Here is a 71526-nt window from a genome sequence, read left to right on the forward strand (position 1 = left end):
GGCATAAAAGATGCTACTTTTAGTTGTCTTATACCCCATTCCTCCATTCTATTATCACTCCAACAGCTGCATTGTTTCGGTAAACAGAGTCCGTGCAGAATTTAACAACCTGATCCGCAATTTGAATTAAACCCATGAACGGCGACGATTTAACAGAATCGTGCCTCTCGCTGTAGCAACTGGAACCCGCAATTCTGCCGCGTACGCAGCACTGCTTTTACTGCCTCCCGCGCCCCAGGCTTAGTTTTCCAAAAAGTCTTAACTGTCTTGCTAACGGATACCGAACACATTTTAAAACAATCCCCGCTTTATTTGAACGTGAGAGACCCGGTGTATATCATCTCTGCTGCTGCTCTGACCCTCAACTCGTCCTACAGCCATGGCTATTTTGCGCCGAAGCCGATCGAGTTCCAATCTGGACTCGACGGGCGCTTCTGCGCAAGTGGGTCGTCTTGGCAAAGGGCCGTTGAAAGGATGCCGCGCAGACAGAGCCGCGCGGCCCGCCAACAGAGCCAGCGGACGGGGAATCCTCGCCAGTCACGTCTCGAAGCCGGGGAAAAGAAGGGGGGGTCTGGAGAGCAATTGCCCTCCGTTGGAAGCGGGGGGGGGGTTTGCTTGTCCCAGCAGACAGCCTCTCTCTAGCGAAGTCTTATTTTCCCCGAGCAACAGGAGACCTAAAGCATCCAAATCTGCAACTGAACCCCTGTGGCAGCTGCTTTTTCGGCACACAACTCCTCGTCTCTCCTTATTTCGGTCGTTGCCCCCGCCCTCCCCCCCCAGCTCAAAATCAGGTTGCCCATCAGCGCCGGCTCCACGCTCCGCATCTCTGAGGCCCGCGGGAGTTAGTTGCCGGTCTCCATCTCTCTCGTTCTCCTTTTTCTTCGCCCACCCACCAATATACACCCAATTTCACTCCCCTGGCTTTTCTCCACACTGCCAAACAATAGGAGGAGAGTGGGGGTGAGGGGAGAAAGGCGACGAGAGAGGAAAGAGGAATCCCAGCAGCTCCTCTGCCTCCCTGCTGTTTTGATCCCCTCCAGGAGGAGATCAGGACGGCTCCCCGGAGGTGGGAAGTCAAGAAACTCCGCTCCAGAGAGCTGCTGTTTGCTATAAATCCATCATCCGCGGAGACAGGTTGCGAGCTCTGGAAGGGAGCTGGTCGAAATGCATTCCTGCGCCAGTGCGCAGGCGCGGGCAGGCAGCACCCTGCCTTTTTTTTTTTTTTTGACCAGGTGAGCTCCTCAGGCAGGTAAAAGAAGGCTTTGCCTAAAGAGATCGCAGGAGAGGCAGGCGGGCAGATCACTCCTTCCATGACCGGCAGGGACCTTGTGATAGGCAGCCCGGAGCCAGAATGTCACTCCTTGCGAAAATGGGAGACTGGCAGGTAACGCGATTTCTCTTCTCTTCTCTCCACCCCCGCCCGCCTTTGCTTTTCTTCCTCGTTTTGTCTGGGGATAAGGATAGGGAAAACTAGGAGGCTCGGATCCAGACCCAACAGACGAAGAGCGACTTGGGGTTCCTTTCTCGGGGCATTTTGGGGAGGGCAAGCCACCTAATAAGGACAATTCACAGCGCGCAAAATTCTTTGCGTAAAGGAGAGCTTTGATGGCTGCTCAACAGGTGGGGGAAGAGAGCCCACGGAGCAGCAAACGGCGCCACGGGCTTCCTCGTCCACGACAATCGCCCCCCACCGACATTTCGAAAGAAACTTGCCGCGTGATCGCTGTTGATGTCAAACCACCACTGATCTGGCAAACCGGTGGTGGAGTTCTCCTGTAAACTGGTTCTCTTTATGTTGGGCGCCGAAAACTAGTTTGTGTGAAATGTTTTTAAAATGGTTTTAATAGACCCAGCCTAAGTTTTGCAGGAGTTCTAACTCTTTAAAGTGCTCCAATTCTGAGCACTTTAAAGGCGAACGCTGCTCCGCGCTAGACTAGGCCTCGCAGGCTTTTACTGGGTGAAAGGTAGGGGCCTTCTTTTCCAAAGGGGATCAGGGTTGGGAAACTCTCCCTCTCCGCGTCGAACTTCCATGCTCAACCTGTGGCCGAACTTGCGCCGCTTCCTTGTGGCTCGCGCCTTTTTTTTCTGATTTCAGGCCCCGCAAGCAGGGAAAAGTGAACTCGGTGCGCCATTGAAACCAGTGGCTTTTGCTCTTCGGGTAAACGATCCCGAGGAAGTTAAAATTCAGCTCTTACCTTCGGTTCCTTTTATTCCGAATGGTTTTTCAGTACTCCAATTATCCCTTGGGAACGACCGTAAACAGGGAACTTCACTGGAAAGGTTTACCAGAAGCTAAACTCTCTCCAACTGAAAATCTCCAGGGACTTAAGAGTGCTTAACTTTGGCTGAGTCATGGAGAGCAATCCTAAATCTTTAAGGCATTTGCTGGGGGGGGGGGGCACACACCTGACATTTGTTTGAACGGAGCATGATTTACCTATAAGAAACCTGATCCTAAGCACACTTCCGTGGAAAATGTGTCCAAATGAGGCTGGATTAAAGCTAAGGTCTTTTGTTTTGTTTTCCTATTTTGTCCCTATTTAACAGAATGGCATTGGCTTAAGTACAGCTATGCAGATATTGATCGGGTCGCAAATAGTGTATGTATAGTATTCTGAGCCTAACCCCCTCGGACTGATTCCTCCCTCCCCCCCACCGCGAGACGGGTAGCCATCCAAGTAGATCTTATTCCGGACTAGTCCCAGTTTCATCTTAATCATGCTTTTCCCATAGCGCCGTACAAACACTACAAACAGTATGGCGATTGTCACAAAAGGTGTGCGCTTTGCAGCACCCCTCCCCCACTAATTCTAAGGAAGGAAGCGCCACTGATTTCAGCTCAAGGGGACAGAAGACCCCAAGCGATTGGTTAGGACCCCGCGTTTTCCTTATATTCCCAGGGCCGGCCATTCTTTCCACTTACTCCCAAGTAGTCGCCTCGCTTTCGACCTGTGGCTCTGAAGTCAACTGGGACTCATCCAGCCGCTATCAGGCGGGCAACAGAAGGAAGGCGCTGCGAGGGAGAGGGAGGGGAAGGCGACGCGGCGCTTTGAGGCCCTTCGCTCGCTAATCTTTATAGATACGCGCGTGTGAGTGCGCGCGCGAGTGTGTGTGTTTAGGTCGGTTTTCTGCAGCCACCTGGTGAACTACTACCACTAGCTTCGGTTCCTGCGAGGGCTTGAAGCTCTGTCCGGGAATGCAATTCCCCGAGTCTTGCAAAAGCTGCACGCCTCTAGCTCTCGGTTGGGTTTCGCAACCGCCGAAGTCTTCGGCGGGAGGGAGCACCCAAAGCTTTGCGAAGTTCCCACACGGCTGTGCCGTCAAGGAGGCCGGTTGGACGGATTCCCTCTCTCTCCGCCAGCGGAAGAGAGAAGAGGAGCGGAGAAAGAGAGAGAGAGATCCACCCCCTTCTCGTGCGTCCGTGCAACCCTCAGTAGTATTGAGTTGTGGGGGGTGTGTGTGTGTGTGTGTGTTGGGGGGGGGAATCTTCCACTCCCGTTAGAGCCTGGGAGCCCAGTGGCGCAATCGCCGCTGGAAGGCGCAGGGCCGCGCGCGCGCGCACATTAATGTGCCACCGAGCGCCCTGGCGTCAAGGCAATGGGCGTTTTAGACGGACCCTAGACTCCTACGTATCGGAGGGAGACCGCGCCTTCGTCGGAGTGGCCTCTCTCTCGCCACCTCCCCACAGCTCCCTTGGAAGTGGACCATCAACGGACAGCGCACCGACTTTTTTATTCCTAGGAAGAGCCCAGAGTTGGCGAGGGAGCCAGCCAGGCGCGGTGGTCCTGCAGAATCTGAAAAAGGGGGCTCACCGTTTTGTGGCCGTCCAGAATCTCTGGGGAAACTCGCCGTTTCTTGGATCGTCCAGAATCTCTGGCGCCGTGGCGTTGACTTGTAGATTTTTTTCTCTCTCTCTCAAAAAAAAAAGAAAATCCCTTACCATCCCGATCTACAAGCTGCTTAAGCCGGAACAAACCTGAGTCGATGCCAAATTCTAAATTATCCAGTGGACCTTAATCCAATTTCATCCGGTTTAACTGGCTTGGGTTCTCCTTTTGGGGGAACTTCAGAGTCTCCCAGACAGGCGAATTGCAGTGCGTTTCCCGTGCAAAGGATGCCTCTGCCTCCTTGGACCTGTAGATCTCGCTGTGGTTCAACAATAGGAGCGCATCGCGGAAGGTTGGTTCTATTCAGGAGGCTGGTCTCGAATTGCAGCTCTAGGTGGCCTCTTTATCCAGACACGTACAGACCCCAATGAGAATGTACGCATGCCGGTATCTGAATCCGCCAAATGCGACGATTCGCTTGTAAAAGGGCCGGCAGCACACCTGCCTTGACACCTGGTGTCTTTTGATCCTGACCTGCAAAGCTGGGAGAGTAGGAAAGATGTTGCTTCTTTGTCTCAGGAAGCACGGTTTCTAGTAAGGAGGACCCCAACCTGGGCGATCCGAAATGAATCCGGATTAAAAATAAAAAACAGTGTCAGCCACGGCAAAAAAAAACCAACCCAGTCCGAAGGGATCTATTATGAAACAGTGTGTTTGAGCTATACAAAGCAAATATAAGAAAGGAGTCGGGTGTGCACTAGGGGAGCTGGAGAGGAAGGGGGCGCAGCCGTTCCCATGAGAGCGCAAGGTTGCAGTCCTCACTATATTTAGGGGCAGGTTCACATATGCACCTACCTGTCTGTCCCTGGTGTCAGTGCTGATTAAAACAGCAATTCCGGGACCCTGGTCGAACCAGTCAGGATGCTCTGCTCTGCGACCTGCTTTTTAAACATGAATGCTGCGGGGACAGAGTGCTGTTGAGAGAAAAACACTCTGCACATGCTCATGAGGCACTTTCCTTTCTAGTATGACTTCACATGCTCCAGCATCCGCCCCCGGGTTCCGAAAAGAGAGAGCAGGCAGAAGCCTTCGCATAAAAGAGGGTGAGGGTAACGGGAACTGAAGCTGGATCTCGCAGCTCCCAGTTTAAGCTCAGGTGGCATTGACTCCGGTGGTACCACTGATTCTCCCTCACATCCTCTATCCGACGCTAAACACTGCAGTCTTCCGGAAGTAAATCCTATTGCCTGTCTGTACTCGTCTGAATGCGGTCTGCTTAGGATCACAGCGCAATATAGCCTGCGGGATAAGCGTTTATGCCTTTCTTCATGTGGCTGAGAGAAGGGTTTGCATGGGGTTCAAACAGGTAGAGTAGGAGACCACTCCCCACCCCATCCCCCAACTTCCTACACTGTCCACTGTCTCTGCCCTCTGATCGGTTCCTAATACTGTACTTCAGTGGTGCCCTCACAGGGCAAGATTGGGGGTGGCAGAAGAATTCAGGACTCCACTCAGCAGAACGAGTTGATGGGCACCCAAATGCGTCAGGGCACATCTTGAAGTAACGATATATCCCCCCCCCACCAAGTCCATTAACTCCGAAGTCTACAATTCCCCGAACTGCACCGCCGCCTTTCTTAGCTCTCCTCGATTTCTGCCGAACTTATTCCCAAATAATTGCGCTCAGGATCCCACGCTTGGACAATACTGGCGCAGTCTAGGATTATTTGCACGAATGTATCTTTCAGCCCAAGCGTCGCTTGTCCTTAGACGCAAAGAAAACCACACAAAACCATAATAGACTCTCGGTTGTCCCCACGGCGGGGCGGGGAGGGGGGGAGATATTAAAAACCCCAGGAAGTGGGCGTTGTTGTTTTCGTCCCCTAAAAGGAGCTGCTGGTTCAAATCTGGTCCTTACGATGTAGGGGCGAGAACAGGCCTCAGTTTCACGAAACAAAACCCAAATCAGAAAAGGAAGGATGGGGTGCTTTGCTGGGAACTCCTAAACGCCGTAGTGTCCTTAAGTCAAAGAACTGCAACCCTATGGAAAGGAATCCTATCGAACTCGGTGAGATAGGACTCACTTCTGGGTAAACACGAGCAGATCAGGGCTGCGCGGGTAAAACCTTATCACAATCGGGAGTAAACTAGCGCCCCGCCCCGCACACTTGTAAATGTGCATAGGATCGGGTTGCACATTGAGATCCGTTCGCGCCCATGGGAATGTTCCTTTTGACACCTTTGCAAGTAAAACTGCATCTAGTTTAAAGTTTAAAAGTTATTCAAAGAGGAGGGAGAAAGGGAGAGGAAGAGAGCAATTAGACAGCAAAAGTAAGAACAGAAGGATGTGAGAACGAAAAAGTAAATGAACTCAACGTAGAAGATCGCAAGAATAGTGACTTTAAAAACACACATACGCCCCTCCATCACAATAAACCCCTCCCCTCCTCTGTCTCCCCTCCCTCCCTCTCGCCTGCCAAGAGTCCTGCTGTTTAAAAGTAGCTTAGCCCAACCCAGCCCAAACGCGAGGGTGGCGGGCGTTTTCTTGGCTACCTGAGTCCATTCGCGCGCAGGTTGTTGCGCAGCGGAGCAATTGGCCTATTGTTGCTATGCTAATGAGGCGATTAGGCTGTTGGTGAAAAGACTCGCTTGGAAAGAAAAAAGGGAAAAGTTTCGACCATTAGAGGGAGATCTCCGAGCGGGCACGGGAGATCTCCTCCTCCTCCTGCTCTTCCTCCTCCTCCTCTTCCTCCTCCTCCTCCTCCTGCTCAAGCACTCCAGCGGGCGCGCTCTGCATGCCAGAGGAGAGCGCAAGGCAGGCAGGCAGGGCAAAAGAGCCTCTTCTCTCTCTTTCTCCTTCTCTCTCTCTCTCTCTCTCTCCCTCCCCTTTTCTCTTTCTGACTCTGTCTGTATCGGTCTGTCTCTCTCGTTCTCTCGCCACGCCAATCCATGAAAATGCTTTGGAAACTGACGGATAATATCAAATATGAGGAATGTGAGGTAAGCGCTTTCCCGCGGCTGGGGCACACATCAGAGAGGATCTCGCGGTCCCCCGTCCCCCAATCCGTCCAGCCTTCCCCACCCACGCTCCACCTAACAAACAAACAGAAAACCCAGCTGTTTTGGGGGAGCACCTTGCAGCAGCTAGCGATGTCGTTGGAAGACCAACTTCTGCGCTAGGCGACCGAGCAGACTTCGCAGCTGGAGAGAGGGCGCCTGTGGTGGGTTTATACCTGGGTGCCAGGTGGAGGAGGCTAGGCGTTGAGGAAGGAAGGGGGTCCTTAGGCAGGGTGGGGGTGGGGGAATCGACCTCCTCGGCCCAAGGAGACCAGAAGGAGATAGGAAGCGGGTGGGGTGGGAGGAGGAAGCCCAGGCAGATCTTTCTGCACCAGTGCTGAAACAGTTATTGAGGAGAGGAGGGGGAGAAGATGGAATGGATGAGCACGAATGAATGAGGACGATCGAGACGACCCTCGAGTCAGCAGAAGGAGCCCCAAGATGTCCTAAAGGGGACTGCCCCCGACAGAGGTCTTTTTGAGCCACAAGTTCTGCTGAGGCGCACTGAACGACTTTTTTCTCTGGTTTGGACCGTTGTCACTTCCGCGTCAGATCTTGCTGGCTGCAATTCTTCTCAGCCAGTTGGTGAGGGTTTTAACGACTTGCTGGGCTTTTAAGAGCACGCCTTTCAAACTCCAAAAGCCTCCTCGAAGGCTATTGGGAGATGCTCCTCGCACAGGTAGTGTGGAACAGAGACAGAAGCAGATCAGGGGTGCCTTCTGCGCGCGGTGGCAGAGAAGATGCTTGCTCGTTCCTTCGCTTTACAAGACTCTTGATATTTATTAGAGGTATATAAAATGTAACTAGAGATGATGTTGGAGGTTGATGAAGGAGACGGAGAGATGCATATATGTGATGTCTGATGTTGATTATTATTTTTTTAAAGCCAGAGAGGTAGGTGCATAGACAGGCATAGATGGATAGGTTGAACCGCTAGGGTGACCTCAAGGATGCTTTTCAAATAAACGCATCTTAGAGTGGCTGTGTACAAGAGCTGTACTGTTGAATACTTTAAAACATTTGTTTCCCTGGTGGGATTTGGTGCTTCAAAACTCTGTTTTGCAAGTTTTTCTTTTCTATCTCAATCCAACGGTTTGGTGAGCAACACATTATTTCTCTTTGCGCGCACACACAAACACACACAAATACACGCACACTTCCTTAATTCTGTGCACAGAATAGAATCTGACAAGCGCCAGCCTGGAAGATTAATTAAGAAAACAAATGTGGGTTGGTGCTGAGATTTATGGCTCCTTTGGAGAGGCGAGCCTGTCTACAAATGTCAGAAACTGAGAGTAGGCGGCATGCAGATCTCATTCTCACTTTCTCTACAGAATGGAAAAGGATGTCTGGTTCTCTCCCTCTTTTTCACCCACCCGTCCGGAAAAAAGCCGTTTTTAGGGCGAAAGCCGTTCGCTTCTCAGTGTCGAAGCGAAGTGCACGTGCGGTTGTGGATTTGCTTGGAAATGGCTTGTGTTGCTTCACATGGAGCTGATAAACAAACCAATCCAGCGGTGAGGCTTCCAGAGTAGGCGAGGGTGGTGTGTTTGGAGAGCTGTGAGTGCTTAGGCGCGATTTTCTTCTGTTAAGAGAAGGCATCGCTACGGTTAGGGCGGTGGCACAACGCTTGAAGCTGACTAGCAGCTCTTGAAATGGACTAGCAACGCAATCCTAGATGTGCGCGCAATCCTAGACGTGCATGGGAGTTAAATGGGGTTTGCTCTCAGGTCAGTCGGTGCAGAATTGCAGCTTATGGCTGCAGTGACACCCGCCCACTTACGCAGAAGTAAGTCCCATTGATCCTAGTGGGATTCACTTCAGGTAAACATACATAAGGTACTGAGTGCTCCAGAGTTCGGAGGAGATGGGCTTGATTTCAATTTTATTTCTAAAGTCTGTCTGTGTGGGGGAGCAGCTTCTGGAACGCGGTAGTGCTCTTGAGCTGGACTGAACTTGCTTCGGCGTTTGCTTAATGCGCTTGGCTTCGGATGGCGCCCCAAATCGCCGTTGCAGGAATTTGGCAACATAAGCAATCGTAAGAGAGGGTGTTTCGGCGGTGAAGCTGCAGTTCTCCTGCTTTTCTCTATATGGAAATAGAAAGTCGGGAGGTAACTGGCTTACAAAAGCTGAAGGTGCATGCTTCTCTCCCCGCTCCCCCCCCGCCCCCTATCCTTCTCCACTCGGCGAGGTGCGCTCTCCGGGAGTTTTGCAGGGACATGCTCGGTCGGCGGCAGAGCGCCTGTTGTTATGATAAGTCGGCAGCAGCAGCAGGAAAAGTGAAGCATGCCTGTCACCTCCCAGGATTCACTGGCTGCGAGTTGCCCAGCCAGTTGAGCGGGTTGGGCCGAGCCTGGGAGCCCCAGCTTGTCCGGGCCAGCCAAGCGCCAGCCGCCTCCCTTTTTCTTTCCCTCCCCTCCCCCCCGACAGTCTTCACCACCCCTTTTCCACGATCCTCAGCCCCAAAGGGGAAAAAAGGGCTCCGCGGGGTTCCCGAGAGTAGCTCCGCCGCCCCGATTCCCGTCCCCTCCGCCGCCACAACCTCTGGGAGAACGGAGCTCCGAAAGGGCGGCGGAGATTCCACGCGCGGAGCAGGGAGGGCCCTTCCCCTTCAGCCCGGGGCTCCGGCGAGGCCCTGTTGTTGCTGCTGCCGCCGCCGCCTCGGGCCCTCGAGCCATGGACGTGACGCAGCAGGACGCCGCCGGAGCCGAGCCGCCAGGCCCAGGAGAGCCGGGGCAGCTGAAAGGAGGCGGCGGCGCCGAGGCGGGCTCCTCCGAGAGCGGCTCCTCGCGGAGCAAGAGGGCAGCTGGAGACGCGCAGCTCTTGGCGCTGCCCTTCGACAGCGCGACCTTCGCCCAGCCTCCGCCGCCCGAGGTGCGCCCTTCTTCGCTTCCCTGCTGCCCCAGGACCTTGCCTGGGCCTCTCTCGCTCCTTCCACGATTGCCCCACCGGGCCCAGTTCTCCTCTTTCCCTGCCTCCTCGCTGCGCTCCTCGCCGGGCCGTCTCTTCCCTCTCGCTTCTTCCTCGTTCACTGCCTTCCTGCCTTCCCCTCTCAGTCTCTTTCTCTCCTCCCCCCCGTGAGTCCCCTGCTGCCCCCTCCCCAAGTTCACCCCAAGCCCCGGAACCCACCCGAGATCTTTCCCCCGGCCTGCCGCTTCTTTCCTTCCGTTTCCCACGCGCGCTGCCCGTTCCCCTCCCTCTCTACTTACCCCTCTGCCCTTCCTTCTCCTGTCCACTCGCCTTTCCTCCCCCCCCCCGCCTGCCTGCCTGCTCCCACCCTCTTGCTTCTGCCTGGCTCTCTCTCTCTCTTTCACTTCTTCATGCCCTACAACCTTTTAAAATGTTGCCCCTTTCCTGTGATTCGTCAGACGCAGCGGCGGCGGCGGCGGCATGGCTCTCTCTCTCCCTCTCCCTCTCCCTCCCCCCTCCCCTCGCTCTCTTTTTGTCTCTCCCTCTCTCTCCGTCCTCCCCCCCCTTTCTCTCGCTCTCCCTCCCCCCTCTGATTAGATACACTGATTCTTCATTCAATGGACGTCATTTAGAACAGCCTCTGCCTTGAGTTGCTTCCTCGCTTCACGCTCGATTTCCAGCCATTCTTCCCTTATTAAGTATTCGTGTAATATTAACAGTCATGAATATCTGCTATTAGGACTCTCGAGGAAAGCGAGTCGCAGATCTCTCCCTCCCTCCTTCTCTCTTTCTCTTATTAGGAGCTCACGTGAAGCAGTCGGAGAGGGAGGGGGAGAGAGAGAGAGAGGTGTGTGGGGGCAACGCACCACACACGCACACACGGATTAAGGAACACACACACACACGCACACACACAACTTTGCACCGCAATAGCATCGCCGGATCCGGCTCTCCCTCGCCTTTTTTTCGCCGCTGCAGATCGCCGGGCGTTTGGGTCAAGTTCTGATGGATTTGAGTCGCGCCGCGTCCCCAGTGCTGCTCGCGGACCAGCCTGGGCGTTGGGCACTTGGTGTAGTCACAGTCTAGACCTGGGCTTCTTCTCCTCCTTTTGTGCGCGTGTGTGAGTGTGTGAGAGAGGAGAGGGATAGGGAGAGCGCGCTGCTCGCGTGCCGGAGAGGCAGAGAGCAAGAGACGCAGGCAGCGCGAGAGAGTCCGAGAGCCAGAGCGAAAAAGAGCCGACTTTTCTCTGCCTTTTTGTTTTTCTCCTGTGCCCTGACTTGGTCCCCCCGAATCCGCGCAGATGTTAGTTCACAGTTTCTCAGCGATGGTGAGTGGCTTTCTTAGCATTCTCTATCGGGGGTGGCGGGATGGGTTGGTCTTGCTTGTGCCTTTTCTCAGTCTTGCTTATTATATGTGTGCGTGTTTCACATCCTGCCAGGGTCTGTCTGTCCTCTCTGTCTTTCCTCTTTTATTTTTTATTTCGAGAATACAAAAAACCCCCAACTTCTTTATTATTGCGTTGGCTGCTGCAAGTTAACTACAGAAATCCTCGTTTCCGCTTCCATGCCCGTCTATTGTGTTGGTGTTTTGGCCTGTTCTGCCCCTTCCCGCTTTCCCCGCTGGATTTCACATCTTTTCCGCTCCTCTCTTTTTCCCGGGGATCATCACGCTCCTTGAGAGATTGAAGTCGAAGGCATTTAACGACATCTTTCTTATAATTCCCAACTGCCGCCCTCGCCCGTCCCCCCTCCTTTCCATTTCTGTGGCTGTTAATTTCCTTTAGTCGTACCTGTGGGCTATAATTTCATAACCTTCCAAGTCCCAATTGCACGCCGGCAAAACCATTTACATTTTCGTTCCTCTTTCCCCACGCGCTTTATTTTTATTTTTGTTTTCTAGTTATTCGCCTTAATTTTTGGACATTTCATTCTTTTATGAAGAATGTGTGTGCATATGCAATATATGTATGTATGTATAGTGTGTGTGTGTGTGTGATATTTTATATTATATCACAGTTCCAACTACCAAAGCAGCACCTTTTTTATGAGTCGTCAATCATTTTTCTTTCTACAAATAACTTATTCAAACCTACATTTTGATCATATTTATGGACGCTCTTTGAAGGAATAGCAGCTCTTTTGGGTGGCGTTGCCCTGGGAATGCGACGACGATACAGGTCCGCTTCTGCACCATTTACAGTCGTTCCCATTTAAAAGTTCCAGGCAGATGAGAGTCTTTTTCGTAAATGGTGTGGGAACGCTTTGGATGGGTGGGGGTGGGGAGAAAGATAGGCTGAATTTTCGAATGAGAAAAAAACCAAATCCCCTCTAAGATTTTCCTCGCCCTCGGATCTGCCGTCAGCGTACGGATTTGGCTGTTTTTTCTATTTATGATTTTCCTTTTGTTGTAAGGAATTTCAACGCCTTTCCGTTTGGAAGATGCTTGGAACCAAATGTTTGCAAATCGCATCCTTTGTGTGTGTGCGTTGGGTGTATAATGGGGTGTGTGCGAGGCCTTCAAACCGTCCTGATTTTGATCTCCTCTCTCTTTCTCTCCCCCTCTTTTTCCTCGTTCCCCAGGACCGTCACGATGGCACCAGCAACGGGACAGCCCGCCTACCCCAGTTGGGGAGCGTGGGCCAGTCGCCCTACACCAGCGCCCCACCGCTCTCTCATACCCCCAACGCTGACTTCCAGCCCCCCTACTTCCCGCCGCCGTACCAGCCCATCTACCCTCAGTCCCAAGACCCCTATTCCCACGTTAACGACCCCTATAGCTTGAACCCTCTTCACGCCCAGCCCCAACCCCAACACCCAGGCTGGCCGGGACAGAGACAGAACCAGGAAACGGGGCTTTTGCACACCCACCGAGGACTTCCGCACCAGCTCTCCGGCTTGGATCCGCGAAGGGATTACCGGCGGCATGAAGATCTATTGCACGGACCTCATGGCTTGAGCTCAGGACTAGGAGACATCCCCATTCATTCGATACCTCACTCTTTAGAAGACGTACCGGTAAGGAGAACTCCGCGCCTGTATCCTCGCGGCGGCTGACACCAGCAATGCCTCGTTCTCCGGCCTGCGATGCGCACATCCCGCGCGCCCTCGGGCTGGTGGATGGGACTTGCGCTGGGCGCACCCAGCCAAATGACCGCAGAGAAAGGCAGCGAGGCGATGGTGTCTCTCCATCCTTTGGCAACCGGGCCGCTTTAATCGCGCCAGCGTCTCCCCTGCAAAAAAAAAAAAAAAAGAATAATAGTAGTAATATCCAGCACACAGTAATAGTTGTTTGCATCTGTCCCTACCACTGCATTAACGGGGAGTTGAGAGGGAGACGCACCAGGGGAGAAATAATCCAACCAAAATAATCCTTGACGGTTTTCCCCCCATGCCCAATGACAATGAGTGGGAGCTATAGGGAAGGCCGTGCAGTAATAGTAATAATAGTAGTAGTAATAGTAATAATAGTAATAGTAATATTAATAATAATAGTATTAGTATTAGAATTAGAATTAATGTGATCCTCGGGCCTTGCCTTCGGTAGGACCCTAGATGTCTTGGGAAAGCAATCAGTCGACCTAAACATGCCTAAGGCTTCATGCATTTCTCGGTCGGGAGAAGAAAGGGAGCCTGCAAAATGAATTGCAAATCAACACCAAACCATTAAAAACAAAACAAAAAAACCACGTTATTCCGGACTGAAGAATTGGCATAGTCTGAAGTGGTTAGCCAGGCGGATGGAAGAAAGAGAATGCATTATTTTTTGGGTGTTTTTTTTAAAATGAATGTCCTTTATTCGTTGGGGGTGAGAAGGTACTAGTAGCTAACAACAGATAAGTAGTCATATTCTGACCAATATCTTTTGGTACCCTGAATATTTGCTGCCCACTTTCTGGAGTTGGGCTCTCTTACTCGTTGAGGAAGATTTCTCACGAAGCCCGCGTTCGGGTCTCGGCCCCTTTGCGATTGAAGAGGGCCATTGTCCGCGGGGAAGCACCTTACGTGCTTGGCTCCAAAGGGGAACTCACCGTCAGAGGTCCCCTTGCCTTCTGGCTCCCCGGCTGAAAAGAGTATTTGAGTAGGCCAGTAATATTATGCAAGGCTCATTATACCAGGCAAAAAGCATTTGCGGGGTGGGGGGGTGGGGGGGAGCTGGTGGCTGGTAGAAGCAGCTCCTGGTATCTGGATGTGATTTTTGCTGTTGTTGCTAAAACGCCACCCCAAATTACAGGATCAAATATTATAACAATATGTCCACTGACAGTTTAATGATTTACAGTTTCATGTTGCAAGGATAATGTTCCGATGGGTTCACCTATTTGGGGGTCATTTTGGAAGCCTTTTATTCCTTCCCGGTTTAGTAAATCATACTTGGAGGTGGTGTTGAATAGGGGATTTCGTGACATCCCGCCCTCCCTACGAAACCGATTGTTACCTTCAGTTGTTTTGCAACAAACGCATGCATTCCCGTGTGTGGGAATTTAGGGAACGGTTGGGGATGAAAAGAACAGAACAATACGCAAAGCACGTTTGGGACAGGCTGCGGTTCTTAAAAATACTTCTCTATATGGAAACGCCTTTTAAATGGCCGGGATCTACTTCCAAGCGAAAGGAGTACAGTTGAAACCAATGGGACTTCCCAACACATGTCAAGATGTAAACGATTTTGAAGCTAGCAGCTGGGGTTTCGGTTCTTGCAAGGAACATGAGCTAAAATATATTCCTCTTTCGGAATTTCGTTTTGTTCAAAGTCTATTGCAAAGCGCAAATTGCATTTGACTGATAAATACATCCCATTTTATTCCCTGCTCTGGCAAGAGATGACTTATCGCTGGCACGTTTTCAGAAAAATCAGTTGCCAGCTAGATTAAATTCCTACTCCTCACGCCCGCCCTTAAACTGAGCCGGATCCACAACCCAGTTAAGCTGGATCACCTAGCTTTGAGTTGTGGTTCCATTAAGCAGACAAAAGTGGCATGAAACTGCTTTGGCAATTGAACACACACACACACACACACACACACACACACACACAGAGAGAGAGAGAGAGAGAGAGAGAGAGAGAGAGAGAGAGAGAGAGAGAGATCGCTTGTGGGGTTGGTTGTGAATCCCTTTATCAAGAAATGTGGGTCACAGAAAAAGGGTCATTTTCAGTGTCCCCGTTGCTGCCGCAGTTAACCTTTCCTAGGAGCGAGTCCTCGGTTCTGAAGACATGCTAAGTCGAGGGCGAGAATTATTTAAGCATAAATATCTCGGCGGGATTTTAAAACCTAACAGTCGGTGGCTTGCGTGGACTCTATATAGGTAGAGGAATCAGACAAATAAAAACGTTACGCCCCACTACATTTACTTTATGGGTTTGGGGCCTCCTGCTTGAAGGGATCATATTTCCCTATATAGTTAAAAAAAAAAGACCCCCAAAGAAAACTGCAGCGTTAGTCATTTCTGAACATTTCTCAATTTAATTATGCTCAAATCCAGAAGCACTTTAGGCAAGTTACAAATGAGAGCATTGAGTACAATAAAACCCGTAATAAAGCAACTTCGTACCATCCACCCGGAATCATTGAGATCAGGCACAATTAACAGGAGCATAAATCCAAGGCAGAATGGAAAATGTTAGGCTCGGTATTATTGCTGGACAGAGACAGAGAAGGAAGGGGGGAAAAGGGGGTTTGGGGGTATCTCTGCGCGCCGGTCGCCTGCAATTTTTGCAACGCGGCCGCGAAATGTTCTATATCTCAGCAGCGCTAGTGCTAATTTGTAAACACAGACAGACACATTAGATTGACTGTCAGGTTGGGAATTAGAAAACACGATTTTCATTTTACTTTCTAATCACGTTTCGAAGTCGAGGGCGCGCCTCGCGAGCACGCGGGCACACACACGCGCGCAAATCCATCTGTAGGAGAATTAAAAAGGCATCAGCCGAATCTGCTAGTGGACAATAGAGCCGCGAGCGGGGCTTCATGTTGTTGGGTTATTCAGCTAATATAAAGCTGGCTTCCTTTCCCCTCCAGTTCGTTTCCCCCTAAAAAATGTCCTCACCTCTGTGCCTCCTTCCCAAACGGATCATTCTGCTTCTTGTCCCTGGTTTCCATTGTATTTTCCCCTCTGTTCTCTGTGCCCAGTGGTGGCACAAAATTACCATTCTGAAATCTCCAAATCACCTTTAATCACTTTTTTTTTAATACTGCCAAGACTAAGACACTAGTCCTGTGCACATTTCCTGGGGACACAATTGCAACTTACTTCCGAGTAAACATGCATAAGATTCCGTTGCGTGGCTGCAAATAGACGCCCATATTTGTAGCCAGCGGGTGTTACTTGCGAGTAAATATGTACAGCGTTCCCCTGCACAGGCTGCAATCGTGTGCATGCGTTTTTGGAAGTAAGTTGTATTGAAACCGATGCGGCTTTACTGTCGAGTAAACGTAGCGAAAAGACTGAGCTATTAATTGTAAGATTCCAACAGCCGAGCCAAATGCCCCATCCCGATTAGACCTGGGGGCTGTGGTTAAAATATTGCCCCCCTTTTGTTAAATCCTTGCACGATAATGCATCGAAATGAAACATTTCCGCACTGCATATATATCCATATCTGTTTGTGTGTTTTGGATCCAAGTACCGTAAGGCAGAAACATTAGAAAAAGAAAGAAAGAAAGAAAGAAAGAAAGAAAGAAAGAAAGAAAGAAAGAGAAGCAGCTTCGTAACATGTTTCTTTTGGTATGTTTAAATATTCACATCCTTGTGTATCCCTTTTGTTGCAGCACGTAGAGGACCCGGGTATTAACATCCCAGATCAAACTGTAATTAAGAAAGGTAAGCCATTTCCCTTTAACATTCCAGGCATGTCCTCACAAGCTCGGTGCTGTTGCGGAGAGAACTTGATAAAGCCATTGTTCCCCTCCCCTCCTCACCCCCTTCCATGTAATTCACAACAGGCTTTTGAAAGTGGACAACGACATGGACAGTCCTGGTTGCAAACCACCTTTCACGCGAGCCCAAACGCGCCGCGATTTTTGTATGTGTGCCATTATATTATCTATCTTGAACGGATCCAGGTTTTAATTCTTCCTAATAATCCCATCCGCGGTTCGGAACTGACTTCGAATTTCTACAGTGAAATTATCTCTCGTGACCAGAACCCCGCACCAACCCTTTCCAGACCCTAGTCTCTCTGTCTCTCCCCCCCCCCAACCCCCACGGCGGACTTCAGGTTTATGAGATTGTTCTGAATTGTTTATATCAGTAGGCTTTGTTGTAGCAAGCGAGCTAAGGATATGGGAAGGGGGCTTTGGTGTTGTCTCCGCGGCGGTGGCTTCCGCTTGTTTCTGGAATAGTCCCTTCTGGGTTGTTGTTGCTGCTACTGGTTCTTAATGGTGTGCTGTCGTTGGGTGTCTAGAAGACAGAGTGCTCTCATTCCCAGCCCCTTTCAAATGACTTTGCAAGGGGTTTCATGGGCTTGGGCTTTCCTTTCTTGGTTTCTCAGTGTTGGCAAGGGAGCGAAACGATGGGCTCCCCTTTTGGGTACTGCTCGGAAGACTGCTGTTGGAGAGAGTGAAGCTCTCTCCGGGTTGAGCGCTTGGCTATTATTCGCTGGGAAAGGGGCGCGTGTTTGCCTTCGCTCTAGCGGAGTGTCTGGGTATTTTAGGCACCGCCAGGGTCTGATGCTCTACAAAGCTTTGGAAACCTCAGCACTGCCACAGTGAAAGCTAAAGTTTCACCCACCCCACCCCCCTCAATCTGGGGAGCTTTTGTCACGTCAAATTAGATGTGCAAGGAATAAATCTTAAAGAGATGCTCTTTCCGAGTCGACATGATAATTGGCTCTTTTATTAGTAATCTCAAGAGTTCGTTTAACTCCTATTGTCTCTATTAGCCTCCCCAGAGCTATTAATGTCACAAGTGATCTATCCAAAACCTAGATATCCTCCCCCCTCGCTCCACCCTTTAACATTTGGATTAGGCCCACTAAAGTGAGGATGTGAAACGGGGGTGGGATTGGGAACGAGGGGAAGAAGCAGATGATGACAAAAGAGTAAATATTTATAGTGTAACCGGCCTGGAACGTGAGCACAGCGCCCATCGCATGCAAAGGCGGCTGCCCTTATTTTTTCACTTATGCTTAGCCAAGTTGGGAAACGAAAAATAAGGCTTGCTGAGTTTTGTGCTGGTCCTGGATATCTTCTAACAAAGCCCTAGATCTTTCTGTCTCTTAAGGGGAAGATATGAAGGCGGCAGCAGGGAGGTGATTTGTTTTTGTTTTCTTCCCATTTTGAGAAGCAGCTCTTTAAGGATCTAGGAAGTTTCTGTTTTCCTATTTTGTTTTGGCTGCGTGCTGCTTCTTCTTTTAAACAAAGCGCTCCACTGTCACGTTCTTTTAACGATAGAAACCGCCTCCCTTGTTTCACGCTTCCCAGTGTGAAAAGTTGCACGCAGAGAGGCTGCGACACTCGGCCCAGTTTATTTGAAACACTTGGAGACAGCGTGTGTTGGGGAAGCGGGGAGACTACTCTAGAACAATGGCACGCTTAGATGTTCCAGAACCGGTTAAGGTGCATTGTTTGAACGTCTCCCTTTTATCTCTAAAAGGATGAATGTAACATCTCTCTGTGTGTGTGATATAGCGAGTATGGTAAGTGTTCATCAGGCTACCAGCTTGAGAACATTAATTTGGCTCCAAGTTCCAGCGAGATCCATAGGACTTAGATGCCCCTGGAACCGTTTAGCAGATGAGAGGCAATTCCCCGTAAGCTCCGCCCCCTCCTCTCCGCTTGACACAACCCCCGCTTCTGATTGGCCTTTCCCCCGAAGGGGGCGGGCGGAGAACAAACCAGCCCAGACGCTCGCCTTGTCGGTGTCCCTGCCTCATGCCAGCTCCTTTAAAGAAGCTTAATTCAGTTCAAGGCATAGTCAATATACATCGGGATGCATCAGGCTTTTCAGCCAGAGATTGCAAGCCCCTTGAGCTTTCACCTCCCCACAATGTCTCCCCGCCCCCAGAAACAAAACAAAACAAAACGTGGCGTGCTCTGTAAATAACATCTTGGGTTGAGTCAGGTGGTGCAGCTGCTTGTTTGCCTGTTTATTCGGTGGCATTTCAGAACAGGCGGCGGAGTCTGGGCTTTCAGGCCTTCGTGTCGTCGTCCCCCATTCCCTTTCTCTCTCCTCGCATAGGAGCCAATAAAATATCTGAGATGGGCCTGGCCATTCAAATGGTGTGCATGTGCCGTATCCTGTGATCGATTATGTATGTGTGTGGGGGGCTAACCTGCCCCCGCTCCCCCGAGTATTTTATTCGAGTTGGCACCCCTCCCTCCTCCTGTGCAACGTGCCTTCGGCCTTCATAGTAAAAAAAGCGAGGGGTAGGAGGAAGTGGTGCTTGGAGCTGGGGGGGGGGGGAGAGAAAGAAAGAAGCAGCCGCCAGTCAGCCAGCCAGCCGCCCCCGGGGTTTTCCAGCGTCCCTTGGCGCGGAGGACAGTGCCTGAGGGGGCTCCTCTTCTTGCCCGCCATAGTGGTCGACTAAGCGCCCCCCTCCTCTTCATCCCTGTCGTCTTCCATCTGCCGCCACCTTTCCTGGCTTGTTGTTGTCTTCTTCTTCTCCGCCCCACACCACGAAGTTTATCCCGAGGCAGCCCCTCCCCCTCCCAGGCGCCCCTCCCCCCTCAGGCTGCTGGCAGCTGCTAATCCCCTCAGCATTTGTGCACTAACGCGGCTCTCCCTCCCCTCGCCCTCCCCTCTTCCTCTCCTACCCAACCCGCCCCCCCTTCCCGGACTCTGCAGGCCCCGTGTCCCTGTCCAAGTCTAACGCCAACGCCGTCTCCTCCATCCCCATCAACAAGGACACGCTCTTCGGCGGCGTGGTGAACCCCAACGAAGTCTTCTGCTCGGTGCCCGGGCGCCTGTCCCTCCTCAGCTCCACCTCCAAGTACAAGGTCACGGTGGCGGAAGTGCAGAGGCGCCTGTCCCCGCCGGAGTGCCTCAACGCGTCTCTGCTGGGCGGAGTGCTTCGGAGGTGAGGCAGCCCGAGCCGCGGAAAACGAGGCCGGGTGGAGGGGCGGGATCTCTTTTTGGAGGGAAGGGAGCCGATTGGAAGGGACCGTGCGCGCGACTTGAGGTGGTAGCGCATCGTCCAATCACTTGCTCGCCCAAGGGCGCCACTCCTCCACAGTTCTGCCAGTGCTTAATTCCCAAGCTTCGAAGCACCATTGCTCAATGTGCATCCCCCTAGGCTAGAAACCTAGGCAGATCCTCCATGGTGCCTTGGGTTAGTCATAAGGGAAGGGGAAACGGCTCTTGCTTGTGTTGCCAAAGATGCTCCACACTCTTCAGGGTCACATTCAAGAAGAGCCCAGAGCAGGTGCTGCCAACCTGGTCGTTTTAAGCCAAGCTCCACAATTATTTCAAACACAATAAAATAATCGAAATAAATATTTATTTATTTTTTAAATTGTCCAGTAGCACTTTAGAGACCAACTAAGTTTGTTCTGGGTATAAGCTTTCAAACAAACTTGGTCTCTAAGGTGCTACTGGACAATTTTTTATTTTTATTTTGATTGCGTCAGACCAGCACTGAAACAGTAAAATCACATCATCCTAGTCTGCCTTCATGGCCTATGGCTTCATTTCAGGATAAGCTAAGTATCCTTCATAATAAGGATACTTTGTAACAGATTTTTGGAGGGAAATGTATATATTTATCTTTCGCCTGTTTATTTCCCTCCTTTCTTCCAACATGGAACCCAAGCTGGCATATATGTGGTTCCCAGGCAGTCTCTCCATCCAGCCACTAACCAGACCCAGACTTGCATAGTTTCATCAAGGTGGTGGCCTCACCTGACTTCCAACAATTGCAGACCTGATATTACTCACGTGTTAAGTGGTTTTGTTCTTGCCTCAGTGCAACTGCAAAGCCCAGTGCCTCTTGTGTTAATATTTGTTCTGGGTTCACAATTGTAAAAAGTTATCCCTTTTGTGTGGATATGTTGTTACATGGGGCACGAGAAGGCAGTAGTTAACCTCAGAACACACCAGCTCTACAGAATATTTTGAGATCAGAATCTAAGTTCAGTAGTGACCTGAGTGTCTTTAATGAGAGGACATCACTTGCTTTCAAGCCGTTGAACCTGGAAAATGTGTTGAGCAAGTAACTGTTATTCAGCCTTAGTTTGGGGCCTTGAAAAACAACAACACCCCTCTGCAATATGAACCACCCATCACACAGGGTTGTTAATAATGAGATCACGTTACACAGCATCTTGTAAACTGCAGGTACAAATGTGCTTACTGAAAGTGCAGGGATGACCTTAAATATGAAAAAGCATCCATTATATCTGCTGTTATCGTTGCGGTTGTTGTTGTTGTATATAGCATGTGCTACAATCACACAACACTGCCACACAATGCCAATGCATCCAGTCAGCAGCCTCAGCAAGGAACACTGTCCCCTCATCATAGCAGGGCATGCATCTCAGCAAAGCTTCTTGAAAACTTACACACACCAGCTGAGGGCACTGCCAGCATTGCTTTGCTGAGTAATGCTGCAACAAGCGAGTAATGCTAAGCTACAATACAATAAGGGATATTAAAAAGATTTGATCCAAGTCTCTGGCTACAGGGATACAATGAAGTATTTCCTTTTAAAAAGAAAACCACACCTGAACAGGGACAAAATAGCAGGTATCATTCCAACTTCATATTTCGAGCAAACTGAGTGCAGTTTCCATAATGGAAGACAAATGAACACACTTGACAATTGTGAATTAGGCTAGTTAACAATGCAAAGAGGGTTGGCTTAAGCAAGTCCCCACTGGATTGCAAATGTGTGGAAGCACTAATAGTGGTTATGACTTTGGTCAAGACCATGATAAGGTAAGGGCCACCTGGTGCCTGTTTATGGTTTGCAGTAGACACTGTGAGAACTTTAAGGGCTTAATTTTAGCTGTTCTATCTCCATGGTTATTCAGACACAAGGAAATATTTCAGGGCATTTCCCTGTTTTGCATTTAATTGTCCCTTTCATAGCATGTCTTCCACACCTAGCATTTCCTGAAATGGAACGCCACTATATCACTTATAATAAGGATTTGTAAAATAGCTTTGGAGGAAAATATTTGAAAGCATTGCAATACGAACTGCTAATACGAATTGCAATACGAATTCCAAGTCATGTGTTAAGTGTTTGTTTTTTTTAATGTGTGGAACAGGGCGAAATCAAAAAATGGAGGGAGATCTTTGAGAGAAAAACTGGACAAAATAGGATTAAATTTGCCAGCCGGGAGACGTAAGGCTGCTAATGTTACCCTGCTGACATCACTAGTGGAAGGTAAGTGATGGCTTTGGATTTGGCGAGGAGAAATTTGGGAAATGTGTATTTTTATCGTTTGTTTTTACCACTGAACAAAACCAGAACCTTTTGGAGGCCTGTGCTGAAATGTTTATGGGCATTGTTTAATTTAAATCATTATGTCTGAGGAAAATGCTCATTTTGACCTTTTTGCTTTGTACTTTTTCAAAAGGTGAATTGAAGCTGTCAGCCCAGTCCAGAATCCATTTATGTCTAAATATAATTTGAAGCCGGCTCTGTTGAAATCTGGGCTTAAATCCCTGTAATGTGGTTAGGATCTGGGTTGCTAGGCCTCAATGAAGTGAATGAAACTAAGTTGGTTATAAATTCTGAAAGTTCAGTTTAACTGGGTTGTTCACTTGCATTAAAAAAAAGTAGGGCTGAAAATATTAATTAAGCATAATTAATGAATTAATTTATTAATCACTGATTGACATGGTGGATTTTAATTGGATTTTCATCAGTGCAGTCCCCAGTGAAAGGGGCATGGTAGTGATGTGTACAATCATTGTACACATCTTAATTCAGACAACAGGGACTGGGGGTTGTGATGGTTTTATAAACAAGATATGACTTAGCTGGACTTCTTAGTCAAAAGAAGTTTATTTTCGGGAGAAGTGAAACTTAGTGTTTATTAATGAACTGATTAATTGTGCTACTATAGATTACTGGATTCCAATTCACCAGTCAGTATGGGTAGAGCTTTTTGTTTTAAATTGATATGTAAAACTGCAATCCAGTTGCATTTAAACCTGTTTAGGTCATTCACATCAATTGAATGAAGGCTGCTCTCCAAATAGACTTCTCTCTAAATATGTTATAAATAAATTAACAGATCTTAATGACAGTACCATCCTATGAATGTCTACTCAGAAGTAAAATACATTGAGTTCAATGAGACATACCGTACTCCTGGTTTGATTGCAGCCTAAATGTGTTTAGGATCTGGGTGTAAATTTGTTAAAAGCCAAATATGTTAACTTAAGTGCATTGTAGGTCTGTATGTAATCTTCAAATCAGGTTGAATTCAAACATTCCTGTTTTGCTAGTGTGTGAATCCAGATGACAATCAGGCACAAATAATACTCATTGCAATACTGAGAGAAAAGTGTATTACTGTTGAAGCCTGTGGTTCTGTTCTGTTAGTTCTGCAGAAATGAATGGGTCTAAATAAGTTCAAAATGACTCTTAATTGTGCAAGAGCTTTGTGTGTAAAATGAGACCCATGCTGCTTTGCTGCTTATATGAGTAGATGCTTGCAGTAAGGACATTATAATGAATTCAAAATGTTAATATGTTGCAATAACTGTTGACCACTTCCAATCTCAAAAAGTCCCATCACCAGTGAAGGCCTTATAAATGTAACAAATATAAAGCTGGACAGAATACTTATTTATTAGAGTTTATATTTGACATTTCTTCCAAAGAAGTCAAAGTGGCTTATCTGTTTTCCCCAGCCTCATTTTATCTTCAGAAAAACCCTGTGAGATCGAGCCAACCTTTCTCAAACTTAGGCCCCCCAGATGTTCTTGAACTACAACTCCCATCATGCTGGCTAGGAATGATGGGAGTTGTAGTTTGACAACATCTGGGGACCTGAGGTTGAGAAAGGCTGGGTAAGGTCACCCCGTGAGCTTTATGAGTGAGAGGGAAATTGATCTAGGGTCTCATTGGACCTAGTCCAGCAATCAAACCCCTGTACCACAACAGCTCCAATACATATATCAGGGGTAGTACTAGACTACCAGTAACATCTTGGCCTTTTAATCTGTGGGATGTGATTGCTGTTCAGGATTAAATAGTGTATTAAAAGTGTTCTAGCCTCTCACATTCTATATGAACGGCCTACGTTGAAAGAGTGCATGGCAACGTTACGCTTTGCTAGGAAGACCCCGACTTTGCCAGTTGCTGCACCAAGACTACCACCACACCAACAAATTCCTGCCTCAAACAAATTTTCCAGTTTCTGTGAAGTTGGGTAGAAAAAAGAAACTTGTTTAGAAATTAGGCCAGACCCTTCTTCGTTTTCATTCGGCAGTTTATTAATGTGCTGCATTGATGCAGTCTAACAGGTCTATCTGAGCAGACCATCTTTCAAGGCAGATCTCCAGGCTTTCCTCTTTCATTCTCAGTTCATCACTAGGCAGCTTTAAATGCTAGGTGCTGCAGCCACCCGAAAATAAGTAAGCCTCTGCTGCTTCAAACTGCATACCAGTAAATAATTTAAGTTGTTCTGACATCTGCATTTGAGAAATGCGTGACCATTACTTCCTGAATTAGTTTTGGAATCCTTGACCTAAGTCATGATTTAATGGTGTCCTGAAAGCTTCGCAGCCAGCCACTGAACTACGCCTTTGTTCCCAATTGCTGCATATTATGGGGGGAAGCTTCTTTGATATCTTTTCCAATTGTAAAAAGGGGGAGGAAGGACATACTATTCTAACATTAATGAGAGTGCGAGGGCTAGGAAGCTTCATTTAGCCAAATGCCTTATAATGTGGAAAGAAACATATTGGTCCAGCTTTAAGTGGGGTTAGTTTGCCACAGCTGTTGACACAAGGAAGTTGATATGGGGTTGATACTCATGCAACCTTTCTTCTCCAGTGTTTAATTCTCGAGGTCTTTAACCCCGATTTCAATAACTGTAGAGTGTTTTTTAAGCTTTTCTGGACCCCTGGTTAGCTTTGGTTTTGCTTAGAAATAGCCTAATAGTTTTCTTTGCTTTGTGGCCTGCTTTAAAAAATATTGAACGGTTCAAAGATGTAAAGCTGGAGTATTTTAAGAATGCCAGCCACAACTGAAAGAGTATCAAGGAGATTTTCATTTGTCGTTTGTAACTAAAGTATATTTACATGGCATAAGTAACTGATGCGTAACCAAGCAAAGCAAAACAAAGTTTACAAGAAGCTGAAGGGAAAAAAAGAATTCAATGTATACTGAAGAAAATAATAAAATGGGAAACATACAAAAAGAATTGGCAGGGGCAACTGGCCACTGCTAATGCTATTGCGATGTTAAGTAATATGTAAAAGGTTTAATAGGATCTATTTGCTGACCTCATACTTTTCTTTATAAAGGTTTTATAAAAAATAACAATTGGCTAGGGTTTGATCCACTTATATTAGAGAAAAAACAAAGGAGTAAAGGCTAATGCTCAGATAAACTGATAATAGTGGGCAATTTTTTTCCCTTTGAGAGATAATATACAGTTGTTTTGGCTGTGAGTCCCTGTGCGATGAGGCAGTTTCTAAAGTACTGTTATTGTTTATGATCCGCTCCATTTTATGGAAACAAGCTCACTGGACTGAGGCTTTGAAGCTCTAATTGGCGCATGCGTTCTTCCGGACCTAAAGCTAATGGCAGGAAGCCCTGCAGTAAAAACCAACTGGTTCAGGAAATTAAAACCAAAGATTTGAAAATCAACAAAACAGACAGACTCAGCAGAATGACCCTAAAATTCTTATGGTTAATCGTTTGAAGGGAGGGTGGAAGGGAAGGGTGGATAATTATATGCGATCAAGTTAAATTTTAAACACTTAACTGTTTAATGCAATCCATTTAGGGGAGCTCTAGAATTAATGGTGATCAATAATCAATATTAATCTCTAGTATGTGATAAGAAATAAGAAGAATTAGCATAGTTTAAACATATGCTTTTGCCCAGGCGTGTGTGTGTGTGTGTGTGTGTGTGTATATATATATATATATATATATATATATATATATATATATATATATATTCTTCCTGTATATAAGGCGTGAATGGATCTCCTTAAGTGTACAAACACAAGCTTGCTATTCACTTTGCAGAAAATAAGTATTCCAGATAAATTCTGTGTATTTTAAAACAAAATATATTGCGGTATGATTTAACACTGAAAGAGTTTAGTGGATTAATAAGCAGTTTAACCAAGGTGTTTATTAATCACAGTCCCCTCCCACAGCAAATTTTAACAAACTTTAATATGATCTGTTGCCCGTGAAGAGACAGTGTTCAGTGTTAATGTTCATTATGTAAACAATGCCCATTGCTTGATTTTAAAACAAGGTTTTAAAAAGCTGTGTTCTCCTAGTGCAGCTAATGAGGAACTGATCATTTCCTGCAGGAAATGCTTACAAAATATTCCTTGCACTGAAATCTTACATTTATAACAATCAGGTGTTTTGATTAATCTTACACCAGGGTTTTCATAGTACTTTCTTTAAACCAGCTTTTTTTTTTTACTTACAAATTATACATTTGCAGATTTTTTAGTAGTTTGGGGTCTTCATTGTCTGGAGTATATGGTAAAAGTCCAAAGGTGCAATTGTACACCTAGGGAAGTCAACTAGAAAGCTCCCATTGATTGTAATGGAGTGGGCTAGCTGCTCAACCATGTTAGCAAGTTCTCCTTCTCAGCCCTGCTTGAGCTTTGTGTATTGATTAGCTTTGTCTTCCCACTCCACCTACCCCTCATTTCAGGAGAAGCCGTTCATCTAGCAAGAGATTTTGGTTATGTCTGTGAAACAGAATTTCCTGCCAAAGCAGTAGCTGAATTTCTCAACCGACAACATTCCGATCCAAATGAGCAAGTCACAAGAAAAAACATGCTTCTAGCTACAAAGTAAGACATTTACCTTTGTGGAGTATCACTGAGCTGTAAGGAAGGCTTTCCATTGCTTGCTTGCTTGCTCTGATATTGTGTGATTATTAGCTTTCACATTTATTAATTGTGGGTGATAGCTTTCACCATGCATACAAGATTCGCATTGTATAATTAACTTTATAAAACATGCATTCATCCAAGAGTATATTATTACTGTCCAAACCAAGTTTGTGTAGATGACTGAGAAGGACCCTTCCACATCCCCCCCCCCCCAAGATTGTGATGTCTGCAAAGTGATGGTTAGATCTGAGCTTATAAATTCAAAGAGGAAGGAAATTCCATTTTTTTAGCAGTGAAGTAAAAATGGCTCATTAAGTCTGTAAGCCTGTGCACACTTACCTTGAAAAAGTCCCGCTGAACACAGTGGGATTTATTCCCAAGTAAACATACATAGGATATTAGAATTCTGTGTTCACTTACTTGGGAGTAAATAGGATTGATCTCAGTGGAACTTGTGATACCCAAAACATGTGTAAGATCAGACAGACTGCATACTAGATCTGAAGAACTGGCAACATTTTCCTACCCTTTCCCCACAAGTTTGTCCATTAACTTGAAGACATAATTGAACCTGCAAACTGCAAAAATGTCAGTGGGGGTTATTTTAGCAGAAGGATATGTGTTTGTAAGTCTAGTGGATAAGAAAACCAACTAGACTTCCAGGTTGGGTGGGGTGGGGGAGGAAGAGAGAGAAGCCCCGGCTGTTGTGCATGATGTGTTTGCTGGAAATTAAAAGCCTTGTTTAGCACTCCTTAATTACCGGTGGCGATGTCACCAAAGGGCACTGCGCCAGAGGGCACCCACCAGCTGAAGTTGGAGGTACTTTATGCCTGGGAGATATTTAACGCTGGCCTTTAGAGAGCCAAGTGTTTCAATATGCCACTTATTTTTCTGCTGTATTCCCCTCCACCCCAAACAATTGGCTCAGATACTGTTCTGAAAGTGACTTCTGATCAAGACCCTCCACGTTTCACCTCCAGGGAAAGTAGCTCTTACTTCTGTCAAAGGGGAAGTCCTTGGGTTGATAGGCCTAGCAGGACGTTCAAAGGACCCCATCTCTTTAAAATCTTACTAGGGTGTAAGTGTTATTGCAGTCACTTCAACTTACTTCCAACAAATAATGGCTTTTAAAATCATGCTATAAGCTAACTGCTGACTTGAACTTGGGTATGGTGTTTTTAAAAATGGTTGAAAGGGATGTATTTTGTGTGTGGGGGGGGGGGAGGAACATGTAGAGAGGAAGTGAAAGAGAAATTGTGCAGTGAAGGGGTGTGCCTGTGTGGTTTCTGCTGTATTTAGCGTGTGTATGAAGATGCACATCTGTTTATGAAAGTGAGGAGTTGTGTTAAAGGGAGAGAGACCTGTATTGTGTGTGTGAGAGAGGTCTTGTGTGTCTGAAGTCAACCTGAGTGCCTGCAAGTGGAGGAATAAATGCTAGATAGTTTACATCTGATAGTTGTAGGGGGAGTAGGGTTGAGATTACTTTATTTATTAATAGCATTTGTATGGTGCTTTTGTAAGGTTTTGTGGGTGGCTCAGTAAGATTATTGAGACAGTGTGTTCTTGACAATGTTGTTGTTGTTAGTTAAAGTAAACAGGAACCAAATATTGTTCTTAGAAGGAAATAAAGGCACAGCCCCCTCCTTCAGGCAGACTGCCTAGGAGACTAGCAGAAACACAAAGGAAAGCTGGCCGAGAATGTGTGGGTTGCATACAAAAAAAAGAGGTTTCTTCAGTTTAAAAATGCATAGATGTGTTAGAAAGCAGAAAGGAAAATATTGCTCCTGGAAAAGAAATGTGCACATGGAGGGGTGTGTGTGTGTGTGTGTGTCCGCTGATCTCTGAAGGCATTGACTCCTTGGCTTGGCTGCTTGCTGACAAGGCTGGCTCATTTTCCTCCTCTTCTCCTTCTCTCTGCTCCATTTGTGCTGCAGACAGATCTGCAAGGAGTTCACCGACCTGCTGGCTCAGGACCGATCTCCTCTGGGGAACTCTCGGCCCACCCCCATCCTGGAGCCGGGCATCCAGAGCTGCCTGACCCATTTCAACCTCATCTCGCACGGCTTCGGCAGCCCTGCTGTGTGCGCTGCAGTCACTGCCCTGCAGAACTATCTCACCGAGGCGCTCAAGGCCATGGACAAAATGTACCTCAGCAACAACCCGAACAGCCACACAGACAACAGCACCAAAAGCGGCGACAAAGAGGAGAAGCACAGAAAATGAGGATTTTTTTGCTTCTCCAAACCCCCCTGTCCAACCAGCCAGCCTGGCTCTCTCTGCATTTTCCTTTCGGTCTCTCCCTCCTTCCCTCATCAGCCCCAAGGCTACAGCAGCAGAAGCCCAGAGATGATCTACCCCACGTAGTAGGACTGGAAACCCACGGCCCTCCCCGCCCCCAATCTCCTCCCTCCCTTTCTCCCTCCTGCACTTCCCAGTTCATTCTCAGTTGCTGCCCAGTCTGGAGCCTAGGAAGATGAACAAGGCGATGGAGCCAGCCTAGGATTTTTTATTTTTTATTTCTGGTCGACTCAGTTTGTGTGGACTTTCCATTTTTTTTAAAAAAAAGCAAAAACAAACAAAAACGATGAAAAATTCAAAAAAACAAATAGAACTTTTTTCTAAAAAAAAAGAAAAGACAAAGTGTGTGTGGGAGAGAGATCTAAAACAAACAATTAATAGACAATTAAGTAAATGTGGAGAAAACAAATGAGTTTCATCGGACTGAATCACCATCTTCCCTTACATAAACTTCCGTTTAAGATTGTAGCCATATTTAAAAGAGAGAGAGAGAGCGAGAGAGAGACAAAAAGGATGATGATGACATTTTATCAGTATTGTGAATAAACTTGAACACAAACCACATGCAGTTCCATGTCATGTCTTCAGTTGTAGAACTTTTCTCCTGCCCAAGGTAAAGCGACCAATTTGAACTTTCTTATGGTAACACCAACCCACAGTTGTTCTATAAGGGGATCAGTGTTCATGTATGTATATATTTATTTATGTGTAATTTAATGGGAATTGTAAATATGGTGAGTCTGTTTGAAACTTTTTTTTTATTTATCTGGTGATCTCGTTTGCCTCTTGTTTAGTGGGTTTTTAAATCTTTCCCCCTCCTTAGTTCCATCACTGTGGTTCATGGTTACTTATTTAGAAATCAAAAAAAGGGAGGGGGAAGCTTTTTCGGAGGGAGGGGGTGGAATTTTTCTGGGATTCATCACTTCAGCCCTGTTGTAGCATGTTTTTTAAAAGGAAACAATAAAGCAGCTAAACAAATAAAATAATCTGGATTTAAAAAATATATATTACGGTATTAGTATGACCTTTAGTTTCTAATGGATAAAAGCGGAAAAGGACCCCTAACCACCACCTGAAATGATGTTCAGTCTCCTTCAGGACAGATTTTTTCAAGTATTAGTAGTTTCTAACAACCCCTTATGTGTTGTGGCTTAAAAAGAAGGAAAAAAAATAAACAAAAAGTTTATATCCCGTGTTCTTCTACTGAAAGCATCATCAGAGCAATAAATTGATATTGTCTATTCAGATAAAGGATTTAGGGATCTTCTCTCCCCCCCCTTCATTTTGAGTTGTTTTTTTGATTCAAAGAACTTCCATACATTTGGGACCACCTGGTATCCTCTATTTCCACCAGCCATATTGGAAGCAGTTATAGTTGTATTGTATTGAGTTGTGCTGGCAGTAGTTTCCATGCCTGTCAATGTATCATAGTCCTTTGTTGCCCAGATAAATAAATATTTGATACGCTTTATGTCGATTTTTTTTTATTCAGTGGCTGTCTTTACCCAGGCGTATTTTTGTTCTTGGCAGTATTTTTTATTCAGTATGGTTACAGTAATTGAGTTTAACTCTCCCTTGACAATTGCTCCTTGCAATAAGCAGCTGAACCCATTGTTTCCCTCAAGTATAATAAAAACTTACTTTCAAGTTGGAGTTCAGAGCAGGGTATCATTTAGATATTCCACCGAGTCTGTATTCAGACAAATTACACAATAAAACACAATGTACTCTTTTGGATAAAAAAAATTGTACTGTTAAAGAAATGGCATACTTTTCTTTAACTGAAAGGTACTTTTATTTTTTAAAAAATAAAGTTTTATTTTATTTATTTGATCTTTAGGTTTTTATTCCTGCTTCATAATTAAGGATCAGTATTACTTATCATAAATGTCCGACATAATCTTAATTTGCATTGCCTTTTAATCTCTATTAGCCAGCTGGGGAGGAAGGGGAAAGCATATACCTGGTTAAGGATAATTGCAAGTGTACACATGCAAATGCTTGCACACAACTTTTAAATAATGGATTTAATTTGTGACTATAGTATATAATGGTATAAAGGTATACTGAAGCAATACTTATTGTTCATATTTTATAATAATTGTGTTTCAGTTTATATATATATATCTGATGTACATATTTATTCATAAATTTCAGCATATTTTTTCATTGTTTTGGATGAGGGAAGGATGTGAAATGTGTGGCATCCCAGTAATAAATGTTCTAAATTATTATCAGTGTAAAGTAAATATTGGAAATAGAATATTCTCATATTGTGCAGATCTCGGCTCCAGTAAGAATAGGTATTCAGTGGAAACAGATACATGCTTGTTTTTAACCAACTTAAATGGTCTCGGAATGTAGACTTGTGGAAAAAACGCAGTTAGCCTCATTGTTTCAGCTTCATTGTAGTGTTTTGTGGTGCAGGGTTGTCTATGCAAAGGTGGCTTTGATAGAAAAGAAGTGGAGATGGGGGCCCCCTCCAGGGCTGTCCTTAAGATGTTCTCCCTGTGGTAACTTTGAAAAAACACACCAGCAAAACAATTTGCTTACAGTGCTTATTTGGAATGCTAAACCTGAAGCGTCTGAGTGAGCAAAACATTGTGAAACTTAACTCCCAGTGCAATCTGGTTGGCTCCATCTTGTATTTCGTTAAGCATTGCAAAATAGGTGAATGTGTGATGGTATTTATGAGGCAACTTTGCACTGTGTGTTTTTGGAGGCTTTCTTATTTCTCAGGCAGAATTGAGAGAGGTTAGCAAACATGATGCATGTCTCAGTGTATCTTCAAAGAGAATTGGGCCTGCTGCTTCTGTGATTTTCCTGTTGGTAGGTGGGTGAGGCCAAACGCATAAGATAAAGCACAAGATGTTCCATTCTCCCAGTTTGGTAATCTCATTAGGGAAGGCAGTAGAAAACCAGTGTGGTCAAGCAGAGGAAGGAGAGCTGGTGAAATTGAAATGCTATTTTTACAGCGACAGACTGTTGGTGAAATGGGGTGTGTGTGTGTGTGTGTGTGTGTGTGTGTGTGTGAGAGAGAGAGAGAGAGAGAGAGAGATCTTCTGCATGTAAAGATGGCATCATTTTGAAAATGCTTATTCATTTTTCCTCCCCAAGATACATTGGTTAACTGTAAAGTGGATGTAACAAAATAATGAGGTGAATGAACCCTAACTGTACACGCAGCCTTGACATAAATGAAATGCACAGCGTTGTAGCAGGTGAAGTGAAGCATTGTCTATCTGGGCTGTTTTTGTTGGCTGCATCACAGATTGTGTGGGGGATCCTAACCTCAGGCACAATGGCATTCATAAACAGCAATGCACACACTGCTGCTCTTTCTCCAGCTATGCATAAATACTCATTTTTAAATGAGTAAAAACAATCTTATTAAATACCATTCATTCATATCTGGTTTTACAGATGCTTGTTACTTTTTTTTTTTTAAAGTCTGCCTAATCGTTTTAGGCTGTAGCTGGGCAATGTATAAAAACAGACTTAATCTTGAAACACAAGGAGGTCCTAATAATTTTAAGGATGTGGCTATAAAATACAATTTAAGAAATTAAATGCAATGAATAATATTGCATATTTGATACACTGCAAACAACTGTTTTAAGATGTTTTCATGATTGTGGCCTTGTAACATTATTATACAAAGTCAGTGTAAGGAATGACTAACATTTATACATAGCCCAGATATGATATTAAAAGGTGTATTATATATAATTAACCAATTGATTTTAGACTTCTATATTTTTAAGACTACAATCTAGGCCTAGTGAAATCAATTAGATTTGACATTGCATTCTATGCCCCCCTCCGCAATCCAATGTTAAGTACCTTTACTTCAAAGTAAAGTCAATTGAAATCAGTGGGTCTACTTTAAAGTAAGTGAACATTATAACTGAGTTGCTAATTGATAGTTTTCTTGAAATTTACTGTTGATATATGCTGACTTCCATTGCACTCAAAATAAGCTGAATAAGCCTGAAATGTATTTTCAGTGCAGTGTAGCTGTTTAGATCCTTACTTGAACATAATCTCATTCATTTGCATTTTCAGTGGAAGTAACCTACTTAGAACTATGGTGTTGATTATTAGTAAGGTACCTTCACTATATCACTTTTGAGAAATTGAATGAAATTACTGAATAATTTCTATCCTACTATTATTTCATTTTGTTTACCATTTTTTTAAAAACACAACAAAGGGAACTGGTAACTTTTGCCTGCGAAATTAATGGAAATGCAGCTCATTGAAGTTTAGGGCTCGTCTGCTGTGACCAAAGTGCAGTTACCAAATCGTGCTAATTACTTTCACATTCTTTTTTTTGGGGGGGCGGTATTTTACACATTGTAATCAATCATTGTTTCAGCCTTTCAAATTCTAGGCCATGCTTTTAGCTGCTAACCCTAAAATGTTTTTTTTCTTTGCTCTTTAGATTAACTGAAATTAGGATGAATGGTTAAATGTTAATGAGTTATAGCTCAGTTCCTTCATGCTATGCTAATTTATGCATTTTTAAAAATGTAGCACAATGCTTCTTCGAGTTGAATGGTTACCACCCTCCTCTGTAATAAATCATCATCTATCCCTCCTCCCTTCCAACCTCCAAAATCGAATATTAATATAATTTGAGATTTAACTGGTGGAACAGCCATCAGGACAGCAATGCCCCGCAGCTGAAATAATATTTAAAATAGAAGAGATTTGACATTTGATAAGTCAGTGGCTTGAAATACCCAGTTGTACTTAGCTAATTCAGTCCTTAACCTCTGGTTTCAAATAAATCAATTACAGTCGATTCCACTTCAGTTCAGAAGTGCAGGAGGTTTTGAGTTAATTGAATACATTTTATTCACTTGCTAGGAATATTCATTTATCCAAATCCTTAAATATAAAGGAGATTTCTTTGATTGCCCATGTTAAATCTAAGTGCATAATCAGATCAAGCCTTTGCTTGTTTGCTTGGAATCGCTGTAAATTCCATAATGGGTATATCTCGTTTTCTCTCTTAACACACACACATACATACACAGGCAAGCTACGATTTCGCTGAGTTCGACTTAAACATCTATGATGCTCGATCACAGAATGTGGATTAAGTTTCATTGAAACCGGCTGAACCTACTCTTAAGTAAATGTGTTTCGGGCTGAAGTTCCAATACATGTATAGGATGAAGTAGAAAATGTGCTTGATTCTTCAGTATGTCATTCGTTAGCTGGGCTGCCACTTAACTCACTGCCAAAACCAAGATGAGGATAACATATATCTTATGAATAAACTCTGCCAAAATAAAGAAGCGCCATCGCAATATCCATTGCCCTCTCAACTTGGAGTATTAACGCCCGAAGGCTTTGCCATTAACAACCAAGGCTCCAGTCCTATAAGGAGGCGAAGGCCTATTGAACTCCGTGAGACTTCTGGGCGCGCAGATACAGGATTGGACTGTAAGGATACAATCCTATCTGAAGACGGTGGGATTTTCCTCCAGATCAGCATACATAGGATTGGGCTCCACGGTCGCAATTCAGCTCTTCCTTGAAACCAAAGAAACTGAATGAATGAATCCCATTGATTTTAACGGAGGAAAACGACAGCCTAAACAAACAGCTGAATATGCATGTTTCGAGGGAGTTTTTAGAAGAAAACCAGGAACCCTGTTTTTGGCGCAGCAGCTCGCCTAATGGAGTTAAAGAGGCGGGAAACGATCGTTGCCTTGAAAGACCTCCCTTTCGACACTTCCTTCGTTAGTGCTGAGCGTTGCATCTCTCTCCACGTACAATTTAGACAACTGCCAGCTTCACTACTAGAATCATGGAATCGCAGAGTTGGAAGGGACCACGAGGGTCATCTAGTCCAACCCCCTCTGCAATGCAGGAATCTTTTGCCCAACTTGGGGCTCAAACCCACGACCCTGAGATTAAGAGTCTCATGCTCTTTTGAGCTATAAGTGGAGGCATTTGCGCAGCACTGCGTGAGCGCTCATCCATTATGTGACTGGTATTTACAACAAGCCTGCGAGGTAGGTCCGTTATTTTTTATCGCCTTATTACAGCCAAAGGAGGCAAAGCTGCGAGATAACCATTTGTCCAAGGCTTATCTAGTGAATAAAGCGAGATTTGGACCAGGGGCTTCAGCCGCAGCTCTCCATTAGCCTCGCCATAAGAAACGCAGCAACATCTGGCTAGATCGCCCATACAGACAAAGCAGCCCACGGCACACGCGTCGGGCTTACGAATCCATCACACTATCAACTCGTTTGCACGCTTTTCTACTGGCCGGGGCGGCTGATCACCTCCATCTCTTTGCGCCGTCATCCGCCCGGCCAGCCCGGCTCTTTCGGGATGGAAGGGGCCTCCGCGACCAAGCGTCATTATCCATCACTCCCGCTTGCCTAACGTGTCCAAAGAATAATCAGGTTAGACAAGTGCTGGAAAACCAACATCTGCTCCCTTTCCCACACCGACCCCCAGTTAAAGCCCCTTCCCCTTTATCGGCCCATTATAGGGGGAGAAGCCGGAGAGTCTTGGGCGCAGAGGTCAGGACCATAAAGCAGAAGCAGATCGTTAGATCACGACTGGGGTGGGGGGAGAGAGCGCCGGGCATGACAAAGGACTTTCCATCATCGCCGCTGCTGCTGGAGTTGCGACTGGAAGCGAAGAGGTTCGGGATTACTAATCGCCCCCCCTCTCGCTCCCCACCCCCAAACCAACACCCTTCCACCGTGCAGAGGTGAGATGTTGCTCGCTGCAGAATAGCCTCCATTCCATCCCCTCGCACCTGATTTCTTACTACAAGCTAGAGGAGGAGGAGGAGGAGGACCGAGAGGAGGACTTCTTGATCGTTTCCGTGAGTCACGCTCGGTGGCTCCCGTTTAAAGAATGGAAAACAGCCCCCCCGTGAAAGAGAAGACTGGACCGTGTGCCTGTGTGTGTGTTTCCCACTTGCACGCCTAAATTTCTAGAAGAAGCGAACGGCTATTCGGACTCAACCTCGCTTCACCCGAATTAGCTGCTCTTTTGAACGTTCAGAAATGCTCCGGAAATCCCTCCGAGGAACAAACATCCCCCCCCCTCCATCTCATTTCTCCAGAACGATGGGATCCAGATCCCAGTCCTCATTCGTGCTTTTTGAACATTGAACCACCAGGCACGTCAGTTATTTCGGATAAACGAATCCGGAGTCAGATAGCTTACATATCGGGGGGGGGCAAGAAGCCTGGAATCGGTTTGCCCAAGATTTGCGCAGCCGTTTTTGGAGAAAGGTGCACGAAGCTGTGTATAAACAACGTGATTTGTTTCTTTCGCGAGGCCAGCGAAACCAGCAAGTTCGAAACAGTGTTTCTTCTCTGTACGCAGTAAAATAATTATGTTGCTTATTTCACTTCCGTCGCACCCCCGGGAACCTCCAATCCTAACTATGGGTGCAATTACACACCCCACGGTCGATTTAAACCGGAGTTGGACTCGCTTTGAGCCTCTTCTGTTATCGCCAGGGCTCAACCCACTGAGCTCTGTGCGACTTGCTTCAGAGTAAAAATGCGCCAGGATCAGTGGTGCATGTCGTTTTCGGTTCGAAATTTCGATTTCACAAGTCTATGGATCCAGCCAAACACCCCTCCCTCCCTTCATATGCTGGGGCTAACAATCTTGCCCCCACCCCTCTCGAAATAGGTCCCCTGTGATGCAGAATGGTTGGGTTGGGGGTGGGGTCAATGCCATAAACTCTCTGCACACAACAAGATTAGATCGCAGCATCTCTGGCAGGTTAGTCTATTTTTAGTGGTCGGCGTGCCTCGTGGCCCAGATTGCTTTCGCTCCATAGATTATGTCAAAGCACTCTGCACTCTATCCTAGGGTACCGCTGCTCAGCGGCACGGCTCACCTTCTTGATGCAGGAATTCCCAGATCTAGTCCTTAACATCTTCAATTCAAAGGACTGGATGGTGCCGTTGAGCCTCGCCTGAGACGCTGGAGAATTGCAGCCAGTTCAAGTAGGCTATGCATAACAGCCTGACTTGGGACAAAGTAGGCGAATGTCGTGAAGGATTTGGGTCGCCAGCTTCAGTGTTCAGTGAAATCTACTGTCGGACAGAGAGGGTACAGCAGGTGCAGCATGGACCAGCTCATGCCATAAGGTCAAATAAAGACCCAACACCATTCTCACCTAAGGAAACAGGACTTTTTACATGGTCCAAGCCTATTCCATTCTCTGTGTGCTGCATCTAAAAGAAGAAAACCATCAGCACGCTTAATTTCGAACAGGAAATGGCCTTTATAGAACCGTTTCCTTAAGGTCTCGAAGAAAAACAAGCTCTGGAGAATAGCCGGGCTGCAGATACTTTTAGAAACGTGTTTTATATATTTAATCACAAGCCCTAGAAGAAGGAAGAACTTCAGAGATCCCCTACTTCGAACTACAGAATTTCTGAAAATTTTCTTAGACTGCTCTCTGCATTACGTGCAAACCTTACATTACATTGAGATTAATTTTTAAAGTTTTTTTTTAAAAAATAGATTTTTCATTGTATACAAAGAATGAAATAAACTTAATATGTATGTTTTAAAAATTATATTTTGGGGGGAAACCCTACCCGCCAGACTTAAATCATCGTGATACTTACATTTGTAAACTATTGTTCTAATAAAGATGCACAGGAACTTTGGATATCTTACTTTTATTCCCAGCAATCAAGTACAGGAGAAAGATTTCTCAAGGATGAACTCAATGAGTTCAATGAGACCGAACCCCTAATTACATCTTTAACATGAGCAGCAATCCAGCCAAAACGAAGTCCTAGAAAACCTCATTGACTTTAATGGGAGTGAATTTCTGCCATTCAAATCAGTGGGACTGGAAGGGACTGCCACCCTATTATACACATTTACCTGAGGAATTCTGGGTAGACATGCATAGGATTGCACTGAAAGCGGTTAACTTCAGCTGGATCCTACCCTTTCTTTGTTGTTGACCTCTTTTTATTATCGCAGCAGACACTCATTAATTCTGGAAGGTTGCGCCTTAACAAATCTTCCTGGGTCAGGTTACCTCGACCACACTTTAACCACACTGTATTCTTCGCAGCTGTTTGAAATAGCATAACCCAGCCTAAATTAAGCACCTTTTAAAAAATGTGAAGAAAGCCAATGCAATATAGGTGCTTTCTTGTGCCTCTGGACTTTGATTCTACATATTTCAGCTTTTCCTTCCGGGCTGTAACGCAGCTGGAAGAGGAGTGGAGGAGAACGCACTACGTCTATAACCATAACTGGGCATCATATTCACCAATTTTAACCCTGTCTTCCATATACAACCCTAAAAAGGATTAGAGCACTGTTGCAAAACACTCCCAGCTGGCAATTATTTCGGGGATAATCTCACGGAGGTCTTGTAGAAGACATGGGAGTATTCTCTGGGATTAGTTTCCACAGGTGATTCCAAGCAGACGATCGAGGGTTTCCTACACTAACTTCGATGGCAATTTATCCGGACCCCGCCCCGCCCCCCGGGTAATCTTGGAATGTTGTCCAGAGCAAGGAGATTATCTGCATTGTTTTTGGTCTAGTAGTATACAGGTTGTCGGGCTATTTATTATTTCGCTCCGCCCAGGGAAAACAGACTTGATTTGGGACTTGAATGAAAATAACATACAATTAGGGAAAATTGATCTGCACTAGGTTCAGAAAGGGGTTATCTGTACCCAGGACGCATGGAGAAAGAGGAGAGATAATTTCAACAAGCACTTCCTGCCCAGGCATTCAGAAATCTTTGACACCCTCCCCCCGCAATTAATTGTTCACACTCACGGATAATTTATCAAGTATATACATCGCCCAACAGGACTGGGCAGTTTTTAGGAGAGGCAGCGTGGAGGAGTGGTTAGAGTGTTCAAAACTGCACTCGGCCATGAAGCTCACTCACTGGGTGACCTTGGTCCAGGTCATAGTCTCTCCGCCTAACCTACCCCACAGGGTTGTTGTGGAGATAAAAGGAGGAGTTTGAGAGCAATGCACGCAGCCTTGAACTCCTGGAAGATAAATAAAATAAAAAGTATTATTAATAATTATTAAATATTATTACATATAAGTAGCATTGTCACGTTGTTATGGCTGGGTTTTTTGGTTAATCCTACTAGTTTCAGTGGAATTCGTTTCTTGGGCATCCTTCTTGATTTTTTTTTTATGCTCAACATTCTAATGGAATATGGAATATTGCTTTATTGGATACAATCGGTTTATTTTAAAGTTATGTTTTTATTATGACTTTTTTGTATTGGATCAGATTGTTATTCGGTGTGTGATATTTGTTGTTTGTTTAGTTGTTTCTTGTAAACCGCCTTGTGTTTAGTAATATCGAAAGGCGGTATACAAATTAAAAGTGAAATGAAACTGGAGCTTTGACAGCAGCTGAACCAGGAAAACACTAGCCTGTATTGAGTTAAACGAACGTCGGTTTTGGCCCCTGAATCTAACCGTATCTTTTTTTGAAGGTGTTTTCTCTGATCTCGACTTCCCACACAGTACAATGTATTTTCTTAGCAGATCCCTCGTGGGAGATACTTGAATAGCCGACACCCTAAAGGAGGCAAGGAGTGGCCGGTTCACGCGAGGACTCGCATCATTCGCTGACTGGTGCGTGAACGCAGCGAGAACTTTCAACTTTCCTATGTGCTTCGACAGGGCCTCCTGCAAAGCCAGTGGGGTAAGGTGCAGAAATCAGGAGAGGAGCCTTCGAGAGTGAATCAGCCTGCTGCCTTAAAGATCATCGCAGGCAGGAAGAGGATGGTGGGAGAGAGGAGATGCTCCAAATAACCTTCCACCTGGTGGATCTGCAAAATGAACAGCCCGAAGGTGACCCGAGGGAGAAGAGCCCTTTGGGGCGTCTTGGTGACTGACGCCCTTCCAGAATGTGGCTTCTTTTGCACAATACTGCCAAAGGATTTTTGAAAGCTCACTTGCGCGCAGAAACCAAATCTCAGGAAAACATCCCCAAAGAATAAGTCAAACGAATCAACTCACTGAAAGACAGGAGGAGAACGTGCGTGCGTTTTGCCCTAGCGACATACAACGTGCAAAAGAGACGCTTGCAAATCCAGTCTGCGCTTTATCTGAGTGAGGAAATGCGGTCAAGCACAACACAAGCTAGAACTGATCTGCTTCTGAATATGGGCAAGATTTTTGGTTGTTGATGCTGCTGCTGGAGAACCAGATCTGGGCAGGAAGGAGCCCAGCAAAGACTTGTCCCCGATCCCTCCATTTAGGGCCGGCTTCTGGGGAATGAGATTTGGAGACCGGCTGCTTATTTGTTCCCATTGTCATTTTCAGGGCGATGTTCACCTCTGGCCCCTCTTTCCCTTCCCCTTCGGCGGGGGCTGCGAGTGCGCTTGCCTGGCCTTCTCCTAGTTTGATATTCCAGGCCAGGTTCAGCCTCTTCTCTCCCTCTCCCTCTCTCTCTCTCTCCTTTCCCGGCGCTCATTCTCTAAAGCCAGCCAGGGGGAGAGTCGCCCCAGGCCAAACATATGCTTCTTTCCATAGCACTAATCCACCTTTAGCGTGGAGGAATAATTGCTCGAGTGGCCATGGATTCTGGGCGCTTTTGTCCCTCGCTGGCTCCCATCCGCTTGGCACACGCCATTTCAATCAAATTCTTTCTCTAATACTGTCTGCTTTTATCAAATCCCAGCCTCGGCAAATGAGGAGAGAACACTGGAGAGGAATTGGGGGTGGGGGGAAGAGAGATATAGAGAAGAAAAGAGAAGGAAAAACCACACACCCACACAGAGGCGAAATCCAGGGGCATCCTGCTAACATGTCATGGGGACCACAGCAGGGTGAAGAAGGCGATTTATGGCAGCTTCAGTCTCAAACAAAATGGATCTCTCTCTCTCAATAAAATCCACCAAAAAACCGAGCCCTTCTCAGGAGCACAAGGTTATCAGCCCTTCCGAAGAGGGACACAAACACAGCATCTTTTATTCCACTCACTGCAAGATCTATAACCCAATTACACAGAAGTCCTCTCATTTGGTCCCATTGATCATCAATGCCACTTGGGAGTGGGGGGGGGGGGAGGTAATCTCTCCCACCTTCCATGATTCAGAACATATGCGATTATGCCTTTCTTCTGTAGGAGCAGCTATATCTCTGGCTGGATTTTTTAAAAAAGAGATATGAAATGTAACTCCAGCAAAATGCTCTTAAAATGCACAGGGCTTGTGGTAGGGTAGGCCAGATTGGGTAGGATGAGGCTGAAGGTATCTAAGACAGGGGTCTTCCTGCGAATCTTGCATTTCCCACCCCAGCTGGAAAATCTCTCTGTCAAAATCCTAAAGTGCCACCCCTGTTCACAAAGCACCCATTGTTATGAAACAATTAAATGGTCCTGCGTTCTACTTAAGTATGTGAACGGGATACGACATTTCCCGTAAGAAAAAAAATAGGGCGAATCGCTAGATTTGTGCTTACAGCATTGCTATGGGGCTATTATGTGATATAAAAAGGAAGGTTTCAAGAAAGCCTCTTGAAACACTGTGAAGTGGACTCTTGACTACATCCAAGAGTGAACTCTTAACTCTCTTGCTCAGAACTGTGCATCTCTCTGCTGAAATCTCTTGTGCCCTGTGCCTACTGAAATCTGAAATGACCTCCTTGCCGCCAGTGACAGAGAAGTGGGAAGAAATTGCCTTGGGTGTCTGCTTAGAATGATGACATAGCTGAGAAGGAAGCCTGCTTAGAATGACTACACAATCCATTGCATTGGAGTGTTTGGGTTCAAAATTATTCCATCAAGGTAACCAACACTGCAGTCCCCTATACGTCTACTCCCACTGAGCTCAATGGGACCTGCTCCTAAGTAAGTGGGTATAGGGCTGCAGCTTTAAATAGTTTTCTGTCTAACATCCAAATACTTTCAATATACTAGTGCATGTACATACTGGAGCAAGGAAGCATACTTCTTTAATGGGTTGCTTTCAATGTTCCATTTTCTGCTTCATAGAAAATCAGGTTCTGGGTGGTGGGGAAAACCTCCTACCATAAAACTTACACCCTCAGTGCGTTAGGTGTAAGCTGAATGCCATCTATTTCGATTAAAGTTGTATTTATGACATTGGTAGTCCTTTCTTGCAAAAAACTCAAGGTAGCAAACATAGCCTTCATCGCCTATTTTGTCCATCATCTATTTTGGTTAGGATAAGAGACAGTGACAGACCCAGTGGGGGTTGGAATCTGTCTTCAACACCATGACCACTCCACTAGTTTGGCACTTTTGTTACAATATACCCTAGGTTGAAGACCAGGCCTTAGTTCACAAAGTTATGAACAACAGAAATGGTTGCAGCTGGACCCAAGACTATAGGCTATGATCTGAGCATCACAGGCCTAGTTCCTACAAATAGCAGGTGAAGTGGTAAATCTGTGCCTGGGATCTGCCTTTCATAACTGTAGGTAAATGCTCACATGAGGGAACGTTTGCATACAAGATTACCCCTATGCGTAGAAATCTATTGTTGCTAGACTAGAGCACAGGTCTCCCTGATGCTTCCTTTTCTACTGTAGGGGATTTTCATGCACTATTCAGTTGTGTACCCCTGCAATTTGAAAGGGTACAGTCCAGACACAGGTTAGGGTTTGTAGGGATAAGTCCTTACTTGATTCTGTGTGCTTGTTTGTTTAAATACGATAATAAAGCACCCTTCATCCAAAAATCTATTTCAGGGTAGTATGCAAAGGCATATAAAACCTACAAAAATACAGTAAAAGGAAGAGGAATAAAACCATTCAGCTAGCATTATCTTGCTGTGAGTTCCTCATCTTATCTGCTGTGGACCAAGAAAGATTTGGGTTGGTTTTCTGTTCTCTTCTCAGTGCCTGATGTTTGCTTTAGCATTGCTAAAATATTTGAAGGGCAGAGGGAGTTTTACCCTTTGATTTCTCCAAGACTCCTGCAGCTCAATCTAAGTGTTGTTCTTTGGAGAAAACAAAGCAAATCGCACCAATGCCAGAATTTGTTTTTACAGCCTTCTGTGAGTGACTTCATGTTCATTTGCATGGCAAATTTTGTCACATGGTCAAGAAAGAAAGAAAGAAAGAAAACCCCAAAATAAGCTTCTCCAAGTCCCTTTAATAATGGATTTACTGGGTTAGCTCTTCTTCTTCTCCCCCCCCAAAACCCCCATCCAGGCTATTTTGGGGAAAGCCTATCACTTTGCCCTGTGAACTCAGTCCTAAATCCATTGATTTGTGTATAATCCTGTCCTCAGGCTTCTGGTGTGGGATGGGGGGGGGGAGGGAAGAACTCAGGAGCCAATCCAGCCAGTTTCAATTTTATATCACACCTTTATATAGACACTCTCTGGGTTTCCCTTGCTCTGTTTTCAGCCCTTACACATTTCCTACTTTTTATTCGAAGTATTTTTATTTATTTGTCCCACTCTTCAATTGACAAAGCTCCTAGAGCAGCTTTCCTAAATCCAGTACCAGCAATAAAAAATATTTAACAATCAATTCAGCAATCAAACCCAGAAAACAATAATGACATCAAGCAGCATTAAAATCAAGAAGAGGGTGGTGGTAGTAGTGACGATTTCTAGCATAAAATGCATATTGTATTAGAAGTTTGGGGCAAAATAAAAAAAAAAGTTTTCACCAGATACTGAAAATAAAATAAAGATGGCACCAGGTGACTCTCTTAGGGAAGGGAGTTCCATAAATGGAGTGCTACAACTGAAAAGATTAGGTTGGGCTACATGTTACTCATGGACTAAGGATGGAGAACCCATGTGGTCCTCCAAATGTTGTTGGACTGTAGCTCCCATCATTCTTGGGCATTGACCATGCTGCCTAAGGTTCATGGGAGATGGAGTTCAACAGTGTCTCTGTCTCACCTGGAGGGTCTCAGGTTCCCCATCCCTGTCGCACTCACTCCCACTCTCGGAATGTGGGTGATGGACTGGCATAGGAGTGGAAAGTGAGATACCAGACGTGGGGCATGGTAAAATTTTGCAGAATCCATGAACAGAAAGCACAAAGAACCCTGAGTGAAAAACATGATCTAGACAGGGGTTGGCAGACTTCGGGCTTGTTGAATCTACTTTGCTTTTTACTTAGAACCTCAAGAGCTATTATCCTGTGCTAACTGCAAAAGAACAGCTTAATTTAATAGTTATAATTAAAAAAAACAGGATGCCTCATTCTGAGCCTAGGAATTTATTTTCAAGACCATAAATGAACTGAGAGGATAGTCCTTTCACAGGAAAAATCCACTCTCTGGTCAGCTTTCTTCTTTTCAGCAGCCTAATGGGGAGAAGCCATTTTGTGGTTGCTGTTGTTAAATAATTTAGAAACCTTTGTTGATCTGCTGCAAAGAACCCAGAGATCTACCAGGAGATCAGAATCTACTATCTGTCCACCCCTAGTCTAGAGAGAGAACAAGTGGCCCCTGAGAAGCCAGGTGTAGCAAACTGGATGACAGGAGACAAGTACCACTCAGCTATCACCCTAAAGAGGAGTCATTCAGATTAAAAATGGCAAGATTTTACTTAACAAAGAATGGATCATGCTGCATAGCATAACAACATTTTAGGTTACTTTGAATTACGAGAATACATTGTAGATTATTAATTTGAATTCCAGTAATTTATTATTACAATACATCACTTCAGCCTTCTATTTTGCACACATGATATTACTTCCTTCTCGAACTCATGGTACAACTACAGTACAGATCACCAACAAATGTATATGGTTTATAAACAAAAGTAACAACAGGGAACCATGGGATATAAACAGAATCATAGTGCTGGAAGTGATCTTGGAGGTAAACTAGACCGAACCCCTGTTCAATCCAGTATTTGTAATACAGGATGAACATTGACTTGTCTTCCAAAAGTGAAATTGAGATGATCAGTGAACAAACTGCTCAGCAACAGGATCCAAAACTCAACCATGGAGCCAACATTCCATTAAATGCTAATGATGCTATCATACCATCTGAGTATATGTGTGTACAAATAATGGCATTCAAATGCTAGGCATCCTCTGAAGTCAGACTGTGTTCTTCCCTCATAACATCTACTTGGGTGTGTTCTGTTGCTGGCTTGAAGTGGTACCATCAGGACAGGACTTTGGGAAAGATGTCCAGAGCCCACTAGGCAGAATGCGCTGGGAGGGCACAGCAAGACTGCTAACCACATACCGATGTACATAGTACCTTCTTCTTCTTTTTTCTTTGGTGATCACTCATAGCTGAATGAGAGAGTCTTTAAACCTCTTTGTTGACCACCAACATTACACTTTCCATTTTTAAGTTTAGAACAGAGTAGCCCCTTTGATGTTGATGTTGAAGTACCATCTAAAGAGGAGCACCCGCTTGCCTGCATCATTAAGTCTTCTGCCCCCAAATTTTCACTGATTAAGCCCAGAATTGCAAATTACCTAACTGCATCCCTGCCTGGCTAAGCTATTGCTTCTTTCTGAGCACCATCTCAAGATGATCTTCAGGATCATCCCCTAGGAATGATTCGGTGTCCTCTTCTTGTATCTCAGTTTCTGAGAGCAGCCTTGAATGCCTCCAGGAAGTATTTAGAAGAATATCTAGAGCCTGGAGGCCTGCTGTGGCCTGTATGGTGCAAGTCACACCCTTTCTGACCTCTAGATGACTCCACAGGGATGACCACATATGCATAAACCATGCAGGCTGCAGCAGGCACTAAGGCTTTTCAGCCCTTGCACGTCCCAGTAATATCACAGGCACATCAGGGCACTGAAAGCACTGGGTAGTCCTAGCATGTCAGGGATCCTGACAGGCTGTGCTATATAAACATTTTGCTTTGCCATTCACTCCCATGGAATAATCCCCCATAAGACTCTGATGGCAGGAATTGTTTTCAGCAGAGATTAGTGAACCCACTCGGAGAATTCTGTATAACAATGCAGAATTATCAGAGTGGGTTTCACTAATCTCTGCTAAAAAGTGCCAGTGCTGCACGTCTCAGGAGAAGAATTCTGGGCCAAACCAATACTTCAGGCCTTTACTTTTCCTGACTGATAAGAAAGTGGCCTCACCCTCTGGTAATTTGGAGAGGAAGAATTCTCCTCTCATTATTGGGGGGATAGGCATATCCTGTCCTAGAGATAAAGGCCTACCAGTATGCTAGACATGGCAGAAGGTGTCCTGAATTGCCCATACATAAGAGAATATGATCATGTAGTGATGGTGATAGCGATTTTGCAAGATGATCTGTCTAATTGCTGCTCTTACTGCCTATGTGTAAAACAAGCCCAAAACTCAAGTAGCTGCCGGTGCCAGCTCAAACTGGACTCAAACAACCTCACAGACTCATAGAATTGTAGAGATCAGAGGTACTTGAGGGTCATCTAGTCCAACCCCCTGCAATGCAGAAATTTCAACTAGATTACACATGACAGATGACCACTCAGCCTCTGCTTAAAAAACCTCTGCCACCTCTCATGGGACTCTGTTCTACTGTTGAACAGCTTTTACTGTCAGAAAGTTCTTCCTGATGTTTGGTTGGAATCCCATGTTTTAGGATTTTGCCTCGGCCTGTAGAAACAGGACAGGAAGTTATCAAGTACCGTATCTAGTAGGCCACAATATATTGCTGGTGGACAGAATTTGGCTTGGTGGGCCTTAGCATAGATAGATGCCAACTTTTATCAAAGCACTGCTCCTGTGCTCTCAACAAGTGCAAAGCAAGCTGAAAGATAACAACAGTTCTTTTCTCTAGTCCACATGGAATGGTGTAGAAAGCTTCTCTGGCTTGATTTATTCCCATTTTATAACTGTTAAAGTCTAGAGGAGCACAGCCAAGAACAAAGTTGGCAGTCTTGTTAGTATATCTTTCCTGTGTTATTACGGCCCATTTTCACTAAAATGAGGTCTTTTCCTATGGCTGTTAAGAAAACCCTACTTTAAAAAAAAACCCTCCTCTAGGTTTAAATGTAACCACAACTCCCACACAAGCTGCCTTATGAAAACCAGACTTTTCTATGAAAAGAGTCTTCTGGCAGCAATTAGTCTGGCTTTCTTTAACAAAAATCTTTGTAATGTCATTCAGAATGGAGGGGGTGGGGAAATCTCCAGGATAATTTTGATTATCCAGTGTTTGGTGGGTCTTTTTTTCTTTTCTTTTAAGGAAAACAAAATAAAAAAAATGCTAACATGCTATTTTTGAACTGGAAAAGACTTTAATTTTCCCATTGACTGGGAACCTGCTGAAATATCTCCATGAAGACATTATTTCAATGAGAGCAAGCTTGTTCGTTTAATATGGGAGGAATGGCGTTAAAAGGCATTAACATACATACACAGCCCCCAAAGTATTTCATGTGGTTTACCAAAGCCATTTAGCCTAACCCTGACTGTATTGAATAAATGGAAAAGAGGCATAATTATAGAACATCTGAGCTGAAAAGACTTCTAGTGGCAAACACATCTGAACATTGTAGCTTTTCAGATAGCTTTATGGCACTTCCCTTTGTGGAGAAGTGCATGATGGGATAGGGTGGGGGAAGAAGAGAATACAAATTCCTTTCTTGTTTTTAATCAGCGGGTAGCTTCTTCTAAAGTAAAGAAAACCCATTCAACACAATCTTATCTCTAGTTACATATGACGAGTAAGGTTGCCAACCCTCTACCTGCATCATGGTAGCTGTGTCTTCACCAAAGGTGTGAGATTCGGGAACTGGCAAGTGTGTGGGATATCCAGAAAGAGCAGTCAAGTCCAACATTTCCTGTTTGCTAGAATGGGTACTCAGAGGAATGTGGGTCCAACAGGGAGGACTTCCTGTCAAACTCATATAAAACATTGCCATCTCTCTCTCTCTTACTCTCTTGCCTCTTCATCTGCTTCCTGCGATCTCATCTCTGATGCCTCCTCCATAACAAAGGATGCAGGTCCATGTTCTAAGTCTGAGACTTAGGTAAAGGTAAAGGGACCCCTGACCATTAGGTCCAGTCGTGGCCGACTCTGGGGTTGCGGCGCTAGTCTTGCTTTATTGGCCGAGGGAGCATGTGGCCAGCATGACTAAGCCACTTCTGGCGAACCAGAGCAGCACACGGAAACGCCATTTACCTTCCCGCTGGAGTGGTACCTATTTATCTGCTTGCACTTTGACGTGCTTTCGAACTGCTAGGTTGGCAGGAGCAGGGACCGAACAACGGGAGCTCACCCCGTCACGGGGATTCGAACCGCGGACCTTCTGATCGGCAAGTCCTAGGCTCTGTGGTTTAACCAACAGCGCCACTTGCGCCAAGACTTAGCTCAGACTTAATCTAAACTTAGCTGAGACTTAGCTCTAAACTTCAGTATGTACCTGTAACTGCAACCTAAGCTTGCCTCCAGATTGCTACTGAATGTGAACTGTGAGTAAAGCTATTCCTATATGGACAAATAGTATCCCCTGCTAAGTGCTGTGGCTCAAGCTGCTCTTAGAGGCACAGCTTTGGGGGCCAGTTGACATTTTCCCAACCCTAACAACTAATCACCTAATACATTTATCATGCCTTAGATTGTGAGGTAGATCCTATGAAAGGGCACATTTAGCCAGTTCAATGACTTACTTGATCATGTTGTGGATGTGAAAGTGTGAGGATACCTACATCCACATTGCATGGATGTGTGGAAGCACAGCAGATATTTCTTGCTGGATCACAGTGTCTGTTACTACTACAACAACTCCTCCTCCTCCATTTCTGTATTCTCACCCTCCAGGATAGTGGAGGCTCCAGATCCTGTATTCGTCACCCCATTAACCTTGCTTGCCAAGAAGATTAACTCAGCCACTGGCAGCTGGGGTTAAGTAGTTTATTCCTCTTCCAATAAACCCTCCTGCCTAAGGGCCCTCAGTCCCTGTGTTGACTGACTAGCACTTCTGAGTGGCGTGATGACTATTAGGGAGAATAGAACTCATCCTACTGCAGGGATGGGTAATGTCTAGCCTTCCAGATGTTGTTGGACAACAATTCCGACCACCCCTAACCATTTGCCATGTGGGCTGATGGTGCTGCATTCCAACCCAACAACACTTGCAAGTCCAAATGTTAGCAACACCCCCCCCCCCAGTTCTACAGCTGGTTGGGTGTGGTGGTTAGAGTGTTGGGCTAGGAACTTAGAGACCAACCATGAAGCTCATTGGTGACTTTAGGCCAGTTACCATTTCTCCACCTCACAGTGTTGTGAGCATAAAACAGGGATGGGGAGAACCATGCACACTTCCTTGAGCTCCTTGGAGAAAAGGTGGGATATGGATGTAACAATAAATGGACAAATATGTAATAAAATGTGATCAGATATGATGTCTCTTCTGGACTAAGATCAGAGGAGGGCTGCAATCTCTTCTGATATACCAATTTTAGGAGGTCTCTCTGAAGTTGTGGCCTTGCGCTAGACCTCAGAACCCAGAATGGAAACACCAACTCCAGCTCCAGAACTTTGGGTCTCTCCCACTCCCCATCCTGGTTTCCCCCTTCCTTGCTGTAGGTTATCTCTGGGGGTTTTCCTAGTACACTTCCATGGCCAAGCTGGGTGCATCAGCAGAACAATTTGATCTCCTGTTCCTTGCCTTTGTCCCTGTCTATTCTTAGCCACCAGTGGAGTAAAGTCAGATGAGTTGTTCGCCTAGCTATGTCTCTCTTGGCATGGTCAGGAAAGAATCAGAGCTAAGAAAAGGATAGAGGGACAGATATAGTCTTGGCTTTGAGCCATTGTTTGGATGGCAGGGCTATGACACATTTACTACCTGTACACTTTCACCTTTCTTCCATCATTCTTCTATGTGGTTCCCAGGCAGTCACCCATCAGGCACTGACCCCACCCAGACTTGCTGGGTGGTCTCCTGTGTCTTCACATCAGGACATAGCTGAACACTGATTTACCCTACATCTCATAGCAGGGATGAGGAACCTGTGGACCACCAGATGTTGTTTATCAGACTCCAGCTCACGTGATCCTTGCTCACATGATCCATGGTCAGGGATGATGGGAATTGTAGTCTAATAACATCTGGAACACTCATATGGGGGGGGGGGAGGAAGGGAGAGAGAGGATTGGAAAACTTCGGCTTTTTTTTTACTCTGTCTTGTGAGAAAAGATCTCTGCACTCCACTGGTGTGGGTTGGCTGAGCTGTTTGAATTCATCACTAACAATGCAACCCTAACAGAAATGTCCTATTGAATTCAGTGGGGCTTGTTTCTGAGTAGACGTATGGATCAGAGGTGGGAAAGCTTTTTCAGCCTGAGGATCACATTCCCTTTTGGGCAATCTTGGGGGGGGCACATACAAGAGGGTGCAGCAATGAATGCAAATTTTGTGGGATATTTATCACAGTCAAATCAACAATTCATGTTTTGCTAGATAGGCATATTATTGGGGCTGAAGCTCATAGAGTCTTCCTGTGGTACTTACTAAGGAGGACTGTGAGATCACTTCCCTCTTGTGCCCTGATAGGAAGAGGCATTAACTATACAGTGGTACCTCGGACTAAGTACTTACCGTATTTTTCGTTCTATAAGACGCACCTAGTTTTTGGAGGAGGAAAACAAGAAAAAAAATATTATGAATCCCAGAAGCCAGAACAACAAGAGGGATCACTGCGCAGTGAAAGCAGTGATCCCTCTTGCTGTTCTGGCTCCTGGGATAGCTGTGCAGCCTGCATTCGCTCCATAAGACGCACACACATTTCCCTTTACTTTTTAGGAGGGGAAAAGTGAGTCTTATAGAGCAAAAAATACGGTAATTTGTTTCGGAGGTCCATTCTTAACCTGAAACTGTTCTTAACCTGAAGCACCACTTTAGCTAATGGGGCCTCCTGCTGCCGCCATGCCGCTGGAGCACGATTTCTGTTCTTATCCTGAAGCAAAGTTCTTAACCTGAAGCACTATTTCTGGGTTAGCAGAGTCTGTAACCTGAAGCGTATGTAACCTGAAGCGTATGTAACCCGAGGTACCACTGTACTGTATATACTACTTCCTGCCTGGGCACATTCTCTTTTCCATCATGTCTGCAACATGAGAGCACCTGTAACTCCGGCTCAGGCTCCATTTTTAAGTGAGACTTTAGTATGTGCTATTAACTTAATTGGCATTTTAAGCCTGCCTACTTCAAGCTGCTGTATCTGCTATTCTTGAAGACATAGACTGAATGAGTATTTCTACCTTTTCTCAAAACTGTGTATTTCAAGGGGGAGAAAAGAGGCACAATGCCAGGAAAATCCAGTCTGCCTTAAAGCTTCCTGGATTATTATAATACTAAAAGGCTAAAATAAGCCTATCCAAACTCCTCTTTAAACTGCAAAGGGATGGCACTCTGGTGAACTCACTAACCTGAGGAAGGAAGGATAATATCTAATAAATATATCCTCTCCTAGTATCAAGTCAAATTCCAACACATTTTACTTCTATACAGTAGGCTTGGTTTCTACAGCACATACCCCTCTCTATCCTCCATTACCAAGGACACATCCCAGCCAAGCACAAACCCTCAGAAGGATGTGAAGCAACATCAGAAAAGGGTGTGACCTGGGAAGGGGTGTGTGGCCTGTGGAAAGTCCCAAGGGCCAGGTAACAGAGGCCTGGAGGGCCACATTTGCCTCCAGGGCCTGGGGTATAGGATTGCACTATAAGGCTCTGTGATAGGAAGATGACCAAAGGAAGCAAGCCTTGTCAACTTCTGGTTTCTCAGGAGCCGCTAGCCAGAGCCTAGACTGCTACTCACACGTACACACACACACACACGTCGTGAAAAGAGCGCTCTTGTCTCTATAAGCAGAAGTGGTCCTGCTGGAGAGAAGCTACCCTTTCTCATTTCACGCCAGAGCTGAACCTTGCTTAAAAGATGCTCTCAGGTCCTCGGGGCGCGCAATAACCGCTGGCTGGGTGGGGATCTTTGACTGGGCGGAGGAGGGTGCCGGGTCCCCTTCCTCCTTCTCCAGGCAGCCTAGAGGAGCAAGCAGCTCCCCTCTCTCCTCCCCGATTCGGAGCCTGCCTCCCCATCTCTCCGATGAAGTCGGGCGCGCGCGCTTCACCGCCTGCGATCCAGCGCGCACACAAAGAGAAGTAAGCAATGAAACGGAGGAAAGCAGCAGCAGCAACAGAGCTCACCCCCCCCTTCCAATTCCGTTTACCCGTTTTGGCTCGGGCTCAAGAGCAACAAAACCTGCGAAGAAAGTGATTTTTCTTTCGATTCCCTCGGGGTTCCGTTGCGTGCTAAAAAACGAAAAAGGAAAGCATATTAAGATTTCAGATCTTGGCTTTAATTAGGCGAGCGACAAGTCTTCCTGGCCCAGAAACACACACCGCAGCGAGCTCGTAATAACCCGCTTAATTGCGAGGGGCGAGAGGCAACGTCATCCTTTGGAAGCGGGCGCGAGTCACCGCCCGGGTCTGTCGGCAGAGCGCAGCGCTCTCCCCGCCTCCTTCACCTGGGAAGGATCCCTGGGCAAAGAGTGTCATAGCAGCTGAGGAAGCACAAACTTGGGGAATCCCCCCATCCCTCAGTTCCTCCTCCAATCGCAGGTAGCAGAGATCCTGGCTTGAGGCTGCCCCTCTCTGCCACAATAGACTGTGGAAGAAGCGCAACTGGACTCAGTTGGAGCGGCTCCCGAGTAAGCACAGCTTGGGAGCTAGCGTCTGGATCCAGGCTTGGGATCCTTTGCTGCACGCTTACTCGGGAGTCAAGCGAGGTCGAAGTCAGTGGGGCTGACTACTGAGTAACCACGCAGAAGCTCGCGTGGCTCGTTTCAGATCCTGACTTTCCTGAACGAACAGGGCGACCTGAATCCAGAGCCTTTGCCTAGTTACCCTGAAGTCAGTATTTTGCTCCCCGGGGGACCCGATTACAGCATTCTGACTACAGCAAAGGACTACAGCTGGGCGTTTTGGTCCAGCCATTCGCGTGATGTTAACCGTAGAAGATCTCTGTGTGTTCTGCAAGCTGCCAACCCTGAGGCACACTGGTGAGAGAAAGACGCCTTCCGCTGAGTGGGATTTACTTCCCAGTAGACATGTGTCTGAACTGAGCTCCGAATCAATTAGATTTCACTCGGTTTAACAGTCTGGCTAGGATGCCAAGGAGTCGGTTCCGGGGAAGTAAATTATTAAGAAATTATTAAGGCTGTCGATTTTGTCCCACGATAGGGCTTCTGTATCTTTCAGCGTAGCATGCTAGGGAAAGCGTTTTCACTGAAGGAAAACGGAATCTGAAGTCCTCAGCCACTGACCTGGGAGTAAACCACTTTGAAGCCAATGGGGCATTCTCCTGAGTAGATATGTTTAGGGTTGCATAGCACTATTCTGTATTGCAGATGTAGAAGTACAGTCGCTTTGCTCAGGCCCGTTTCCTGGAAGCCAGTTCCCATTAACATCCATTGGGCTTACTTTCGAGTAAACATGCTTGGGCTGAGAGGACAAGCGATTTTACTAGAAAGTAAATCCCACAGAAGTCAACGTGCAGGAGGGCTGGAAGAGTAAAAGTCCACAGCAGGCCAAGGCTTACTCTAGAGCAATTCAGTTTAAATCAACGGGGCTATCCTCGAAGAAAGGAAGGTGATTTGCATTTAGGATTTGCTGTGCGGGTAATCTGAAATTCAAATATTTTGCCTGGTATTCCTGGTGAATGCGACAGTCTGCGAGATAATTCACAGTCCAGTGTTAAAAGACTCCGACAAATCTGCTCTAAACTTTGGCTGTTATTGAAGTGCACATGCACACACGTGAACCATTTGTTCTCTAAGCTGTAAATGGCTCTACATTTTAAAGCCTTGTTGAAAATAAAGAGACAAATAAGAAAATGTCTATAAGGGTGTATCGCAGGGTATGTGAGGGAGATGTGTGTTTGATAAATAAATAAATAGATCTCCTTTGAAACGAGTGTTTAATGTTCACACAAAATGAGACACGTGTCGACGAGTCAGTTCTTCCATCCTGCCCGGAAACCAAGTTAAGATGTCCATCCTTGGAGTCACAGCATACACTGAAATCGCACATCCACGAATTCACAGAATTGTAGCTTTGTTAAGGGCGCTGGGAATTGTAGCTCTGTGAGGGATAAAAGCCCCCAGGATTCGGGCGCAGGGTCTATGTGTGAGTTAATTGTATGGTGTGTACTTAGCCCATTTTTTAAAACCCCTATCCGTAACAATGGACGATCAGATTCTAAGGAAGACAGGATAACTACCCTTGTACGTTTAATATCGAATAAAAAGAAGAAAACCCATTTTTTCTTCCTCCTCCTCGTTCCTGCATGATTATCTGCACTCGCAAAGATCATCCACACGACTAATAAAATTAACAATTCCCGTCGTGCATCTGAACCCGAAACCCGTTTCCTGTTAGGGTTGACAACTCTCCCCCTCTTGCGCCTTAATCGCTCCTCTGCTTTGAAGACCTTCAACAGGGGAGACTTCTCCTGGCCTGAGGAGGCAGCGAGTAGAAAAGCTTCGCCTGCAGGCCCAAGTAGAGATGCCGAGGGGCAAGTGACTTAATGGCCACTCGACTTCCTTGGCGTTCAGTTCTGTCCAAAAACCCACTTCTTCATCTGACACGCCCCCCGCCTTCTCCCCCCCCCCCAAAAGGCCAGGGCTGAGAGCAATGCCAGACACACTACAAAGACATCAACACTTTTCATTTTGTATTTATTTAGGACCTTGGGCCAGGCAATATCTCTCGGCCCAACCTACCTCACAGGATTGTTGTGACTGAGTAAGCTATGGAGAGGGGGAGAGAACCACGCAGGGCGCCTTGAGCTCCTTGCAGGAAACTAGGGATGTAAATGATGAAATAAATGAATGGAACTTCTTTCTGATTGCAATAAGGCTGTATCGTCTGAAAACCTGCAGAGCCGCTGTCACTCCGCGTAGATAATACTGAACTTGATAGACCAACTGTATTGTTGTTGTTGCTGTTATTATTATTAATTTTATTTGTACCCCTCCCATCTGATTGGGTTGCCCCAGCCACTCTGGGCTGTTTCCAACGTATATAAAGCAGTTTCCTGCGATCCTACCTCGAGATATAATTTCCAGATATATAATTGCCCGGATATAACTGGGCAGCGGGACAAAGCGTCTTTTGCGGACTTGAAACAAGGCGACAAAGGTGCCAAGGAGGACAGTGTCTTTAAACTGCTTTTAAATAACTGGCAAAGAAGTTGTGGTCCAAGGCTGCTTGTCCCATCAGGAGCACCTTTCAGAATTCTCTCTCCTGCTCAATTAAAAACAAACAAATAAAATAAATAAATTTTGTGTGCTTTTTGTGGGGGTGGGGGGCGCGCGCTCAGAGGTCTGTTTCTCTGATCTGTCGTGGCGAAGAAAGAACCGAGGTTGGGGGGTGGGGGATGTCGGGGGCGGGGGCTGGGCGAGGAGGGAAGAGGCTCCTAATGTGTCGCTCAATTAATAAACATGGCAATTTCACACCCACAAGAGAAGGCCATTATCCCCTCCCCGGCGCTTATCGGCTCCATCACAAAAAGGGTCACGGCGCAGCTGTGGCAATCCCCGGCGCTATTATGGAGGAGGCTGGCGGGAACCCGCTTGCCATCCCCAGTTCATACCTTCAGGCAAAGTTTGGCTGCGGGCGCAGCCGGTGCCACCTCGTGATAAAGGACTTACTCACCGTGGAAGGGAAAAGGGAGAGGAAATAATCGCCTTGCGCGCACACACGCACGCCTAGAAATAAATAAATTCATGCAGCCTCACCCCCCTCGCTTCCTTTTGTGGCTCCCCGCCGCCCCAAATGTCTCTTGATCTCCAGGACATTTTTATTTTATTTTTTGGAGCTGGGAGATTTCGCTCCCAGAGAAGCTCCCTTAATCTCTTAAAAACATGGCGCGTTAAGTGAGCCTCGTGCCTCGTTTCACCTCTGGGTGATTTATTTAAAGCGTTGGGGGCGACCAGTGACTGGGGTCTCCTGAAAGACAAAAGGCCGGCTAGGGGGACGAGAGGGGCTGGGGAAAGAGGGGAGGGTTCGGATTCTCGTAGGGAGAAGAGAACAGAGTCGGATCCGAAGCAGGCATGTGCGAGAAGGAAGGTCCCTCGTGGACAGCAAAGCGGGCTGACTTCCCTCTGAGGAAGATATGTATATGTGTGTTTAGCAGGGTGTTGGAAAAGTGCTTAGGGCCTCTTGGGGACAGAAGGGTTAAAAAGAGAGAAGGAGATGCATTTGGTGAAGTGAGCTTCTAGTCCGCGAAAACAGACACTCCAAAAAAACAACAACACAAAATCTGATAGTTTTCTACGGACTTGGAGAGGATTCTGTCGTTATTTGTTACGACAGTTTAAAGTAGCAGAGTTCTGTTCCTCAGTGGGTCCAGAGAGTTCTTCCAGGTGTGACCTTCGCGAGGGAAGATACTACGTCGGCCTTAGCCAAGTTGCTGATGGGAGTTGTGGTCCCAAAGGAGGGCTTCCCTTTCTTTCCGAAGCTTCGATGACGACATCCATTTGAACCCGTGCTCACCCCTGAAGCCGATTTAAGAGGTTTTGAGCACATACAAAGTGCGCTTTCCTCCCTGCTCAGTGACGGATACAACAGACTGTTCCCAGAAAAACTGGAAGACTTGAGTTAGCCAGTGGCGTAGCGTGGGGGGGGGTGCAGGGGGGCCGGCGGCACCGGGCGCAACATCGGGGGTTAGGGTTAGGGGGCGCAAATTACTTGCCTTGCCCCGGGTGCTGACAACCCACGCTACGCCACTGGAGTTAGCAGCTCCCAGGAAAACCCCCACCATCATTCACTTAGAAGTGTTGAGTACCATTGATTTCAATGCAATCTTGAATTGATTTCATAGACACCTTTGATCCTGCGAAGTCAGGATGTTGACTCAGGGTATCCCTGTGCTCAGTTAAGGTCCTTGGGAATGTTAGCATTGCTTGACATTTGGAGTTAAAACGTTCAGCAGAACTTGAACTTAAGACTGCATCCCTGTTCGAGGAGGACACTTCACACTGAGACTCTGAGTTGAGGAAATATAAGAAAGCTCCATTTATTACAGGAAATGCATGCTTGATAAAAAATAATAATGATCCATTGTTTTCTCCCTAAGGCGGAGATGCCTTCAACCATAGTTACTCCTGCATCTCAGCAGGAGAGACACAAAAGATGTCTCCTTTCTCAATGTGAGGATGAAGCAGGAAGTAGGAAATGAGAGTAGATAGAGTGGTTCTCAACCTGTGGGTCTCCAGATGTTGTTGGACTACAACTCCCATCATCCCTGACCACTGGTCATGCTGGCTAGGAATGATGGGAGTTGTAGTCCAACAAACATCTGGGGACCTCAGGTTGAGAACCACTGTTTAGCATCTACATAGAGTTGTTGTTTAAAACAGAGACCTATGGTTTGCTTTGGTTTTTTAATCCTTCCTGAGTTATGACCTCTCTTAGTTGCCTTGAGTAAACCATCCCATTTCCATCTTTGACACCATGGCTATTGATGATCTACATGTAGCAGGGTGGCTTGGATAATGACCGGTGTTATTTTTCTAGAAAAAGAGGTGCTGGAGCTCACCATGAACTTTTCCCTTGTTCTCTTAGAATGGCAATGGCGCCCACCTGACCTCTGGTGAGCTCTGGATGAAAAAAAGCCCTGATGATGACTAAGGTTGAGTTTACAGGTGTACGGTGCTCGTGGGAAAGAGGGCCACCACTTAAACACCCTGGATAAAGTGTTCATATCATTCTAATGGAACAACCCCCCCTAACAGATAACTTTCCCCTGCAAATCACTGGGCATCGGGGACACTGAGTGTCCTGCACCCATGTGTGAATCTGTTTTTGTCTGCAAAAACATTTGATGAACCCAAAAGCTGGCCTAAATGATCAGTCATAAATTGGAGGCTCAAACCTTGATGATTTTTGTCCTTTCCAGGTTCACGCAAGTGAGTTATCCCATTTTAGAAGAGGAAACAGGTTCTTGGGGGATGGTGCATATATCCATGTGAACAGGGTGCTTCTGTTGCCGAATCTGAAATCTGAATTACCCAGGCCTTTGGTTAATTAAACAATCTATGGCCTTTTAAATTGTGCGTGTGTGGGAGGGGAGGGAAATTATTGTTTTTGCTTGTTACTATGCTATGTCTTTCTGTGCTTTTATATTGTAAACCACCCTGTGACCCTCTGATGAAGGGCGGGATAGAAATTTAATAAAGAAATAAAGCTTGCAGTGAGATAAAAGTTTGTGGGAAAGAGAGAGAGTAATCTAGCTCGTTCCTTACTTTGTGCGGCTTCAACAGTTACTTAAATGCTTCACCTTTCTGGCCTCTGTTGCCCTGGAGAAACCTACTTATCCATCTGACGTGTAAAATGATCATGTCCAGCCTTGCTGAGGCACGAATATGTATGATTTATACTGAAACGCTACTTCATTTCAACCCTCTTTCCCCCAAATGATGATGATGTGCACACCTGTGTTTTGGGAAGGGAAGCAGAACATCAAAAGTGGGATCTGCGACAAAATGTTGCAGTGTGGAGAGAGCGCGTATTCAAGGTACCAGCTAGCCATGCCCTCTTTAAATCACCCCCAACAACACTCAGCCTTTGGTGCTGTTGCATCATGCCTGCCTACTGAGCATGCTCAGTCCTTATAAGGCTATTTTGGACTCGCCCTCGAAAAAGAAAAGTGCAAGTCCTCTCTTTCGTGCATAGCATTGTTCCGAGGCCAGACTTACCAGCGGGAAATGGAACAATTTTCTCTGCAGACAATTCAATCGACTCATTCAGGATGTGAATAAATAGGGCACAGTGAACCATAGCAAATAACTCGATCCAGAATTCAAAGTCAGCTCACTTCCTGCACAGCCCTGTTTAATTCAATTTTCTTGAACGACTAATCGGAAGTTTGTAGACATAACAACGTGCCTCACGAAGGATTCTCTTAAACAGGCTCATTCATTCATTCATTCAGTGACTGGGGATGTCGGAGATAGCTCAGTCGGTAGGGCACGAGGCTATTAATCTCAGGGTCGTGGGTTCGAGGCAAATGTTGGGCATTGCATGGGGTTGGACTAGATGTCCCTCGGAACCCCTTCCAACCCGAAAGTTCTGTGATTCCAAAGCTGCAATCGTAGCTCCACTGAATTCAGCAGGGTAGACGTGGCGAGGATTGGGCTGTAAATTTGCAAGCTGCTTTACCGACCGCCTGTTGAAACTCTCTGGCAAACGCTCGCACGCAAATGTGTGTTTAACAATTTCTAAAACAGCATCTCAACTGCTCGCCCTCGGCGTGCGCACCCACCCACCCCAAAAAAGTGCCCGTGTTAGACATTTGGAGCTTCTGCAGAGAGCCAGAGAGCAGCAACACCCCCCCCCCAAAGCGTAATTACATTTTAAGAAAACAAACACTAATTAGGCGTTTCAAGCGGTCTAACAGTAAACGGAGCCCAACAGGCGTACTTGGAAAGAAGCTTCCGCTGGGCAGAGAGAGAGAGAGAGAGAGAGAGAGAGAGAGACTGACTCAGCATTTTCCCAAACTGCTCCCAAATTATTCTCGCATCGGTTTTCTATAGCGCAGGTTCCGGCGCGCTCCTGTTATTGGCTTTTAAATTAAAACAGATCTTTCTGAGCGTGGCCATATTAGAGAGGTTTCCCTGGGTAAAAAAAAAAAGAAGGAAAGAAAGAAAAAATCCGATGACTGTAACGAGAAAATATTGCATAAACCCTTGCTTCCTATTTATATGCAAAACAGAGGAGCCAGAGAGAAAGAGACGCGCTCCCGGGCTCGCTCTTTTTCTCTTCTACCCTCCCTGCTCCACGGTGATTTAGCAGCCAGAGGGAGGGAGGTTTCGTCCCTTGCATGTTAATTTCTCCAGCACCTGTCACCTGGAGAAGTTGCGCGTCCGCACGCCCCGGGGCGTGGAACTTCACACCGGGCCGCATTTATTGTGCCAACGATCGGGGCTGACATCACGCCTCTTCCTCTGCCTCTTCCCCTTGAACAAACATCCAGGAACACAAGGATAATTCAGGCTCGATGTCCTCTGGATTATGAGATGGCAACATAATGCAAATGTTTATTCAAAGATAACAAGTCTGAAAAGGAAAGAAAGAAAACCTATCCTGCCGAGTACAGCGCTGGTGCACTCTGGTCCAAGGCACATTTACTTGGAGGTAAATCCCATTGTGTTCAATGGGACTTGCTCTCAAGTAAGAGTGCTGTAGAGTTTTAGGCTTAAAAGAAAGTTGCCATCACCCTATTTGGATAGGTTTTTGTTCTGCTCCATAGCTGATAAGGATTATTTAATGGACAATGATGATGATGACTATGTTTGTACCCTGCCCATCTGACTGGGTTGCCCCAGCCACTCTGGGTGGCTTGCAGCATATACAAAAACATTAAACATTAAAAACTTCCCAATAGAAGGCTGCCTTCAGATGTGTACCACAGTTCTAGTTACAGGTAGGTAGCCGTGTTGATCGGCCGTAGTCAAAACAAAATAATAAAAAAAATTCCTTCCAGTAGCACCTTAGAGACCAACTAAGTCTGTTATTGGTATGAGCTTTTGTGTGCGTGCATGGTCTCCAAGGTGCTACTGGAAGGAATTTTTTTTTTTATTATTTTGTTCAGATGTATAGTTATTTATCTCCTTGACAACTGATGGGAGGGTGTTCCACAGGGCGGGCACCACTACCGAGAAGGCCCTCTGCCTGGTTCCCTGTAGCTTCACCCCTCACAGTGAGGGAACCACCAGAAGGCCCTCTGAGCTGGACCTCAGTGTGCTGGCTGGACGGTGGGGTGGAGATGCTCCTTCAGGTATACTGGGCTGAGGCCGTTTAGGACTTTAAAGGTCAGCACCAGCACTTTGAATTGTGCTCAGAAATGTACTGGGAGCAGGTGTAGATTCTTTAGGACCCATGTTATAGTTTCTGAGTCACCTTCAAAGGTAGCCCCTCGTAGAGCACATTGCAGTAGTCCAAGTGGGAGATCACCAGAGCATGCACCACTCTGGTGAGTGTTCCTTGTCAACATTCTCTCATGCTTGGTATGAGAAGTTGGACCATGCTGCCTTAAAGGGAAGTCATGTCTCAGTGGAGGCACTGATGGGGTGAGTCTTGCCTGGAGACAAGACCTTGCAAGTTGCCCTGACACCATCAAACAGTGCCCCCTCCCAAGATGCTACTGAACACCAACCCCCCTCATCCCTGACCATCGGCCATGATGGCTGGGGCTGTTGGAAGCTGGGAATTCAATGACATTCGAAGGGTCACAGATTCTCCATGTGGCCTATAGAACCTCAGATCTTCGAATCAAGCTCAATGCCATGGAGCAGCAATAGACCAAAGTCCTAAATGAGCAAAATTGTAATTGACAAACATAGGGATCCTGGCTTGGGAAAGGAGTGCAACATTTCACTCACAGCAAATGTGGTGTTTTGGTTGCCATTGTTTGGTGGAAATACCTCTTCAGTCCTTACCCTTACAGTGGTACCTCAGGTTAAATACACTTCAGGTTACATACGCTTCAGGTTACAGACTCCGCTAACTTTGCTTCAGAATGAGAACAGAAATCGTGCTCCGGCGGCAGCAGGAGGCCCCATTAGCTAAAGTGGTGCTTCAGGTTAAGAACAGTTTCAGGTTAAGAACGGACCTCCGGAACGAACTAAGTACTTAACCCGAGGTACCACTGTGTGTGTGTGTGTGTGTGTGTGTGTGTGTGTGTATAAAACCAATGGACTTATTTGCATTGTGATCTATGACTGAAGGTTTTCAAGTGAGGGCTCTTCATCAGCTTGCTAGGTTTGAAAACAAACATGATTGATTTGGGGCAGGAAACTCCAGACCTAAGTGACAAGGAAAGCTTTTAAAGATTTGGGAATGCCTTTCGGCTTTCAAGAAGAGAGCGCCAGGGGCTTTGGAGCTTTCATCCCCATCGGCCTCCGAGGTGGGCAACCCAATAGGGAAAGATACTTTCCCAGCCCTGCCCGGCGAAGCGTTTTGTAAGCATCAAAGGGAAGGTGAGCACTAATCCGAAAATGACCACTTTTTAAAAGCTCCTCAGATGGTTGCAAACTCATGGCTACAGCAGCAGAACTCAAGTCAGACTCCCCCTTCTTTCTTTTCCTTTCCTTTCCCCCTTCACCACAACAAATTCCACTTAATGTCATAATAACACTTACGAAGCAAGGGCGAGCAAGGGCTCTCACACTGGTTTTTCTGCATTCTTGAGTCTAATTAACGAGGCAGAAAAGAGGGCAGGATGGTTTGGGTCAAAATCGGTATCGGAGTCACCTTGTGTCAGGCTGTGGGGCCTATAATTACCAGATTAGAATCCTGAATCTGTAGCTTCCCCCTCCTTACCTTTTTGCCTTCCTCAGATTCCGAAGAAAGAAGCAACCCAGACTCCCACCCCCTGCAGATGGCCAGACAATATAGGCTCCAGCTCTCCTTCAAACCCAGAATGCAGTGAAGGACACAATGGCCAGCAACTCAACTGTGTTTGCTTCAGAAAGGAGGGCAAGGTGCAGAAGGCAAACAAGTGTGGAAGAAAGGCAGTGCCAAGCCCTTTAACGTGGAGTGGGGTAAACGGTACACAAGATAGGTCAATAGCATTGCCTTATAACCAGGGTTGTCAGCTTTGTACTGGTCCTGCGCCTGTGGCTTCTTTCCTTACAATTTTTACCATGCCAGAAAAAAAAAACTAAGCCCACTTAACTTATGGGTTTCATGCTTCTGTTAAAGGCAGAGTCTGTTAAAATAAATATTCAATCAATCAATCAATCAATCAATCAATCAATCAAAACAAAGGTAGCAAGTCTGCACCTTCCTTCACCCTCCACGTGGATATACCCTCCACTTTAAATATACAAAGCATATTATATAACTTGCAAAAACACTTTGTTGAAATCTCTTTCTGGATTCCTGTGAGTGCATTTATTTTATTATACACAGTCCTGTATCAGGAAGCTTTTAATGTTTGGTGTATCATGTGTTCTTTATATTCTGTTGGAAGCCACCCAGAGTGGCTGGGGCAACCCAGTTGGATGGGTGGGGGACAAGTTGTTGTTGTTGTTGTTGTTAAATCTGGCCTTCACCTGAAGGTCCCAGGGCTGAGAATTCATAAATACCAAAACCACAAGTTAACAATATAAAACTGAGCAGAATACATACTGTATACAGTACATCACCAATAAAAAAATGCAATAAAAATCACTGCAAAATCACAAGATCCAAAATCAAAAGGCCTCAGTTGCAAGGCAAAATTGTCATCCATCCTCACTGCATCTCCCCCTTTTGCAAAGACCTGGAATCTTCATTTGCTGATGAAATAAGACTAGTGTCTGGGCATGACACACCTCAGAGGGGAGATCGTTCATAGGCTCAGAGCTGCTCAGGAGGCATTTCCATTCCAGTTTCCCATGTGACAGAAATAGGACCAGTATGGATGGCACTTGTCGGCTTGTTTCCCCTCCTTTGCTTTCCTGTATTGGCTGCAGTGTGCATTTAGCTGATATGGCTGTCTTCTGTTTGGGATAAGCAATATCCACATGGGAACAGAATGAGATTGGTTTCCAATGTCAGTGTGAAAACGCCTTTGGCACTTGGGGTCGTGACTTCAGATCCAAGCTTTGAGCATAAATCTGGGGCCATGTTTTTTGGTGTGAAATATATGCATACTGTCTCGGAATCTATATGGTATTCAAACGATAAGAGAACTTTATTTTGAAGAGAAGGTGCATGACCTCTCTTCTAAGGGAGGCTTCTAATAGTTTGCCCTACCTGCAACTTTTTCCCATCTCCCTTTCAAGACAGAGATTTATTTTAAAAAGTCTAGCCTGCCTTCTATCTATCATCTATCTATATCTATCATCTATCTATCTACCTACCTATCTATCTAAAAAGCACCTGGGGCACTGTGTGTTATAGCTATAAGACCCTCAACAAATACACCAGAGTCTTACAAAATTAACCTGAGAAAGAGCTTTGGGCAAATCCTCGGCTGTTCATCTCAGTTGCCTATCTATAAAATATGAATAATAAAAATAATAATATCAAGGCCCGCTAAGATAATTTTGCCAGCCTGGGAAAGACAATAGACACTGACAGCTCTTTCTGTCCTGATCTCTACCTGCATCTCAAGAGGATTGCTAAGCTCTGCCACTTCCACCATCCCTTTGCAGAAAAAGGAAAGTGAGAGAAGAGATGTCCACAACATTTTTTTTTGGCTTAACAGTTGTAGCTTTCAGAGCTCAAGTAAACTTGCCACAAATAATTTGACTGGGGAATGGCAAGTATATGGTAGCCAACACAAGCATTCTCAGATGCTTTGTAGTCATGGTCAACATCTAGCTGTCTCCAACAGATGACCTGAAAAGTATTTAGTATGTATTGTTCTAATTTCATCTATTCGTTTAACCTGAAAGTGGGGACATGGTGCCCTCCAAATGTTGCAGGACTACAACTCCCATCATTCCTAATCAGTGGCCACAATGCTGGCTGGAGTCCAACAGCATCTGAAGCGCATCAAGTTGGAGTCCCTTCATTGAATCAATCTCAACATGATCCTTTGAACAGATAACAAAACCCAAACCTTTGTTCTTTCCTGTTTCCAAAAACCTGAATGTCAAATGCTGGGGTCAAATTCTGATGTAAAGAAATCTGAATTGCACACCTTCAAAACATTCATCCAATTCTGAACATTCATCATGTTTTGTTCGACCGCTGCAGTGGCCACTCCTGTGTCCGCACTTCTCCAACGTCATAGTCTTCTTTCTCAGTAGAAGTAGGAGAAAGCCCACTGGAGTCATGCAGTTGGTCTCACTAGGGACACAAGCCCCAGAAACCACCCCCATTTTTCTGTGCTGTTGTAAGCCCATGCTATATAGGCACTTGAGATTATAAATGAAACAAGAGTCATAACTGACACAGTTGCACAATGTAACAAGACATTCAACTCCTATTTACAAAGTTTGTTGACACATTTTCGTTCATGGCTTCTTGCACTCTTTTGAAATGCTCTGGGAAATGGTATCTTCAGCACCCCCTATAGGCCAATTCCAACCCAAAAGATTTAAATGAAGTGACTTTTTCTTCTCTTTCCACAACACAATATGTGTGAGGACTGGTGCTGGCATTGCAATTTCTGAACATACATTTGAAGGCAAGGGTAAATGCTCATCAAAAAGGCTGCCTGAAATGCAGTTCTTCGTCACTTGGGTCATCTGCACATCTGACCAACATTTGACAGATCTTAAAGTGTCTTACTAGAGAAATACACTGCCTGTTATTAGATTATGGAAATGCTCTGCTCTCTCTGAGGGAACTACATGATATCCTGGTCTTTGCATTGCTCCAGGTAAAGAATCTCAGGAGGAGTTCTTAGTCTGAGATTTTGGAGAGCTATTTCCAATCAGAATAGACGGCTCCAGGCTAGGTGAACTGGTGGTCCAACTCAAGATAAAGCAGCTTCTGTGCCTTCCAGGGAAATGACTGAGGACAGGCTGCTGGCACACCAAAGGACATTGGCAAAGACTGGAACTGGGTGACTGGCAGTGCAATCCTATGCATGCTAACTCAAAAGTATGGCCCAGTGAATTCATTGGGACCTGTAAGTGTGTGTGTGTGTGTGTGTGTGTGTGTGTGTGTGTGTTATGGGGCTATCTGTTTAGCCCATTTTAGTGTTGGCTAAGTTCTAAAATCTTCCTGGATGTTTTAACTGTGTATTGACAAATGTACTTTTTTCTGACTGATGGTCGAATAAAAGGTTGATGATGATGATGTGTGTGTGTGTGTGTGTGTGTATGTAACCAACATGATCTCCTCCAGATGTTGTAGAAAATGACTCCCACCTTCAATAACATCTGGCCATGCTGCCCATAGGGTGTTAGGAGTCCCAACAACATCCAGAGTCCCCAAAACCACATCAGCTACCCCTGGTGTTAAGGGCTGTAGTCCTTGGGTTGCATCCAGCGAAGTCAACCTGAGTGCAGAACGACTTATGGGAGCACAACTAGAGTTCTCCTCCCTCTCCTTCTCTGCATAACCCCAAATCTGCTCCAGGTTCTCCACCACCATCCGGAACAGAATTGGTTGCAATGCAGCCAGGGTGTGAGATGGAGAAGTAGAGGAAGATTCATTTCACTCACAAAAGATGTTCCCAACAAGTTGGTTGGATAAAACCAGTTGGCGACATGCTTCTACAACAAACAGAGACTTCAGAGGGATATGGAGCTAACCAAATTTTTCAGGTTTGTACACCAACATAAGAGGTCAAGTCAGGATCTAGTGAGCGAAAAGGCCTATAAAAATCTGAAGGTTTACCTATTGGTTCTAGAAATATTTATGTGCTAGACATGTAATGCAAAATAAAATTTAACAGGTTGGTTATGAGCAATAGCTTATTTTGACACAGTAACAGCAATGATGTACCCTTGGGCTGATCTTCAGCACAGAGGGCTCTTCTGTTATTATCCACCCCAACGTGATTTCGTGAGTAAAAATGCAATGCATAAATGTTAAAGGTCTAGCTTGGTAACATATTAGTCATTGGAGTGCTTCAGATTACTTAGTTACACTCAGTTTCCACCACTCGCTACCATAAAGGGGTGTGTGATGAGGACCACACAGAAGAGTTGTCCAAAACACTCCGGATGAACTCCAGAAGTGAAAGATTCATTAGTATGCACTTCTGCCTTTGTAACTGCTCCTTCTTATCGGGAATCTTCTAAAGGGCTAGCCAGAGAACAAAAAAGAGCAACCTACAATTACGAGGGAATGTGCCCTGGGCTGCTGAAAAAGCCCTCAAGCTAGTCCACTGGAGAGAAAGAAAGAAAGAAAGATCAGATGTAAAGACACACTTTCTACAGGCTCTTTGGGTGACACAGGAAAGGACCTGAACATCCCCTTCAAGCCTCCTCAAACAGAACATTTTAATGCTTGCATATGCTGTTTGCAAAAAACCCCAAAACTGGTGGTATGTGCATTGCCCAAACATGGCTTTTCATTCAATCACCAAAACGAAGAAGTGCTGGAGAAGGACTATGCGTCACTTGTCCTAAGCGGGTCTTAGGGTTATTCGTGGCTCCAAGTGGTGGAGGCAGGGGACCATCAAACAAGTTTGGCTGTGTATGTGTGTGCGCAACTTTACCAAGTGCTGGATCCAGCGAAGTGCTACTCAGAACAGACCCATAGGAATTAATAGGTGCAAGTTACTTGTGTTTAGCATTGGAAGATTCAGGACAGACGGAAGAAAGCGCTTCTCCACACGGCATGTAGCAAAGCGGCAGAATTTGCTCCCAGAAGCAGCAGCAGTGATTGCCACCAACTGGGAAAGATCTGAAGGAGGATTAGAGAAAATAGTAAGGTTATCAAGGGTTACTAGCCATGATGTTTATGTTTTGCCTACACTGTCAGCAGTGGCATGACTCTGAGCAACAGTTTCTGTAAACAGAAAGAGAATACTGCTTGCGGGCTGCCCAGAAGCATCTGACTGGCCATTGTGAGAACAGGATGCTGGACTTATAGCTCAGTTGGCAGAGCATGAGACTCTTAATCTTAGGCGTGTGGGTCTGAGCCCCGCATTGGGCAATATATTTATGCATTGTATGGGGTTGGACTAGATGACCCTCGTGGTCCTTTCCAACTCTACAGTTCTACGATTCTGTGACTAGTTCTTATTAATTTTAATGGGTCGATTATGAGCATGACTAATGTGGGATGCAAACCTAAGAGATCTGCTTTGTAGATGGGTCATAAGGGTCCCAAAGAAAAATGGCTAGGCTTGTTTATATGACATTTACAGAGATGACTCAAGGCCAGTTGTATTTATATTACATTTATATCCCTTCTTTCCTCAAAGTTGCTCAAGGTGGCAACCCCCTTCATCATTTAATCCTCACAATGACCATGCAAGTAGTGGTGGTCTTTGGGCTTTCAAATTTCAGGGGCACCCTGTGTAATGCTAAAATTCGGCTCCCCCCACCTCTCACACTCCATTCTACACCACTGCAGAGCGGAGCCTAGTGCAGCCCTCCTGGCTGCAATACCTTAAAATCACTTCTGCTGCAAGGTAGGTTAGGCTGCATGGCCATGAATGGTCCAAGGTCCCCCAGTAAGTTTCATGGCCAAATGGGGATTTGTACCCTGGCGTCCGAAATCCTAGTCATATGATGACTCTCATCTTAACAGTGGAAGTATGAATGGCCTCCATTGTGTCTGGGATGATATGGAAGTTCTAATAAAACTCAATGTAGGGTAAAGGTAAAGGGAACCCTGACCATTAGGTCCAGTCGTGACTGACTCTGGGGTTGCGGCGCTCATCTCGCTTTATTGGCCGAGGGAGCCGGCATACAGCTTCCGGGTCATGTGGCCAGCATGACTAAGCCACTTCTGGCGAACCAGAGCAGCAAACAGAAATGCTGTTTACCTTCCCGACGGAGCGGTACCTATTTATCTACTTGCACTTTGATGTGCTTTCGAACTGCTAGGTGGGCAGGAGCAGGGACTGAGCAACGGGAACTCATCCTGTCACGGAGATTCGAACCACCAACCTTCTGATCGGCAAGTCCTAGGCTCTGTGGTTTAACCCACAGCACCACCCACGTCCCACCCAATGTAGGGTGCAATGCAGTTAAAACCAATTACTTCAAAGCGGGTGGTGGTGGTCCAGTGGCAAATTTTACTCCACGATAGAAAACCAGCAAAGCCGTCAATGAATTCTAACAGGTCTGTTGCTCCTACCCACAGCAGCCATTCATGGCTTCTCCGCAGGCGCCTGCTCTTCCAACGATAAATGCTTCATAAATACAAACATAAATCAACACTCAGGCCACTCATGGAGAGAAGACCACCATCTTTTTTAGCAGCTCTTGATGTGACTCCTCCTGAATGTTTTTGGTCCTGTGGACACCTCTGTCTCTTGTCTCCATACTTCTGTGCCCACAATACGCCCCCTTCTCTCCCAAGAACGAAGGAAATTCCCTTCTCTCCTCATGTGGATATTTTAGATCACATTTTGCCTTCGGCAGCAACCAAGCAACCACAGATGAAGTCCGTGGGGCTGTGTAGAAGTAATAGAGAGCTATGTTTAAATCGTCATTAAAAATGCCACCTCCAAGAGGCTCTTCCCCTTCCCATGTTGTTGCAGGACCCCTCTCAGAATGAATAGCAGGAATGGACAGAGCAGGTCCCTCGGTGAATATTGCATTCTGGGTAAGCCATCAGCATGAGTGCAATGCCAGTGCTGGCAACTGTTAACTTGTGGTTTAGCTATTTTAAAGGCTATAAAAACTGTTGTCCACCGCTACTATGAATAGGGAAGAGCGTTATTTTGCTCTTCTCTTTAAAATGGGGGATTAAGGCCGTTATGGAGGAAGACTGCTGGGGATATTCACTCGTGAGATAGTCTGTGTGGATAAGAGACAATGCTGATGGAGAATTAGGTCTGGCTATGGGTAGACACAGATTGACACAACCTACCTATATGTTGTGCTTTCTGTGGCTCCACAGGGTGTAGAACAAGCATGGTGTCATCTATTGGGCACTGGGTTCAGCCTCCACAGAATCTCAGTTTCTGTCTCTCTGCTCCCCCCCCCCAAAAGGTTATTTCTTGTCTTTATGAGTCACAAGGCTTATGACTGTGGAGAAAGGCTTGAAAAAGTGTGAGAAACAACTGATGAAATCTCAGAAATGAGATGTGGGTTTGATTAAGACTTCCGGCAGTTACGGGATAGAGCTTTAGCACTCTGACAAACTCCTTGCCCTTTCCAGTAATTAGAAGAAACAGTTATGCAATTGGGTTTAAACCAAATTCATTATATAGGTTGCAGAGTCCAGCTGTCCTTTGCACAGTCTTGGGTTATTTTGGTGCAGAAATCTGATCTACTCAACACCTACCCACCCACCCAGAGAGAGAGAGAGAGAGAGAGAGAGAGAGAGAGAGAGTCGAAGACTGGGATAAACATAGTCCTTACTATACAGTGCTTTTTTCAGCCGGAACTCACCAGAACTCAGTTCCGGCACCTCTCAGGTGGTTGCCATTGCCATTCTAAGAGAATGAGGGAGGAGATCATGGTGAGTTTCATTACCTCTTTTTCTAGAAAAATAGCACTGTTCCTATACCATAAATACAAGCTGATTTGCCTCATATAATTTAGTCTTGGTCTTCTATCTGTAAAATGGAATGAACTCAAGTGATCAGGAAAACATGGGTATGGAGCACTGGAAAAATGTTTTGTCCACATTCACCGACAGGCTTCAAGTACCAACTGGGACTCAACATGATGGGAATCGCAGTGAAATGTATAACTCAGTGATTTTGGGGCAAAGGCATTTCTTACATTTCCTGTAAACTTTCATGTCTTCATTTATTTGTGCAATGCATTTCAACCCCAGCTTTCAGGGCATATTACAATCACAAGAGAAATTACAGGTTGTTTCATTTAAATGTATAAAACTCATAAATGTATATTGATGATGCTATCAATGTAGGTATAGGAATGTGCCCTGTTCATTCCTGCACGCTTTCATCACTGACATTAGCCTGCTTCACAGGTTGTTGTGAGGCTTTTCCAATTTAAAAACCAGGTTGCAAAGGTCTCTGCCGTGAGAGGGAAAGTCGACGGTAGCTGACCTGAAGACACAGACATGGTTCCTGACTGTGTGGGACACATGAGAGATATTTGGATGTGTTCTTTGCTTTGTCCCTAGATAGTAAGTTTACAGATCCAAGAAGTTGGGGGAACTCAAATATGTCTTTTAGGAACTTTGCTTTTTTTTGGCAGACTGGTATGGTGCTTGGAGATAACCCAACAATGGCAGAGAGTTGTGCAACCACACACACAGCACCTACAAAACAATGTGAAGTGATTGATTTGAGATGGCCAGCAATGCTTAAATGTAAGGAGAATATAAGAGCCACTGGAGGAGGCCATGGGAACAGGAAAAGGCTATTTTAATCCCACCTTCCTGCTTTTTCAGCCCGCTCCCTCCTTCTCCAGTAACAAATCGAGGTGTCTGTTCAACTCATTTGTGCGCTTTGCATCCACTGTGCCTTTGTAATTTATCCCATATGCTTATTACCCTTTGTGTGGAGGAACAGCACAGCCGATTTGCCTAATATTTGGTGGCACTTCCCTTCCAGCTCCAGGTTTCAAATGAGTGCAAGTTGTATTGGATCCTGCTATAATCAAGGCTAGGAGCTGGAATGGAGTTTACCTGTAGCCTCTCATTCCCTTTCCAGCAATATAGGGGTGGGTTGGTGGTGGGGTCAAGCATTTCCACATCTTGTCAAGAATTAAATTCGTGGCTAAATCTCTCTCAAAAGGATCAAATGGGACGTGAACACTTCATCACGCATGCTAAATTGTGAATTCATCTGGTGAGTTTGGCCAGGCTTGTGGCCAAAATAAGGTCACTGAGAAAGAAGAAGGGGGTTATCCAGAGGTTTTTGGGGTGCAATGGGATTTTGTCTCCCTCTCCTCTGCCTGTGACTCCTCCAAA

At 45.8% G+C, this 71526-nt stretch overlaps 1 protein-coding gene across 4 annotated transcripts; it reads left to right on the forward strand.

The window, feature by feature from the left end:
• The first annotated feature begins 1264 nt into the window (after positions 1 to 1264).
• Positions 1265 to 30554, forward strand: TFAP2A (transcription factor AP-2 alpha). 4 transcript variants are annotated; one of them, XM_053396927.1, is made up of 8 exons: positions 6520 to 6827; positions 11092 to 11118; positions 12371 to 12805; positions 16561 to 16612; positions 19577 to 19808; positions 22000 to 22118; positions 26602 to 26743; positions 28720 to 30554. In XM_053396927.1, exons 1-8 carry the CDS (start codon positions 6777 to 6779, stop codon positions 29006 to 29008), a joined length of 1347 nt encoding a protein of 448 aa, XP_053252902.1. In that variant the 5' UTR covers positions 6520 to 6776; the 3' UTR covers positions 29009 to 30554. The 4 variants fall into 4 exon arrangements, with proteins under 4 accessions (XP_053252904.1, XP_053252902.1, XP_053252903.1 ...); XM_053396929.1 differs by lacking the exons at positions 6520 to 6827; positions 11092 to 11118 and adding an exon at positions 1265 to 1384; XM_053396928.1 differs by lacking the exon at positions 11092 to 11118 and having other exon boundaries at positions 6522 to 6827.
• The last annotated feature ends 40972 nt before the right edge of the window (positions 30555 to 71526 follow it).

The sequence above is a fragment of the Podarcis raffonei genome, chromosome 7 (genome assembly GCF_027172205.1).
Source record: "Podarcis raffonei isolate rPodRaf1 chromosome 7, rPodRaf1.pri, whole genome shotgun sequence".
NCBI lineage: Eukaryota > Metazoa > Chordata > Lepidosauria > Squamata > Lacertidae > Podarcis > Podarcis raffonei.

What these genes read in the sequence shown, in the direction of transcription:
- TFAP2A (XM_053396926.1), top strand. Translation starts at nt 9,558, where the DNA reads ATGGACGTGACGCAGCAGGACGCCGCCGGAGCCGAGCCGCCAGGCCCA. An exon ending in TCAAACTGTAATTAAGAAAG is followed by an intron (nt 16,613 to 19,576) that starts GTAAGCCATTTC and finishes CGGACTCTGCAG; the next exon opens with GCCCCGTGTCCCTGTCCAAG. An exon ending in GCTGACATCACTAGTGGAAG is followed by an intron (nt 22,119 to 26,601) that starts GTAAGTGATGGC and finishes CCCTCATTTCAG; the next exon opens with GAGAAGCCGTTCATCTAGCA.